Here is a 71137-nt window from a genome sequence, read left to right as displayed (position 1 = left end):
TTTCACCAAAAATCTATCATACATTTAAGGATTTCTTGTAGCAGTAGAAATGAGTTATTTTTTGATTCGCTCCTTAAAAAAAAGGGTGTTCCTACAAATTATTTTTGTAGTAGTGATAAAAGGGTACACTAATAAGTCTTTAGATAGATGAAGTTTGAACAGGGGTGAAAAGACATATACTTAGGGTTCCACAAATTACTACAGAATATCAACAACGGTATTATGTAAAAAAATGAATAAATTAAAAGAGAGAAACAGTAAAGATATCAGCAGAAGCAGTGATTTGACGACTAAAGTACTAATTAACCCAGTAACGGAGACTAAAGAAATACAATTATTTTGTTGCAATTGGGTTCTCCAACGGAGAGTTAAAGAAGATGATTCCTTGTGTCGATTCACAAAGCAAATAGCCTTCTCTCAATCTTGAGGGGAATTTCAAAATAGCATCCGTACGAGATCAATACAAACACAGGTACATCATAAACTGGCCCAGCTCAGCTGGCACATGCATGACTCTTCAACAAACGTGCACACAGGCAAACAATTCTTGTTTAGGCCCAGAGATTTGCTACGGCCCAATTACGGCACAGAGTCAAATTAAAACACACTGTAATACATTTGTTATACCTAAAAGGTAAAAGTAATGCAGTAGCCTGGTACATAAACTACTAAAGCTGCCTGTACCTAAAAATAGATGGAATCATACTGGAGAAAGGCCGAATCCCACTGCATTTGACACCGAGGTTTCATCTCCTAAAAGATCGTCCTACTACGAGAGTCCCCTCAACACCTTCTCCATTCCATTGAACCCCAGAACCTCTCGCTACGTTGGGAAGCTCCTGCCTCTGTATAGTTCCCCAATGTTCTTTAATTTTTAGTTTTCAGAGTGTGTCGAGTATTTGCAGCACTGAGATCGACATCGTCGACCAATTATGGCTCATTTTCAGTAGCTAGGAAGCTACACTCATGTAACTTTGGGACATGCTCATAATTTGAAATCATAATTTAGAGTTCATGTTATTTAGAGTGAAATCATAATTTGTTGTTAAGAGTGAAATCATAATTTGTTGTGTAAATAAAGGTATATTTACAAATTTTTAAATGTATGAATGTATGTATGTATGTATGTATGTGTAAAGTGAGTTTAAATTTCTTTTAAATATTTCATGTATATTTCTTGAATTACTTAGTGAAATATTTCTCGACCTCATCCATCGATCGGTACTTAGTGAAATTATCGATAGAATATTTCAAGTTCATTTCTTGAATTACTTAGAGAATATTACTCGACCTCGTCCATCGATCGGTACTTAGTCAAATGCTCGCAAATATGTGGATTATTTAGATAATTTTTTAAGGGTTTTATTTGTATTCATATTTTAGTTACGATGGACCCGCGACACACAGACACGGAAGACGAACAGTTCTTGTTGAATATGATTGGCGAAGGTCAAGGAGATGTCGCTGAACAAGCTGATGATGGCAGCAATACCGACATATATTTGAATGTGTCCGGTGATGGAATTGAGGCACCATCTATTCAGGATGACGCTGCTGCTGAACAAAGTGCTAATGTACATATCACAACTATAATTATTTGTAGTGACAATCATATTTTCATCTGAATTTATATGAATACTATGAATGTTTTTTATAGCCGTCTGGATCATCGTCGCAGCAGAAAAAGACGAAGCTGAGGCCCAACAAAAAAACTGGAAGGGCGGTTCATTATAACGGAAGTTGGTCCAGATGGCGAACCGATCGCTCCAGAAGCTGCCGCCAAAAAATTCATAAGACAATCCGGATGTATTGTCAAGGACCACATCCCGATCAGCTTTAGGCTCTGGAAAGCTTCCAATCCAAGCGAGGAACGGGATGCGGTACCCGAAAGAGAAAAAGAATGGTGCTGGCGGGAGCTTAAGAAAAACTTCACGGTTCCAGCTGAATCCGAAGAGATATGCAAGCGCTAGACCCTGAGTAAGATGGCCGAACAACTGCGATCATTCAAGAAAATTTTGACGAAGAAATATATCAAGACCGGGACCACACCCGTATTTACCGGCGAGCTCGAAAAGCTCAGGGGTCACTAGGATGCATTTGTGGAATACAAGTCTTCAGAGCTTGGGCTTCAGAAGGTGCAGAAGGCCAAAGACAACGCCTCGAAGAAAGTGTACCATCACACTCTAGGCCAAGGAGGCTACAAGCTTGCAGTACCCAAATGGGAGAAGATGGAGCAGGATCTGCTTGACAGAGGCATCCGACCTGCGACCATGAACTGGCCTGAAAGGTCAAGGACCTGGTTTTATGGTCACGGGGGAAGCTTGGACCCATTGACTGGTGACTGCATCTATGGGCCAAACATCCAGCGAGCAGCCCAGAGACTACAGGAGGCCATACAAGCAGCGGCCGAGGGAACATTCCAGCCGGATAGAGAGAGGGACGAGCTGACTTACGCCCTTGGGAATCCAGAGCATCCGGGCCGCACAAGAGGCAAAGGCGTGGTTCCGTGGAAGTATGGGTTCAGGGATTACATTGATTCAAATAGAAGCCGGCAAAGAAGAAAGAATGATGAGCGGGAGCACCTGCGAAGGCTAGAGGAATGGCTCATGTCACACGATCAAAGACTGGAGGAAGAGGTTCAACGCCAAGTGGCCGTAGCAATGAGCCAGCAACAGCAAGCGCAAACATTGCCTCCAGAGCCTAGTGTCGCAGCCGATCACCTGTCTCAGCGGAAAAGCAGCTGCGCTTCCACAGACGTCGCCGCCGCCGAGCCCACGGGGATCCAGGCCGCAGTTGAAGCGTCGGCCCCGCAGCGATTTCCAGTGGATGAGATCACCCACCGGACACCTTGTGACCTGCAGACTGCCGTTAAGAACTTAATGTTCACTGTTGCGTACGGTACCGCCATGCCAACCGAACCAGGCGACGTGTACCACGGGCAGCAAATTCCGCCTAGATACACAAGAGTTGGCGTGGAGCAGGTGTGCCAGGGTTGGGAGACGCTCGAGCTTGATATTCCTGGAGGCGATGGGGAGAGGACACTAGCAGAAGCCATTCATGGCTACATCCTATGGGATAAGCGCTACATTGTCCTAAAGTCGGATGATCAAACACCAAGACCGGCATCTCAGCATGCCTCTCCAAGACCGGCATCTCCGCAAAACTCCCCAAGGGCAGCACTGTCTCGGCAAGGTTCACTGGCACATTCTCCATCACCATCATCTCATGCGCCGATGAACACTCAAGCGTCACCGTCGCCTCCATGGTCACCCCCTCCGCCGCCGGCAAAGAAGCAGAAACGGCCGCCGGCAAAGAAGGTAGCTGCACCGGCTAGGGAGCCTCCAAAGAAGAAGGAAAAGAAGAAGAAAACCAAGGAGGCTCCTATTAAACCCTGGGACATGAGCCTTGAAGAATGCGATCGGATAACTCAAGAAAGAGTTAAAGAGCACTTCAAGCCGAAGCCGAAGCCGGAGCCCGAGAAAGTCATAAATCCGATAGATTTGAAATTTTTTAAGGGAATGTGCGAAGCAAATAAGAGAAAATTCATTCCGAGAGACCCCCCTTCAGACTACGAACGCACAATTATCAAAACTACTGAGAAAAAGAAGAGACAATCAAAGTCGTCGTCGTCCGACGTTCCACAGCTCGGAGCCCAAAAGAAACAATCAATAGAGCCTCTCGTAGTGGGACAAACGACGCAAGAACAAGACTTTGTTACATTTCTGAAAGAATCAAATCTGACGGCCGCTCAGATTGCAGGGGGAGAAGATATTCCAAAGGCCGATGTGGTCGTCAAATGGACGTTTGAGATCAGCAAAACTCTTGTACCCCCCGAAGTAGTGTCTGTGCTTCCAACGCAAATGTATAAGCTGCACCAGCACTACATGCGTGCGATGGCCGATTGCATCTGTAAGGATCACCGGGGTGTCCGACCCTAGAGGGGGAGGGGGTGAATAGGGTCGCTAATCGCTTTTTAACCTAGGGCTCAAACCACTTGCATAAGATAAACCTAACACGTCCTACGCATGCTAGTTATGACTAAGGTTTATCTATGCTACTCTCTACTTACCCCTAAAAAGACTTGCAACCTAGCTAATCCTAATCAAACTAACTAGGAAAGTAAAGGTATGCAAGGTAGAGTAAGTGCGGAAACGTAATGCGGTAAGTAAAGAGGTAAGTGCAAGAGGAATGCAAACTCCCGAGTAGACACGGTCATGTAACGTGGTTCGGCATAAACGCCTACGTCCACGGGACACCGAGGCTCTTCCGATCACCGTCTTGCACTACGCCACCAATGGCGATGCCGGCAAGCAAAGGCAAGTGCCCACAAGACACCGAGTCTCGTGCACCGCCACCGTCTCTCTCGGTCACCCGGCCGAAATCCACTACGGAGCTTCTCCACCAAGGAGGGGGCCTCCTCTTCCCCCGCACAAAGTGTCGTTGCCACTCCACACCAAGTCGGAGGGTCACACGACGAATCACAAGGATTGCTTGCCGCAGCAAGACTTCTCTCAAGGGAGCTCTCGCAAGAACTAATCCCTATTACAAGCACTAAGCACTCTCACAAGTGTGCTTAAGCCTATATGATGTACAATGAAGCTCTATGGTGGTTGGAGATGATCTTTAGCTCTTGTATACTTCCTTGAACTCCAGCACACTCAAATGACCCGGCCTTGGGGGTATATATAGGCAGCACAAGCAAATATAGCCGTTGGAGAAAAGCTGCCAGAAAACTGCGTAACGCCGGTTAATCCGACGTACCCCAAAAGCCATCATCGGTTTAACCGGTGTATGTAAACTGCTACGTGAAAAACTAGCCGTTAGCAATTAATCGGTGTATCGCCGGTTTAACCGATGCAATCAACCGGTGTATGTAAAATTAGCGTCGGTTTAACCGGTGATTGTAACTTCTTCACGTTCCTCCAAAAACCACCTCTCTGGACAACTGAACCGATGCAATTGACCGATGCATCGTCGGTTCAACCGGTGTATGTATTTTCATCGGTCTTCGTTTGGCAATGCACCGACGTATGCATTTTCTTCAACGTCGGTTAATCCGGTGAGTGTATCTTCAGTTTCCAGCTTCTGGACAATTACACCGGCGTGTGTCTTTTCCTTAACGTCGGTTCAACCGGTGTATTGAATTTCTTCACAGTCTCTTCGATTCTTGTCCTTTGGACCGAAGAGGTTTCAGGGCGCTGCCCTGAGACCCGCGAGGGGCGGCTCCCCCTCGACCCCCGTCCGCTAACCGGGTAGCGGAACCCCCGTAGGGGTGGCCCTTCGGGTCTTGCTACGCCTCTCTTCTCTTTGTCATCACTTGAACCTAAAAGCTTGAGAATAGTCATCTTAACAATCACATTAGTCCAAGTGTTGTGTGTGTCATCAATCGCCAAAACATTATATTGAAATATGGCATGAGAGGCCATTTTCGCTACAGCATCTTCATGCAGGGCGCAAAGATTAAAGATGACGATTTCTTACGGGGGGAGGCCATTATATGGATAAACTGGGAAGAAATTTACCAACTATTCCATCAGGAGGCCCTCGACATCTCTATGGTCGGCTTGTGGGTTCTGTAAGTATTTTACTCTCCTTACGTATTGTTTTGCATGATCTCAACATACTGATCTCTTGATTTATTCGGTATCATGTAGAATGGAGATACATACTTGCAGAAGAAAGGGATACTCTCACCTCAGGCTTCATCGACCCAATTACTTGTAATTGGAGGCTTCTACGGGACAATCCCGATGACATATTCCAAAACTTGTTCAAGTACATAAGCGTTCATCACAACAAGCAAATGATATTGTTTCCTTACAACTTTGCGTGAGTGATTCCTTCCGTCTAACTCTTTCTATTCTATAATCGAATTGTTTAAACCTTAACTACCAAGAACTGCCTCCGTATAATCTTGCAGTGAACACTTTGTCCTAATTGTCATAATTCCCGAGAAGAGCCTACTCGTGGTTATGGACTCATTGAGGAGACCTCCAGAACAATACGAAAATCTTCTTAACATGATGAAAAAGTAATTCTACCACTACTCCGTCCATGACCGATAATTTGAATCACTTTGTTACTTGACTATAATTGTTCTAATCATGCACAGGGTTTGGAAAGAATTCGCTAAAAATCATCCAAGCAAATTTGACAAGGAATTGAAGATCAAGACAGATTTTCCGGTACGCGCTTGGATGATTCGTTGCACGATTCATTAGTTTTATTATATATTCATGTAAATACCTGATAATTTCTTCTCTCTTAAAGTGTATGAGGCAGAAACCGGGCACTGTATTGTGCGCATACTATGTATGCGAGAACATCCATGGTCTGGTAGGTCCTCCAAAGGGCTGGACAGATTGGGAGGAGGAAGTAAGTAAAAAAACTTGTTAATATTTGAACTCGTATTTTAATTAGTCGAAATTAATTATCCCCTTTTTCCATAGGTCGGGGAGATGCGCGATAAACTCATACCGGAGGAAAAGATTATGGCGATTCAAGAACAATTCTCCGGATTTATTGTTGAGCAAGTCCTCGATCCAAAAGGCGAATTCTACTATGATGGAATATCTAATATTGACAATCACAGTAAATATGACAATATACGCGTATATATGTAATTAAGAACGAATATAACTATGTAAATATATATGTGTGTCTATGTATTAAATTTCTATTTATGAGTATGTATGTATTAAATTTCCAAAAGGCGAATTCTACTATGTAATTAAGAACGAATATACCTATGCAAATATGATGGAGTATGTATGTATTATATATATAAGCACTCCAATAATATATATGTGTATATATATATTTATATAATATTGGTCCTAGACATTTTCATATGTAAAGGAATTCACATGTATAGATATGTGTATACATATATATATAAGTGAATTAATTTATATATGAAAACTATCTAGGACAAATATTATATAAGTAACTATATATATATATATGTATATATTAGTGGAGATCATACACACTGAATTCCAATACATAAGTTTAATTGAAATGCAAAAGTATAATTGAAATAGAAAAAGAATTGAGAAAAGAAAAACATGAAAAAAAAGAGACCTTTTGTCCCGGTTGGTAACACCAACCGGGACAAAAGGGTGCGCCAGCCACGTGGGCGCTGGCTGCACCTTTTGTCCCGGTTGGTGTTACCAACCGGGACAAAAGGTCCTCTTTTGTCCCGGTTGCCACACCCGGGACAAAAGGGCACCCCCTTTTGTCCCGGACAGGCGTTCCCGGTTGGGAAACCGGGACAACAGCGGTTTCCCAACCGGGACAAATCAACGTTTTTGTAGTAGTGATATGTACTAATAGTGAAGTCATACCTTGATGGCCTTGACTTAACTGGTTGTGTGTGTGTGTCCTAATGGAAATAGCATCAATTTTATCTAGACCGAAGAGTCGTTCACTTGTTCCGTTGGACAGTCGCCCTCCAGAGACGATATCAAGTTTTACCGCGTGTAGTCATTGCAGACGATATCAAGTTCAATGTGCGACCTGATCTACACCATGACATCACCGATTTAGTGTTCAAATCTGTATATGATATGTTTTTTTCTTTTCATAAGTCGTAACTCGTAACCTGGGTACCCTTGCTTTTCCAGTCTATTGGCGAAAAAGGTGGGAGGAGTCATCAACCGTGTGCTGTGGCAAAGTGAAAGTTTATAGTATTGTTGTTGACGTCCACCTATATATAGCATATATCTATCCATTCACTTTGTGAAGTAGTACTAGGTAGCAATTGGAGTCAGGGTTTTTTTACCAACCGGAACCGGTCCGGACCGGTTCCGGCACTGACCGGTTGCAAACCGGCCCAATTCAAAATTTAAATTTGAATTCAAAAAAATGAAAAATTCCAAAAAAATTCTAAAAATACTTCAGGTTGCGACGAATCTAATGGTGTCAAAGTTTTTCAAATATTTATTCATTTAGTATACTTTGAGGGCATGTGAAGTTAAACCAAAAAAGAAAAAAAAAGCCGGCCCATTAAGGCCCATCGCGCCGGCATATGACTCACGTGGTTGCCTCCCACTCCCACGCTTTATTACTATTGTATTTGTATGCATGATTGTAAGTGTGGTCTTTTACATTAATATGTGCATTGCTCTGTTTTTTGGTCACCGGACTGGTTTACCAACCAAACCGGTCGGCTAACCAGTGCAAACCGATTGAACTGTCGTTTTTGTTTGAAATTTGAATTTGTCCGGTTTTTTTCCGTAACCGGTCAAACCGGTCCGGTTTACTGTAACCGGCGGGCGCCGGTTTCGTCTGACCGGTCGGTAAAAAAAACCCTGATTGGAGTACAGAAAGCTAACAACCTCCATCACTTTTAGTTGCTATAAAGTTCACCCCAGATTTTTTTTTCTTCTTCTGCTAGATCAAAATTAGTAGTTCCTACACATTCAACTTGAAAGCGTTCATGTAAGCCCTTTTCAGGTTGAATATGTGTACTTCCCTTCTTGTTTTCTGTTTTAATTAAACAACCACTGAAATAGGCCATCTAATAGATAAAATGTTGTTACTGATTGTAGGTAGACGTGACTCAATAACAAGGTCAATCTTAATAGAAGTATCATTAGATAAATTTACTGATATTGTATATTTCTTAGAGCAAGGTTAATAATAGTAGTTACATCTTCATCATTAATATATGACTCACATATCCCTCACACAAAATTTCTGAGTTCTTGTGTCTAAGCCGGTTGTAAGGTTACAGACCGCTTCTCTCCTCTCTCCTCTCTCTCCTCTCCCTCAACATTTAGCATGCTTACAGCCTCTTATAATACTTGCTCTTATAAAGAGCGAAGATGTAGAGTTTGAGAGCCTACAGTTCGGTTATCTAGTTTACAGTTTTGTAATTATGCGATGATACTCACTAGACAGTGACTGAGAAAACAAGAAATTAGCTCATATACTTAGGCCCTGTCCCGTGCTCCCAAGCTCCGTTTGTAGAGGCTCCGGTTCCATGCTACAGTAAGTACTGCTATGCCTCCACTATAGCGACGATAAAATGACTCTAGCTCCGTGCTAAATTTGCCTAGGCAGCGGAAGAAACAGCCGAAATTGTGTTTCTTAGCTCTCTCCGGCTCCTACCCTGTAGGAGGCTTGTAGTGCGTTGTAGCGTGGAACCGAAGGGAGCCAAGCCAAATGGGGTCTATATTGGAATCCAGGGCTATTTCTAGAGTTGAAACAAATTTAGAAATTCCTAAAAAATAGAAGCAGCTCTCGTTTAATTTTTAGAGTTCTAATTTAGTAGGCAAGGCTGAAGTTGCTACTGTAGTTCCCTCCCGAAGAGGAAGGAGAGTTGCCGCTATCAAGGCGGCGGGGACCAGGTGTTCCGGCCCGGCTAGACTTGGCTTGAGCCATGAAGGCCAGCTACTCGATGTCTTCCCCGCGAATTAACTGGTGGTATCCCGGCACAGCCACAGCCACACCGGCTACCTGCCTCCGCGTCCCCGCCATCCCTCGGTCCCTCCCGCCCCCATCAATGCTGCGCGCGAGGCCGCCCAGCCACACAGGCCAGCGCGTGCGCGTTTATTACATGCTCAGCCCGTCCGTCCACGCCATCCGTTCCATCTACTACCAGGCCGGCCAGATGCTGCTAGCTCCTGCGCTTTTTTTCATTTTTATATTTAAAAAAAATAAAATTTCAAAAATATATGTCAAATAGGAAAAATTTTAAAAATGGATGTCTAATGGGCGACAGGGTGCCTGTCGCCCATCCAATGGGTGACAGGACTTAAATGTAAAAAAAATTATATTTAGATCCTGGCGCCTAGAGCGCATTAAACATTGAACTTGTAAAATCGATATAAAATTGTATAAAAATCAAAAAAATACAAACTCAACTGTTCTGGATTCTATGAAACAAGATCTACAACTTTTGTTACATAAAGTTTTTCATTTGATCAATGTATCTTACTCTATTTTAAATACCAGTTTAATGCATTTTTATTTAAATCTCAAGATCCATCCTTTGGATGCATGTCATCTTTGGCCAGAGTGTTGCATATGGTGAGCATAGGCTTGTACAAAATTGATAGGCCCAGAAAACATTTCTAGAATAAGTTTTTAAATTAGATCTTGCAATATGTCTAGTTTAAATGAGTTATTTATCCATACTTCTATACTGAGTATAAGTCATAACTTTTACAATACCACTATTTTATTTCCTAAGAGCTATAAAAAAAGGTTTGGTAAATTTTAGATAAGCACAACTAGACCAAATGAATTATTTCAGATTTTTCTAGGTACAAGAACTATTTTTCTTGATTTAGATACATTGATCAAATGAAAACTCTATGTAACAAAAGTTGTAGATATTATTTCATAGAATCCAGAACAGTTGAGTTTGTATTTTTCCAATTTTTCTATGATTTTATATCGATTTTACAAGTTCACTCTTTAATGTGCTCTGAGCATCAGGATCTAAATGTAAATTTTTTATATCGATTTTGTTTTTTTTAATATAAAAATTAAAAAAAGCGCTAGCTCCTGTCCCGTCCGGCCGGTTCGTGGCGGCCCGCCGTACGCAATTACGCATCGCATCTCATCTGGATATCGACTTGCCGCGTGCCATCGTCACACGCGTTGGTAGTTGTATCTGTACTTGAGGTGCCATAGTTTCCAGAGGACCCCTCTGGATGTATTTTTGGTGAAGAACTCCCTCCTATTCCTAGATTTTGCACGAAGCTACCGAAAACCAGCAGGCCCCGTGAAATTGCTTTTTAAGTATTTGAAGAACATCTCTGCTGTTACCAGCGAGTTAGATATTACCGTATTACCAACTTTAACTATACTTAAATTAGTGCATCTAAAACTCCAACAAAAATATGAATGGATTGCATGTAAGCATCTACCATCATGCAAAATTTGAGATGCAACTGAAATATTTGCAATGAGAAACAAAAAAGAGAAATTAGCCTATGAATAGTACTCCCTCCATCCAACTATGCAAGACATATTTTTGCTTGGCTCAAAGACCAAGAAAAGCACTCCCGTCATTAATTTTTCTTAGGAAAACAACAACTAACGTTTATTGCAGATTTGATTACTCTCTGCATGTGCTTTCACTCCCGAGGCATGCATGCGATGAATTACTGCCGCACCGATTCACGAAGCATCACTCCTAAGAAAAAACCAAAGGCTTTGCATATCTAGATTCTTCAGATTTCTGGATAGTTGGATGGAGGGAGTATCAGATTACAGATCTGAGATGAACAGTTGAATCCATAACTATTTAAGTGCAACCAGCGTTTATTGCAGATTTGATTACTCTCTGCATGTGCTTTCACTCCCGAGGCATGCATGCGATGAATTACTGCCGCACCGATTCCCGAAGCGTCACTCCTAAGGAAAAACCAAAATAGGCTTTGCATATCTGGATTCTTCAGATTTCTGGATAGTTGGATGGAGGGAGTATCGGATTACAGATCTGAGATGAACAGTTGAATCCACAACTATTTAAGTGCAAGATTCTATTTTTTGTTTCTTGCATAAATTTTTTCAACCTCAAACGTTGCGTGTGGCAAATGGTTACACACTATCTATTTATATTTGGATATTTTTTTAGTACAAATTTAGATAAAATTAAAGTTGGTAACACCATAACATCCTAATGTGGTTAACACCCGATATGTCATCGTACAAAATAAAGGGTGTGAAATTGTTCCCAACCAAAAAGAAAAATGACATGTAGTAACTCCTTCCTCCGACTTGCCACTTTTAGAGCTTGTTGTTAGGTTGTTTTTTTTTCTAGCCACGCTGCGCTACCTTGATAAGATCGTAGTTTTAATTTTATTGTTGTGAACTTACCACTCTTCTTTTTATTTCTTTTACAAAATAAGATATATGACTCAACTCTATCCCTACTATGTACAACCAAGAGATTAAGCAGGCGGATTGAGAAAGTCACCATAGATATCTTGTTGTCAATGGTTACATCCTCTACCGCTGAACGAATTGCACCAATCCTAGAATAAATCCACCCTCTCCATTTCATCTCATATGACTTGTCCAGATATTGTATGACGAAAATTTTACCCTCTCCTAAAAGAGTTCTCTAATTTTCAATGAAACTAAGATTCAAAATATTATCTTAAATCTAGACTGCAGTTTCAATTTACAAGACTCAAATTTGGAATTTGGTTTTAGAAATATGGAAATTAAAAATTCTTTGTTCTAAATATAAAATCCACAATCCAAGTTTGACATTATGTTGGCAAATAAGTGTTTAGAATCCAAGCTCCGAGCATGAATTAACTCAAAAGGTATTACATAACATCTTTTATATTTAGGCCTTGGGCAGAAAAGAAACAACCTTTGCAGGTTTTGCTCAATAAAATTTCCACATAAACAGTGTCAACAGGGGAAATTTGCCATCCTCTTATTTACAAGATCAACGCGCGTGCATGTGTTTGGAATTCGTGGAGGCAGGAGATCCGCGCCCACAGATTAAAGCTTGGTGGAGGAGGACGCAGCAGCTAGCTTGGTCATCCCACCAGTGCAAGAAACTACTACTTTTGGACATGGCATGCCATGCCGGACTCCGGTCCGGCGCTGGCGGTGAAATTTGCTAGCTGTTTGCTTTCTCTCTCTTGCTGGAATAATTTCTCCGCAGTGGAGACGGGTTTGGTGGGGTAAAAACCTGCACATGTTTCAACCAAGGGCGCGAGTCGCGCGATTCGGGGCGGGGGCGGGGGCGGCGAACAGGGCGGAGGGCGAGGAAGCAAGCACGCGCGCAGGAGAGGATCAGAGGAGGAATAGCGAGGAGGGAGGGCTCCGTAGAATTAGCTGGTGGAGGGGGCAGGATAGCGGTCGGGATAGAGAGCATAGCAAAAAGACTAGTATGTTGGACGCGGGTTTTCACCTCTTTTTTTAAATTTACCTAGTCAAATTAATTTGGCTAGGCTTTTGAAGTTGCTCTAATAAAGATATTTTTAAAAACTAGTACACTCGATGACTCATAGTTTTTTCTTAGAAAGCTATGAGTCAGATTGTTGGAAGGGTTGTCTCTTAGAAAGCTATATTGGAGTTTTTTTAGATTACATAGTACAACTCAAACACTCACAACGTAAGCATACTCACACCTTAAGAGGAGGCCCCACCGGAATAAAATTAAATTTTCAAATGGAATCCGTTCCTTTGCTTTCCCTTTGAAAATCCTGCATAAGTCCATCATAGTACAGGACTAGCCCTCCGGCTTTTACTCATTTCCAGCACCATAATCTGGTGGCAAGGATGGCTGTTAGTTTGTGCAGCCGCCACATGCCAAAAAAAAAATAATACATCAAATAAAGAAGGACATGCAAACGCCAAGGGAGGCCGCGCCGCCTGCCTGCGGGGTGACCGACTGACCGGCCTCCCGGGCGGTTTCTGATAGATTTCTCCACTGATCAACTCCCTCTCCTATCCGGAGACGGATCGGCCGGAGACCTGAGTGGGAGCGAACCGGACCTAGCTAGTCAGCATCAGTTAGCCCGCGGATTGAGCCCAATTCCGGCAGCCGTGACCGACGGCAATGGCCGGTGAAGGGACGCCGGATCGGAGGCGGCATGTTAACAGCAGCAGGTGGCTAGACCGCGTTTAAACCTTCGAGAGCGCCACGAGTTTCCTTTTCTGATCAGCAGGGCCGTCTCCATAATTTGGAGGCCCGTGTGCGAAACCCAAATGGAGGCCCGCGGCGATGACGTGGCATGGCGAGCCGGCGATGGAGCGACGCGGCGAGCCGGCGACGGTACGTCGACGACGACTATGCGGCCGGTGGTGCAGCGACCGGCGACGGCACCTGGACCTCGACACGGATGGGCATCGGCCGTCGAGCACCAAGCGACGTGGTTACAGTGTCAGTATTCACGTCGATCGGTCGAACGAAGCCATTGGTGACGGCGACGATGTCTTCACGTGGAAGAAATTGGCAATGGGCCACTTCTGCTTCATTTTCCTCTAGTTCTAGTGGATATGGATCGTTGCTGCTCTAAACTGGCATCTGCTATGGATCTTGACATAACAATTTGGGGGCCCTCCAATTCTGGAGGCCCTGTGCGGTCACCCACCTCGCACATGGCCATCGACGGGCCTGCTGATCAGCGTGGCCACGCTGTCCTTTATTTCTTGTAGAAGTTGCATGAATATTGTAGGTGTGATATAAAGTCCATTATTTCCTGTTGATATGTACTCTTTTTTTCAATAGCTATTTTTTGGCCATTGGTTTTTAGATGGAGTTTCTAATGAGGCATATGGATGAGCAATAATTGTCCAAGGGGGAGTGTTGTAGAGCAACCAGACTAAGAGTATACAAAAGGAAAGGATGCCAAGAAGTTCTAGTCCTTCAATTGTTGATGGGCTCTTACCAAAACTATAAGCTTTGTTTGGAGAATATATACGAGGAAGTTTTCATTATAAATTATCAATATCCAGAGAATAAAGAACATTTCTTGTATCTTCTACTTTATTTTTAGCAAAGTAAAACAAAACACAAATAAAACAAGACACACAGATCGATCTGAACGGGATCCAATGGTCTATGTTGGTGACTTACGCAAATACAATATCTAAATCACCTTAAAAGGAGTAAATCTCTTATTTTTTTTGCTTATCATGATAGATGAGAGAGAGAGAGGGGAAGAGAATCCAACCGATGACGAGTGTTTTACAACAACTGGCAACTTAACTTCCCTTCCCACTTAGACGTGCATCAATGTTTGGTTGGTTTCGCAAACCGCGATTATCATTTACCTAAAAAAACAAACATGCTCCATTATCCATTAGCTAGGCTCGTATTGATAACAATATCATTAGATATTTTTCTGTAAGGCCAATAGTGCATAATGTAGTACTACAGCTGTACAATTGTAACAAATAATTACATACTACCTTTTGTAACCCATTAACATTTTTCATGTAGTACAGCTTTGATTCTGATGGTTAAATTTAAATGCAATTTCTTTCTTTTTTTTTGAACTGAACGCCATTTGTTTCTGTACAACTTGCTAGAGAGGAATATGAAGGAAAACGAAGGTAGTGGCCAGTTGAAACTAAACAATGCGCATCCGTCTTTGTTTTGTAAAAAAAAAATTTGGGGCGTGCAAAAAAATAATTCTACTTTTTTGGATTTCAACTTTTATTTTTATAACTTTCTGATTATTGTGAGAACTTTTATACCCTGTTCTGCTGGCTGGTGCTGGAGGCTGGTGCTGAAGACTGATGCTGGAATGTTGTGAGACGAAATTACTGTTGGCTGGTGCTGAAGCAGAACAGGTGTAGTTACTAGCCAGCAAAATGTAGAGGGTATATATGCAAATACCCGATTCCTCGTGGGGTGACGCACATAGAGAGCGAGCGCGAGAGACGTGACTGATGGCCGCCGTGATGACGGCTTGCTGGCTGGGGTTGGGGGTTAGTTGATCCAACCCCCAACCATCCCTCCCTCGCTCCCATCTGCCAGTCAAATTCCCAACTCAATTCTCTATTCCCTCCCCCTCCCCTCCCCTCCCCTCCCCTGCTGCACATCACGCCTTCCGCCTTCTCTCTCTACCCGCTTCCGCTCTTGGTCCCCCCGGGCCCCGCCGCGGCCACCGCCGCGGGCGGTTAAAAAGCGCGCGCGGGCGCGGCAGCAACGGCGTCGCTACGGCCCGGGAGCGCTCCTCCACCTTGCCCTGTCGCCTCCGCTTCCCCTCCTCTCTCTCTCTCTCTCTCTCTCTCTCTCTCTCTCTCTTCGCCGCGGGGCTGGGAGCACGCGCTGTAGCGTCGCGCCGCGCATTTAAGGCGCCGCTTGGATCTTGATCTGCCCGGCGGTCTCATCCACCACCAACACCTCCTCCTCCTCCTTGTCGGCGGCGCCAGCCGGCACCGGTCGCGCGGCGTTCCGCCGAACGGGCGGCGGGCAGGCGCGCCCCACTCTGCTGTAACTACGGAAGTACGTACTCTCTCTCTCTCTCTCTCTCTCTCTCTCTCTCTCTCTTCCTGCTCTGTTCTTCGCTGGCTGCTCTGCTCCCCCTCCTCTCCGGGTGTCCAATTTTGCATGGCTCCGCGCGCCGCCGGTCGCCCCCACCCAAATCCCGCTCCAAACTGGTATTTCCCGCGACGCCGTCAGTTACGGGATCGCCTGTACTTGTCAGCCGCGCCGGGTACTCGGTTCTGCATTCCGTCGATCAGGTTGTGGGCGCGCCAAGTGGGGATTGGGGAAATGGAGGTCCTGCCTGCTGCTGGCAACGGAATTCGTCAAGCGAAGGCAGCGGGTTTCCTTTTCAGCTTGGTTAGGGAGCTTGTTGTTTTGTTTGTTGGCGTGCCGGGGTTGGTCCCCTTTGTTTGGACTGTATACGCATTCGCCTTTCGGCTTTCCACTTTGTACTCACATCTACTGTGGACTTTTCTGTGATCGCATAGCATACACGGTCAATATACCTTTGCCTAGGAAATCAAAACCTGTGGCCTTGCACTTCTTATCCTGCTGGCTGGTTATACTCTATTTCCATACAATCAGCTATGGCCTAAGAATTTCATATGGTTATTAAATAGGTCACTTCTCTACTAGCAACTTGCTGTCATTTCAGGACACAATTTCAGAAACCCTTAGTTGCCTATTCGAATTTCGACTAGTTTGATGATGAATGGGACAAGTATTGTCGTAATGATTTCTTGATATTCGTGCAGTTTCCTTCTGTCATAGTTGACCTACTAACACTTTGTTTCTTTTGCACGTACCAGGAAGTCTGAATTTCAGAGGGTGAAGTAATGGCGGAGCCCTACCAGATGAACGGCATACTGAACGGAATGCCTAATTTGAGGCATCCGTCCTCTCCATCAGAGGTCGATGAATTCTGTAAAGCGCTTGGTGGCGATTCACCAATACACAGTGTGCTAGTCGCCAACAATGGGATGGCCGCGGTTAAGTTCATGCGCAGCATCCGCACATGGGCCTTGGAGACCTTTGGAACAGAGAAGGCCATTCTCTTGGTTGCCATGGCCACTCCGGAGGACTTGAAGATTAATGCTGAGCACATAAGAATCGCTGACCAATTCATAGAAGTTCCTGGAGGAACGAATAATAACAACTATGCGAATGTACAGCTCATAGTGGAGGTTAGCACAATTCATCATCCTGCCAGGTTTCACATATTTTTTTTAGTTTACATGTATTTTTACCATGTAAAATTTGGTAATTAACATTGTGAATTCACCATCCACAGATAGCAGAGAGAACTCGTGTGTCTGCAGTTTGGCCTGGCTGGGGTCACGCATCCGAAAACCCAGAACTTCCAGATGCTCTTAATGAAAAGGGAATAATTTTTCTTGGGCCACCTTCAGCTGCAATGGCTGCACTTGGTGATAAGATTGGTTCTTCTCTTATTGCGCAAGCAGCAGGAGTTCCAACTCTTCCATGGAGCGGATCACATGTATGCCTTCTCCTATTTCTGTGTGGCTTTGCTCCTATTATTTTCTCTGCTAGTTTAGTGTTGGCTTAGCATTAAATGAAACTCTCTTCAGGTGAAAGTTCCCCCAGAAAGCTGCCATTCGATTCCTGAGGAAATATATAAGGATGCTTGCGTTTCCACTACAGAGGAAGCAGTGGCCAGTTGTCAGGTAGTCGGGTATCCTGCCATGATCAAGGCATCTTGGGGTGGCGGTGGTAAAGGAATAAGGAAGGTTGGTTTTCATTTTCAGTTGAACTCCAGGAACAAGAAGGGAAATGTTCAGTATTCAGAAAACATGATGTGAAAGTTTCAGGAAAAAATAGAGTAAATTAACACTAATTTTGATATCATCTGCATGGATTTGTAGGTGCATAATGATGATGAGGTAAGGGCACTATTCAAGCAAGTTCAAGGAGAAGTCCCTGGCTCACCTATTTTTATTATGAAAGTGGCATCTCAGGTGAGAACTGATTCAAAGATTTCCTTTCACTTATTTTTTTGTTTGCTTTGATTCCACCTTTGTTCTTTGTATCCTGGATGCTTTGGTTATATTTGCTTCTGAAAGCTTTTGTTTTGTTCTTTCTTTGTAGAGCCGACATCTGGAGGTTCAGTTGCTCTGTGACAAACATGGCAATGTTGCAGCACTGCACAGTCGTGATTGTAGTGTTCAAAGAAGGCACCAAAAGGTTAGCTCTTAGAATTATTTTTTAAGCTCTGATTTCCATTCCGAGTTCTTGGAATTCATCCCATCCTTGGATTGTGTATTGTGCTCTCTGGAAGTTTTATATCTTTCTTGAATAATGTTTAGTTGACCTAGTGCAACTGTGCAAGACAAAAAAAAATTCCATATTCTGATTTGTATGAAGACATATTTTTTCACCATTTACCTGTGCAACAGATTATAGAGGAGGGGCCTATCACAGTTGCTGCTCCAGAGACAGTTAAAGAGCTTGAGCAGGCAGCAAGACGGCTTGCTAAGTGTGTGCAATATGTTGGTGCTGCTACAGTAGAATATCTGTATAGCATGGAAACGGGTGAATACTATTTCCTGGAGCTTAATCCACGATTGCAGGTCTATTCTAAACTTCCAATGTAGGGATTTGCATTGGCATTCTTCTGTGCTTCTAGCGTTTTCTGTTTTTGACTAGCATCCTTTCAGGTAGAACATCCTGTGACTGAATGGATAGCTGAAATAAACTTACCAGCAGCCCAAGTTGCAGTTGGAATGGGCATACCCCTGTATAACATTCCAGGTATTTCAATTTTCCAACTCAATGATTAATGAGATTATTTTGTCCTATTGTTCTGATGAAAGGATGCTGCAGAGATTAGACGCTTCTACGGAATGGATCATGGGGGTGGCTATCATGATTGGAGGAAAATATCAGCTGTCGCGACTAAATTTGATTTGGATAAAGCGCAGTCAGTGAAGCCCAAGGGCCATTGTGTTGCTGTCAGAGTTACTAGTGAGGATCCTGATGATGGGTTTAAGCCTACTAGTGGAAGAGTGGAGGTTGGTTTTACTTGACTGGAAGTTGTTTTTGCATTCCACTTGCTATGCTTACTCATATGTTATCTGACATTATCTTGCCTTTTCGTCAGGAGCTAAACTTTAAAAGCAAACCAAACGTTTGGGCCTATTTCTCTGTTAAGGCAAGTATATGCCCATCCAAATTTGTTATTTTCTTTTGTGTTACACATCACCACAGCTGCAAAATATTAGTCTTTAGTATCATGTCTCTTGGTTTCAATCGTTTTTTTTTTTGGCCAAAATATGTATCTTGGTATGATACAAACTAACCCAAATATCATTTCCTTTTCTTCAGTCTGGAGGAGCAATTCATGAATTTTCTGACTCACAGTTCGGTAAGTAACATAATATGATTTCTTTATGTTCTGGTATCTCTTGATGTTTTTGTTCAAATTCAGTGCTGTTTGATTGCAGGTCATGTTTTTGCATTTGGGGAATCTAGATCTTTGGCCATAGCCAATATGGTACTTGGGCTGAAAGAGATTCAGATCCGTGGAGAGATTCGCACGAATGTTGATTACACAGTGGATCTTTTGAATGTATGATGATTGATGACTTCCATAGCAAACTGTCTTTTCCAGATGATACGATCTCTTTCTTTAATTTATTTTTCAATCTTCCATTTGTACAGGCAGCAGAATACCGAGAAAATAAGATCCATACTGGTTGGCTTGACAGCAGAATAGCTATGCGTGTTAGAGCAGAGAGGCCCCCATGGTACCTCTCCGTTGTTGGAGGAGCTCTATATGTACGCCTGTTTGACTGCAGAACCATTATTTCTTACCTGTGTGTGAACTTCAAATACAGGTATCATTGCTAATACCAAATATTGTGTCTTTTATTTTACAGGAAGCATCAAGCAGGAGCTCAAGCGTTGTTACCGACTATGTAGGTTATCTCAGCAAAGGTCAGATACCACCAAAGGTATACTATCTGCTGAAATGCCCTTATTGCAGATTATGCTTGTTGCTGTTTGACTTAAACCAGCTTGGTAGCTGTGTGACTCCTTTCTGATTTGCAGCACATCTCACTCGTCAATTTGAACATTACTTTAAACATAGAGGGGAGCAAATACATGGTATTTATCTATAGTTTTTTCTCTTTACATTTTTGTGACCTACCATTTTGTGTTTTCTAAGAAAAATTAAATGTTAAACTTTGTTGTAGATCGAGACAGTGAGAGGTGGACCCCGCAGCTACAAACTTAGAATGAATGGATCAGAGATTGAAGCAGAGATCCATTCACTGCGAGATGGTGGACTTTTAATGCAGGTAATATTTCCACCCTACGCCCTTGGTTTTCTTTTAAAAAAGGTTCTGATCCATCTTTGTTGTAAATTCTTCAGTTGGATGGAAACAGTCATGTAATATATGCAGAGACAGAGGCTGCTGGTACACGCCTTCTCATCAATGGTAGGACATGCTTATTACAGGTAAAGATGGCGTTCTTGTTCTCTTCTGTATATTTGTTATACTCAAACACAATACCTTCTACATAACTTTACTCGGAACTAAAGTTTTTGGATCTCGCAAATTGTTGCAAATCTTGCCTCCATATGAAGGTCATAAAAAATTATAGTCTACATAGAGGGTAGAGAATACGATTTAGGAAGCTATGATACAGCATAGCCCTGAGTTATATAAGCTTGCTTGAACTTATATTTCTTTACTTCTGTCCAAGTTTTCTGCTTGGTATTTTCCATAAGTGTGGCATTCCATGTGTCAAAGCACCTGATGTTAGCAACTATTAGTATCCTCAGTTTCCAAGGACAAAGATAACCCAATTCCCTAAGATTTAACTCAAAATTCCTCACTGTGTCGAATTTGACTCGAAGGAATAAACAGTTTGGATTGTGTCAATTCTTAACTGTATTCTCACATCATACGGAAGTTCATGGTATGATTTTTCGTTCTCTTGATTATACTTCACAGAAAGAACACGATCCTTCAAAGTTGTTGGCTGATACACCTTGCAAACTTCTTCGGTTCTTGGTTGCGGATGGCTCTCATGTGGATGCTGATACACCATATGCTGAGGTGGAAGTCATGAAGATGTGCATGCCACTGTTACTGCCTGCCTCTGGTGTCATTCACTTCGTTATGCCTGAGGGCCAGGCAATGCAGGTTTTGTTCCTCTATATTTCACTCCCCCTCTGCTTGCTTCCCTCTCCCTCCCTCTCTCCTTAAATGTCTATTTTCCTTTTTTTTTTCAGGCTAATGACCTAATAGCAACATTGGACCTTGATGACCCATCTTCTGTGAGGAGAGCTGAACCATTTCATGGCTCCTTCCCCAAACTGGGACCTCCTACTGCTATTTCTGGCAAAGTTCATCAAAAATTTGCTGCTAGTGTGAATTATGCACACAATATCCTTGCAGGGTATGAACATAATATCAATGAGGTAGGACTTTACTTTTTAGAATTTTATGTAATTTCAATTTGCTTTCAAGTTTTCTCTCCCCTTTCATCATCTTCATCTACAAAGGAATACCAATTTCATAGTTTATGGCACACACACTATCCCGTCTTCTTGAAAAACAACTTTTTTTCCATCTTCTTAAATAGTTTAGTCATCATGTAATATTTAATCAATATCTTGGTTACTATATTTGCCTTTTCAGGTTGTACAAGATTTGCTAAACTGCCTAGACAGCCCTGAGCTCCCTTTTCTACAATGGCAAGAACTAATGTCTGTTTTGGCAACAAGACTTCCAAAAGATCTTAAAAATGAGGTGATTAGCTTCTTACTAGTTTTTGTTTCATCAATTGCATTTTGTTTATTTTTTATCTCTTTTATTTTGGGTAGCATTATATGTCTTAAATAATTTTCCATGTATTCAGTTGGATGGTAAGTACAAGGAGTATGAATTGAATCCCGACTTCCGCAAGAGCAAGGATTTCCCTGCAAAGTTGTTGAGGCGGGTTATTGAGGTCAGTTTGAGACTGCTATTTGGTACTAATTATTTTTTGAGTTTTTCTATTGTTTCCTTACAGAAATTGCTACTGTAGGCGAATCTTGCATACTGTTCGGAGAAAGATAGGGTTACTAATGAGAGGCTTGTGGAGCCACTTATGAGCCTGGTCAAGTCATATGAGGGTGGAAGAGAAAGCCATGCTCGTGTTGTTGTCAAATCTCTGTTTGAGGAGTATCTGTCTGTTGAAGAACTCTTCAATGATAACCTTCAGGTCAGCCTTAAGTACGGGTTGCTCAATTCTCATTTGCTCACCAAATATGCTAACAATCATCTTCTTTTCTATTATCGCATTTTCAGTCTGATGTTATAGAGCGTCTACGTCTTCAACATGCAAAAGACCTTGAGAAGGTTGTGCACATTGTGTTCTCGCACCAGGTAATTTCTGTAAACTATGATTTTTTTATTAAAAAATATTTTGTTAAATCTTGATTTTCAGGGGCGTTTTTGGCTGATAATTTGTTTTTGTTTGAAGGGTGTGAGAAACAAAAACAAATTGATACTACGGCTTATGGAAGCATTAGTATATCCAAACCCATCTGCTTACAGGGATCAGTTGATTCGCTTCTCAGCCTTGAACCATACATCATATTCTGAGGTTCAGTTGTTTGGAAGAATGAAGTTCTATTTATTTTGCTCATGTGATAGTCTAGAAAAATTGTATAATATATTATTATTAATGCAGCTGGCACTCAAAGCAAGCCAACTTCTTGAGCACACTAAATTGAGTGAGCTTCGCACAAGCATAGCAAGAAGCCTTTCAGAGCTGGAAATGTTCACTGAGGAAGGAGAGCGGGTGTCAACACCTAGGAGAAAGATGGCGATAAATGAGAGGATGGAAGATTTAGTATGTGCTCCACTGGCGGTTGAAGATGCTCTTGTAGCTTTGTTTGATCATAGCGATCCTACTCTTCAGCGGAGGGTGGTTGAGACATATATTCGTAGATTGTATCAGGTATTGACTTCACTTGAGTTGATACAGCTTAATATTGACATTTTCTTTGTGGCCTGACACAAAAATCATATTACAGCCCTATCTTGTAAGTGGAAGTATCCGGATGCAATGGCACCGAGCTGGCCTAATTGCTTTATGGGAGTTCTCTGAAGAGCAAAGAAATGGGCAAGATGTGCTCCTACGGCAAGTAGAGAATCCCATTGAGAAGAGATGGGGTGTCATGGTTGTAATCAAGTCTCTCCAGTTTCTAGCAACTGCAATTGATGCTGCATTGAAGGAGACTTCACAATATAGGGCAGGTGTTGGAAGTGTCTCGAATGGTACCCATGCAAATTCTAATCAAAGCAATATGATGCATATTGCTTTGGTTGGTATCAATTATCAGATGAGTACTCTCCAAGACAGGTTTGTTTGCTCTCCATATCCTTATGTGCCAATTTGTTTTAATGAAACTCTTCAATACTGATACTATTATCGGTTAATGAATGTCATTGATTCCTTATGCTACCTCGTTTTTTTGTCCTCTTTCTAGTGGCGACGAGGATCAAGCACAAGAAAGGATCAACAAGCTATCCAAAATTTTGAAGGATAACACTGTTACATCACATCTTAATGGTGCTGGCGTTAAGGTTGTCAGCTGCATAATCCAAAGAGATGAAGGGCGTCCGCCAATGCGACACTCTTTCCAATGGTCTGTTGACAAGCTTTATTACGAGGAGGATCCAATGCTCCGCCATGTGGAACCACCATTGTCTATATTCCTTGAGCTGGTATGTAGCTACATTTATTATTCACATATTATTTTAATCTTCTCTTCAACTATAACTGTATTTCTTAATAAATTTCTGCAAATACAGGACAAAGTAAATTTGGAAGGTTACACTGAAGTAAAATACACCCCATCACGTGATCGACAGTGGCATATTTATACACTTATAAAGAACAAGAAAGATCAAAGATTAAACGACCAGAGGATGTTCCTTCGTACCATAGTCAGACAACCAAGCGCAACAAATGGATTCCTGTCAGGAAGTATTGACAACGAAGTAGGCCGCACTCAAGCTTCATCATCGTTCACATCAAACAGCATTCTCAGATCATTGATGGGAGCACTAGAAGAAATAGAGCTACATGCTCATAGTGAGACTGTGAGATCGGGCCATTCACACATGTATCTGTGCTTACTGAGAGAACAACAATTGCACGAACTTATTCCATTTTCAAGGTCAGTCAATGCACCCTGTGTTTCAATCTTACTGATAAGAATAGACTGTTAAATTGCTTAGAGATGTTAAACTTTTGCTATTTCATTGTGTAGGATGGCTGATGAAGTTGATCAGGATGAAGCAACTGCATGCACACTTTTGAAGCATATGGCATTGAATTTATATGAGCACGTTGGGGTCAGGATGCATCGTCTTTCTGTGTGCCAGTGGGAAGTGAAGCTCTGGTTGGTTTGTGATGGGCAAGCTAGTGGTGCTTGGAGAGTTGTTGTTACGAATGTTACTGGTCACACCTGCACTGTTGATGTAAGTTCTTTGACAATCGCACTACTGTACTAGTAATCATAACAATGATTCAGTAATGACTGTAAAGATTGCTACTTCATGCAAAGACCAGTCTGATATGCATAAAACCTGGCAGTCATTACAACCTCATAGATCACCGTACATGTTTCTTTAACTTATGTGGTTAGCGAATAGCAAATGCTCCATCTGCTAAGTATTTCTGATCAGTAACATTTAAGTAGAAAAAATATCATTAGCACTTTTAATGCGCTAATGTTCAATTTCTTTTGGGTCTCAGATTTATCGAGAAGTGGAGGACCCCAGTACACATCAGCTTATCTACCACTCTGCCACAGCCTTGGCTGGCCCTCTGCATGGCATTGCATTGAATGAACCGTACAAGCCTTTGGATGCTATTGACCTCAAACGTTATGCTGCTAGGAAAAACGAAACTACATACTGCTACGATTTCCCCTTGGTAACTTGCTGGCAGCCCCTTGTTTTTCCTAACATTTGTTATGGCATGCTTAAACAGATCAATTCATACCATGACTGTTTCTGCAGGCATTTGAAACAGCGCTGAAGAGGTCATGGAAATCAAGTAATTATGGTGTTACTGAATCTAATGACCATAATCAACATTATGCTGAAGTGAAAGAGCTTATATTTGCTGATTCGGATGGAGCGTGGGGTACTCCATTGATTTCAGTTGAACGCCCCCCAGGCATCAATGATATTGGCATTGTTGCTTGGAACATGAAGCTGTCCACACCTGAATTCCCTAGTGGTCGGGAGATTATAGTTGTTGCAAATGATGTGACATTTAAAGCTGGGTCCTTCGGTCCAAGGGAAGATGCGTTTTTTGATGCAGTTAGCAACCTTGCTTGTGAGAGGAAACTTCCTCTTATCTACCTGGCAGCAACTGCTGGTGCCAGGCTTGGTGTAGCAGAGGAAGTCAAGGCTTGCTTCCATGTCGGCTGGTCTGATGATGAGAGCCCTGAACGTGGTTTTCACTACATTTACCTCACTGAACAAGATTATTCACGCCTAAGCTCTTCAGTTATAGCTCACGAGCTGAAACTAGAAAATGGAGAAATCAGATGGGTGGTTGATACCATTGTTGGGAAAGAGGATGGACTTGGTTGTGAGAATCTCCATGGAAGTGGTGCAATTGCCAGTGCGTATTCTAAGGCATACAAAGAGACCTTCACTCTGACATTTGTGACTGGAAGAGCTGTTGGCATTGGAGCCTATCTGGCTCGTTTAGGTATGAGGTGCATACAACGTCTTGATCAACCAATTATCCTGACTGGGTTTTCTGCACTGAACAAGCTTCTGGGACGGGAGGTATACAGTTCTCATATGCAGTTGGGTGGCCCAAAAATCATGGCTACAAATGGTGTTGTCCACCAGACCGTGTCAGATGATCTTGAAGGTGTTTCTGCTATCCTGAAGTGGCTCAGTTATGTTCCTCCATATGTTGGTGGTCCCCTTCCTATTATGAAACCCCTGGACCCACCAGAAAGACCTGTAACATACTTCCCCGAAAATTCTTGTGATGCTCGTGCAGCCATATGTGGCATTAAGGATGGTGAAGGCAACTGGTTGGGTGGCATGTTTGACAGGGAAAGCTTCGTGGAAACATTGGAAGGCTGGGCAAAAACTGTTATCACTGGAAGAGCAAAACTTGGTGGAATACCAGTTGGTGTCATAGCTGTGGAAACCCAGACAGTGATGCAAGTCATCCCTGCTGATCCAGGGCAGCTTGATTCTGCTGAGCGCGTAGTTCCTCAAGCAGGACAGGTGTGGTTCCCTGATTCTGCCACCAAAACAGCTCAGGCATTACTGGATTTCAACCGTGAGGAGCTTCCATTGTTCATCCTTGCAAATTGGAGAGGTTTCTCTGGTGGGCAACGGGATCTGTTTGAAGGGATCCTTCAGGCTGGTTCAACAATTGTTGAGAATCTGAGGACATACAAGCAGCCTGCTTTTGTATATATTCCAATGGGTGGAGAGCTGCGGGGAGGGGCCTGGGTTGTGGTGGACAGCAAGATCAATCCAGACCACATTGAGATGTATGCCGAGAGGACTGCGAAAGGGAATGTCCTTGAGCCAGAAGGATTAGTGGAGATCAAATTCAGACCAAAGGAACTGGAAGATTGCATGCTAAGGCTTGACCCAGAATTGATTGGCCTGAATGCTAGGCTGAAAGAGATGAAGAAACAAAATGCCAGCAACTCGGAAATGGAGACTATCCGGAGGAGTATAACTGTTCGGATGAAGCACTTGATGCCTATATATACTCAGGTTGCCACACGGTTTGCTGAGTTGCATGATACCTCCGCTAGAATGGCTGCCAAAGGCGTGATTGGTAAGGTTGTTGATTGGGAGGAGTCTCGGGCCTTCTTCTTTGGGAGATTGCGAAGGAGAGTTGCTGAGGATGCCCTTGCCAAAGAAGTTAAAGAAGCTGCTGGTGAGCAGCTATCCCACAAATCAGCATTAGAGTCTATCAAGAAATGGTATCTAGCATCCAAGGGAAGTGAAGGAGATAGTGACAAGTGGAACGAGGATGAATCTTTCTTCGCTTGGAAGGATGATCCCAAGAACTACGAGAACTATCTTGAGGAGTTGAAGGCTGAAAGAGTATCCAAATGGTTCTCGCATCTTGCTGAAAGTTCAGATGTGAAAGCCCTACCGAACGGTCTTTCACTGCTCCTTAACAAGGTAATCTTTCTTCTAACGTTTCAACAGTTATGTTTTCTATTTCTAAGATTAATGTCCTGAATTCCGAATTATGGTGCAGATGAATCCTTCGAAGAGGGAGCAGGTCATTGATGGGCTCAGGCAGCTTCTTGGTTGATCGGTGGCTGCCTTCGCATCTCAACCAAATAATGTCCTCATTTTTTGCATATCAGCACTCGGCGCTCGGCGGTGGCATCTCATGCCTAAATTGTGTCTGCTCTGCTGGATGTTTGATTTGAGTTCTTGCTAGAGCGGAGTGAAGCATGAAATCGACCTTAGGTGGGCACGAGTTTTTTCTGTACGTAGTCATGTATTTAGCTGTTTTAACCTTGTAATTAGTTGCGTGGCCTTTCTCAAAGGCGACATACGGATACAACGGAAAGCATGATCAAGTAATTATTTATTTTTAACCCAAATAATATATGGTTTCTCATCTGTATGCTTGGTGTTTGTAATATAATTGAGATGGCCTGCTTCTATTGTGTTAACTCTCTCCATCGGAGTTTCATTTTCATGAATAGATTGCTATACAGTATTTTTAATGATGATATATGGTAAGAGAGGTAGTCCTAATCATATACTCCCTCCGTTCCTAAATAAGTGTCGCCGTTGATGTGCGTGTCACAAATTTGATTCGATTTGTAGCAAATATGTGCAACATTTGAGTCTCAAAATAATTTTGTTAAAACACTAGATTCAAATATCTTTCCAGTGATACTAATTATGTATTATAACTATTAATATTTTTTAATATAAAATTAATCAAAGTTGTTTTTCGAGAAGCGCAAACGATACTTATTTAGGGACGGAGGAAGTAGTTTCATAGTGTCTACGGTATCACTTGAGCAAGATGCTTGACTTAGAAACTGCAATCTCAAATCTATAGTTATTCGGTGTGTTCGTTTGACTTGTCAGCCAACTAGCCAGCAGTACTGTTCTCTCATATTAAATCAGCACCATCTACCAGTTATCAGCCAGTCAATAGTACTGTTCTATCGTATCATAACAAATCAGCACTAGCCATCAGACACAGCCAAGCGAACACAGAGATTGTCTACCATCTACAATATATAGGTAGTGTTTACGGTACTACATGCGTTTCTGCATCGAAACGGTTTCCTTTTTTTCTTCTTCTCTGTCCTTATTAACTTTCTTACTGTATTAGTATTTTGCTAGTTTCTATATGTTAAAGCTCCCAAGCTAGGCTGGCGCCTAGGCTATCCACGTCTGCAGAAAAAAAAGATCCATCCGATATGTATCGTACGGTAACCATTGGATGGGTATAGTGTGGTAGTGCTTGGCTAGAGTTTCGACGCCACGTGTGGATTGGATGGAAGTCTCCCGAAGTTTTTTTACTGTGTGTGAGTCTGCCTTATCTTCTTATCATTCATCGTTTCTTTTTCCTGTTCTGCCATTTACACTTTTTGTTCCTCGCTGTGCGCTCCTCTTACTCCCTTTGTCCCAATCGAAGGCACCGTCGGTCCAGCCACTGTTCCTTGTGCTGCTCCGGTTGTGGTCGCCGGGCCGGCGTCGGCAACGCCACCACCGCCGCCCTCACGCTGTCTGTGCCCCTTCATTCATTGATCTGCTTACCCTAGGTTTGGTGAAGCGAATATACCAGATAAAAAAAGGTACTGCCCCTTCCCTATCTGTTGCCTGTGTTCGTCGATCCCCCCCCCTCCCCAATCAGTACAGCCACTGTTCCTTGTGCTGCTCCGGTTGTGGTCACCGGGCCGGCGTCGGCAACGCCACCACCGCCGCCCTCACGCTGTCTGCGCTCCTTCATTCATCGATCTGCTTACCCTAGGTTTGGTGAAGCGAATATACCAGATAAAAAAAAAGGTACTGCCCCTTCCCTATCTGTTGCCTGTGTTCGTCGATCCCCCCCTCCCCAATCAGTACTATGGATTGCTCTCTTTATTCTGATCGAAGGCTCTGCCAGTGTAGCCACCGTTCCTGGTGCTGGTCCGGTTGTACTCGCCGGGCCGGCGTCGGCAACGCCGCCGCCGCCGCCCCTCGCCTTGCGCCAGCTGCGACTCTCTGTTCATCGATCTGGTTAATCTAGCTTGGGTGAGGCGATTAAACGACAGAAAAGGTGCTGCCCCTTTCCCTTTCCATTGCCTATGTTCGTCCATTTTTTTCGCCCGCATGCAAGAGTACTATGACTGGTGGATTTACTTATAGTCTGATGTGCATATACATTGGTTTACCTATTTTTAGGCACACGCTTTACACTGCAAAAAAAAACTAATCTTCAGAACCTTTCACACTGAGTCGAGGTATGTTTATCTTTTATTTTTATACTATCTAGACCTGTTCACTTTGCATAATTTTTGGTATATATTCAATACCATTTACTGTGCTGTACTTTCAGCCTAATGCTCTTGCTTTGGGTTATGCCAAGGCTGCGCTAAATCTGTACTATATATGCCATTTTTTTTACTGCTGCGCTAAATCTGTAGTTGACCTCATTTTATTAACTGTTGGTAGACAATCAGTTTTGACCATATGAGACAGGCTAAAAGATATTATCTATAGTAAAGCTTTGTGACATACTGATTAATTGCACAACCTGTGGTTTCACTAATAGATACAGTTACATATTATATTATCTACCTAATATATATTCTGCATTTTGGTTGTATGCAGATCAGTTGAATTGGGTAGCGTGGTCTATTAGTTCATTACTACATCAACTGATTCCCTGCTGACCAAGTTTGCAGTGTCAGGTAACTACAGATTGTTGCTTTAATAATTTCTCCTTATCTCAAATGCTACTATAATTTCAGTAAACTATGCATTTTACTTTTACTATGTAAAAAGGTGTAGATATTAGGGCCTTCCATATGGTTATAGGCCCATTTATATTTATATGTAACTGTATAGAGAGGGGAATGTAGTAAGAGAAGTGAAGTTGATATTGCAACATAACAAGATAAAACTAAAAAGATATATCTAAACATATATAAGAACAGTCCTTTTCTTTCCCTGATCATTGCACACCATGCCCTCTGTTTTGAGATGCCTTTTGTAATTAATATGCCCTGTCATTTGTCCCTTACAAATGTTTTTTACTAAAAACATTATGCCACAAGCTGGACTTTACTAATACATTCTTCTATGAATTTTATTTTTATTACATTTTTTTATATTCTTCTTCTTTACCTTTTTATATTCTTCTTCTTTACAATTTTTGTATAATAGTGTGGGGTACCAGGCCTGCGAAATTTGCCGACCTCCAAGAGACTATGTTTATAGCTGGCCCTTCTTCCATGGCACTTCTTCATGCTGCGGTTTCAATATGCCGTTTACCATATGCATCTCTAATCACAGAAATTGCAGACGATTCCACAATATTATGCGGAGTTGAGCTTGAACTACCACAATTGGAATTGCTAGCACCAAGACATCAATTGTTTTTGTGGGAACCTGCAATTTCTGGGCCTATTATAGCTTTTGAAAAAGCATGTTTAAAAGCAGTTTCCTTTCTACAAATATTCTATGGGTTGAAAGTGACAAATTATTATTACAATAACCAAATAATTTATAGAGAAATTTGCTTAGAACAAGTAATAGGTTATAAAATAAATCCTCTTCCAGATAGCAACATCTGACCGCTATTAAGCTAGCTGAGGAAAAAAAAAGGAAAACCTAGAAAATAACTAATGTAGCTATTTTTGATTTCCTAATTTTAACTTTCTGTTGCTAAATATTACCTGTTATTGAAGGTGGCTCAAGACCTCAAATAGTTGATGCTGCCATCATTAACTCATCACTATGGTCTTTTATTAAAATTCTTCCATTGAAAAGAAATATGAGACTGCAAGTACCTGGTTTAGATCAAGGAACAGAAAAAGAATTATCAGAATTTAGTGAATGGATTCTTGCTATTGGTGAGGGTAGAACAGGAATACCAACATCAGATAATTGTTCAGACGAAAGGCTTATACAAGTACCTGAGGATCTGCTGCTGAAACCTGAATCAGAAAATATACCAACTTTAGTTAATGCTGTTTATGGTGATTTGCAAAGTCAATATAAAAATGTAGACTATTTGCAAAGTCGAGCTATCTTATGCCCAACTAATGACTCAGTTGATGAAATCAATTCCTATATAGTTTCGTTACTTCCTGGAAAAGAGAAGCAATATCTAAGTTGTGATAGAGTTGTTAAATCTCCTGACAGTCATGAATCCTATGACATCCTGTATCCAGTTGAGCTATTAAATTCATTGAATGGAAATAACTTCCCTACCCATGAGCTGAATCTAAAGGTAGGAGTTCCTATCATGTTATTACGCAATTTGAACCAATCAATTGGACTCTGCAATGGCACAAGACTGCTAATAACAGCACTAGGCAGTATGGTTTTAGAAGCAAGTATAATGACAGGAACATTTGCTGGCCGTCGAGTATTAATTCCTCGCATAAATCTGACACTAAAAACTCAAAAATTGCCATTTGTATTAGAAAGAAGGCAGTTCCCTATAAGGGTATGTTATGCTATGACAATAAACAAAAGTCAAGGACAGACACTATCCACAATCGGAGTCTATTTAAAAAAACCAGTTTTTACTCATGGACAGTTATATGTTGCTATCTCTAGAGTCACGTCGAATAAGGGCTTAAAGATTCTTATAGAAAATGAAGATGGAACTTGCACTGATACAACTAAAAATATTGTATATCCAGAAGTATTTTCAGCTATGAATTCCTCTACGAATTTGTAATAGGAATTAATAATCAGAGTATACAAACGATCTTAGTTTAATATATTAATAGGTAAGATTTTATTATAATATAAACATTTTTTGCTTATGTTTATTACTTTCATTATTTGACCTTTAGAATTCGAATAATATATACTTTCAAAACTGTACTAATATATTTTCTATTGCCTGCTTTATATTTTCTTACACAGGCTGACACAAAGATGGTTTTCAGTCCATTATCGACTCTACAGCCAAAGGATTACCGCAAAACAATATGTGTTCGTGTCTGCAGGAAATGGGAATTCCGTGGCCAAAATGATACTGGTCCATTGCAACATATTGACCTTGTGATTGCTGATGCTCAGGTAAATTGACGTTGTCATTTTAAACAGCACCTACATCATGCATTACTACCACTTCATGTATTAAACACACGCAACAAGAAAATAAAAGAATGCTACATGTCTAACAAAAAAAATGCAGGGAAACACAATGTATCAATCTACTATCTCAAGTTCACCTATAATATATGATATAAATAAATATGCTAGATATCTACCTACCTATGTAATTAGTGGTACTTCAGCGAACTTCAATGCACTGATATCTCCAACCTGCTATTGTACCTTATTATTTACCAGACCTTGCCTTTTAATATATGTTAATTGTCGTATCAGTACTTATTTTCAAAGTAAATATTAAAACCAACAAGCAACAGCGCGCAAAGGCGCGCGCAAAGGACTAGTTAATGCTATCGCCGGCCTCATCCCTCTCTCTCTGCTTCCTCCTTCCCGAACTGAGCCCTCGAGCTCGAGCAGTTGCCGTTGCTGGCCAAAATCCGCCGGCCACGCCTCGTCCCCTTTCGATTCCTCACGCCCAGAGCCTCCACACCACCCCTTCCACCTTCCCCGGCGTTCACACGAACCCCTCCCTGGCCGAATCGACCTGAATCGGCCAGCCACTCGCCAGCCGCCATTAAAGCTCTGCTCGGAGCTCCAGCCTCCCGTCGATCCGCTTCTCCGGCCCTCGTCTGCCCAAATCGACCCCAAAAATAGGATCGTGGTGAGCCCCTCGTCCTTCTGGCCATCTTCCCCCGCTTGTCCACCGGCGCCGGAACGCGGGCGCGCCACCGTCGGGCGCACGTCGTGGGCCCGCGCTGCTGGGTCGCTCGCCTGTCAGGAACGAGCAAGAGTGGAGAGTTTCGTGAAGGAGAAGCGCAGAGAAGGAACCAGGGATACAATCTGGAGCGAGAAGGTAGCAGTAATTTCAATCCATCGTCGAAGTTCACGGTAGAGGAGCATAGGCACCGCCGGAGAGACACAGTTACCAACTAGGGTTTACTGGTTTTACGTCTTCGATAATTATTATTTCAGTTGTACATAATTTTATGGCCTAGACTAAAAATAGTTAACCTTATTATTTTAACAATATTTAATGTTATAAAACTTTCATTGATACTGGCTTTACTGATTGGAGTCAACACCTAAATTGCATGACGTGGCTCAAATAGGAATAAATAGAATAAAAGCGAAGGGTACAGCTTAACGTTCAAAAAAAGATAAAAGTCTTGGATCTCCATCGCACAGTTCCCAACGAAGTCACTGAGTCGTCCCTCTTGGCGCCGACTTTCACTAAGCAGCACAAAGACTGATGAAACGCCCATTCAGGTAGAGAGATGATGTATCCTAATTATTCCTAACAATGCCCCCTTTTCGAGATCCTTGTCCTCTAGGAAGAAAGGAAGGAAACAACTTGCAGAGAAAGTCAGTCAGGGTCTTCCCATGTCGCCAGTGATGGAGGAAGATTTATCCATTGTATCAGCCACTGCACAATAGGCTCATTGTTTCTTGGTATCATCTATATTCCAGAATTTCCATTGGAGCCACTTTGATATTGCCATGTTGGTCAACTAATGGTAGATGCGGTGTCGGAATAATTTGAGCCCCAATGTGCTTCTTCAGTTGACTGGCATGAAAGACTAGGTGCAACAGGTAATCTTTAGACAGTAACAATTTGTAAGCTGCTTTTCCAATCCTGTCCAGCAACCTGAATTCTCTTTGAGTGTATCAACAATAGTACTTTGAGTGTAGCTTCAAGGAGTTGTGAATGCTCAAGGGGGTCTGTCAATAAGGTTGCAGTTTGAGGTAGACCATATCTCCCACAAGAAATTCTCTTTTCAGATCTCTGTCTATTGGCTTGATGTTTAATTCTAGATTGAACTTTTGAAAGATTGTCCTTGATGAGTTGAGTTTGCAAGTTCTAAGAATTTGCCTTGCACTATCATTTGGCCGAATTTGCCTTGCACTATCATTTGGCCAATCAGGAAATACTACTTCTACTACCATGGTTGGAGGAAATCCATAGAGTACTTGAAATGGTGTCATGTTCAGAGAGGTATGGTAAGAGGTGTTGAACCACCATTCAGCTAGGGACAGCCAAATGAAACCATCTTTTTGTAACACTGAAACATATGTATGTCAAATAATTTGCTAAGCATTGCCACTATTTAGATTTGTGAAAGGTCTCTAGTAGCTGCTGTCTCAAGGTACCAGTAGTGCCAATTACTAATTTTTCTTCATGTATCAATAAGCCATTACTGAATGTTTAATGTGGGACAGCTTGACTGTTGATGCTTAACTTAGTAATCAAGTGTAGACAGGTAGCATCATTGGTGTAACTCTCAGTTACTTGCTTAATCCATACTGGTATGACATGAGAAATTGCTAGCACTTGGGTTGAATGAGTAGCTTTTGACAAAGTATCAACTAGTTTGTTTTCTTTGCCTTTTTTTACTCGATTTTATAATTGTATCCCAAAAACTTGACTAAAGCTTATGCTGAATTCCTTCTACTAACCTCTGATCATGGATGTACTTGAGACTTTGCTAATCCGTATTGATATTCAGTGATGTACTTTGCAAAGTGATGTTTTCATTTTTTTAAAGCTTCCAGAATAGCCATGGCTTCTTTTTCATATGTTGATGCTGTAGTAGATTTTGGACCCAAAGTTGTACTGAAAAATGAAAGTGGTCTGCCATTTTGCATTAGCACTGCTCTAATCCCATTGCCACTAGCATCTGCATCCAATACAAAAGGTTGTGTGAAGTCAGGAAGTGCCAGCACATGTGGATTTGTCGTTAGCTGTTTAAACTGTTGAAAAGCTGCCTCTTGACAATCAGTCCATTGGAAGGAATTTTTCTTGAGGGCACTTAACAGTGGTCTACAAATAATTCCATAGCCCTTGATGAATCTTCTATAGTATCCTGTCAAGCCCAGAAATGCTCTCAGTTCAGAGATAGTTTTTGGTTGAGGCCATTGCTGGATAATTTCTATTTTCGCTGGAGTTTTTGGTTGAGGCCATTGCTGGATAATTTCTATTTTCGCTGGGTCTGTAGCAAGTCCATGATGACTGATCACGTCCCAAATACTCGATCTCTGGTTTGCAAAATGTGCATTTGCTCAATTTTGCATAAAGCTTGTTATGTCTCAATATCTCCAGAATAGGTCTCAAATGAATTATATTCTCAATCAAAGTAGTGTTGTATATGAGAATTTCATCAAAAAAGTCGTAGGCAAATTTCCTCAATAGATCAGCTAATATTGTATTCATGAGTGTTTAGAATGTGGCAGGAGCATTTGCCAATCCAAAAGGCATAACTAGGTACTCAAAATGACCCACATGAGTAGTAAATGCAGTTTTATGAATGTCTTGCTTAGCCAATTTGATTTGATGGTACCTAGATCTCAAATAGATTTTTGAAAAAAAAATTGGCTCCAAATAACTCATCCAATAGGTCCTCTATGATAGGTATAGGGTATTTATTCTTAACAGTATTTGCATGAGCAACCTGTAATCAACACATAATCTCCAACTGCCATCTTTCTTTTTGACAAAGATAACTGGGGAAGAGTATGGACTTACATTAGGTCTGATCATATGGGATTGCAGTAATTAAACAAAGAAAACTACCCGATTGTGTTGTAGTAGAATTTCAACTGTACTCGGCTAGGACTTTCAATGTAACCCTGTCCACCCGGATATATAAGGGCGGGCAGGGACCCCCTCAAAACACATTAACATCTAAGGCAATACAAACAACCACACAGGATATTGGGTATTACGCAACTTGCGGCCCGAACCTGTCTAAATCTTTGTGTTCCTTGCACCATCGAGTTCCAGAGCAGTCGATTCCTACCTACAATCCTACAGAGCAGTCGATTCCTACCTACAATCCTACTGCTAAAGTTATCCTTGAGCAAGTTTGGCGGTAAGCACTGACAGTGCTCGTCATGCATCTGGTCGTTGCCTAACGATGCCAGCCATCCGCTTGAGGCGGCGACATCGTATTAGTCGATGCAGAGGAGGGCACATAATTGATCGCATATTGAGTTGAGCTGATAGGGGAAGGATTGTCCGACCATGGCTTCAACGGCGTCGGCTACCTTCATGGACAACGCCGGCGAGGGCGGTGCGTGCATGCGCGAGCCGCAGCAACAAAGCAGGCGGGGCCAGGGCGCGGCACAGGCGCTGAGCGGGCATGAGCGAGCGGCGATGGCACATGTGAGCATCGCGGCGGCGGGCGAGAGACGAACACATGAGGCGAAAGTGAGGAAGCGACGACTATTGTATCTTGGATGCGAGGACCAAGAGGTGAACCCGGCGGAGATGATTTGTTCCGCAAGCACCGACGACGCAACTGATGGGCTGATGTGCAAGACGCCACATTCGGACAGATGGCACTCTTACAATCGGGAATAGCAACGTTAATATGCAAGCTGTGACGGAAACGCAACGTTAATATGCAAGCTGTGACGGACAGATGACACTCTTACAATCGGGAATAGCATCAAACAGTAGCAGAGTCTCCGACAGACTTCCAAATCTTTGAACGATGTGGTTCTACATATGACATGTGTGCACCTTGCATGCTAAGAAACCGTCACGGTAATTTAAAAGGGAAAATTCCTTGCACGGCCCTAGAACAAATAGCACTCCTTTGTATGGTCCTAGAAAAATGAAAATTCCTTGTATAACCTCCGTTTTATTTTCTATCCTTTCTATGGCCTTCCCGTCACCTCTCGTTGGAAATTCCGTCAACATCACACAGACCCCGCCGCCGTCCGCTCCACATCCCCCGCTCCCGCGATGCAGGCCCCGGCGCCTCCCTAGCTTATTCCCTAGCTTCTTCGTGCCCTCGCCGAACTCCCCACCTCCCTAGCTTCTTCCCCTGGCTAACTCGGCCGCCTTCCTAGCTTCTTCCCCAGGCTCTTCCCCACGAGCTCTTGCCGCTCCACGGCGCGGGATTTCAAATCTCGCGGCCGCCCGAGCTTCAACACCACCGCGACCTCCTCCTCGTCGCCGGCTTGATTCGCCGAGCACGAGCCGTCCAACCTCGATTCCCCGCACGTGGAGCTTCCTTGCCCTCTCACCGAACTCCCCACCCATAACCCCAGCCCGCTGCGCGCCCTAGAGCCCTCTCGCCGGCACGCCCGAGCTGCCAGTGCCGCCGTAGCACCGCCTAGCCGGTGAGACCCACCTTCCCGGCCTCCTCCCTACCGACCAACCACATGGGTGCGTTCTCCATGAGCCGTAGATGCTCAAGCTCCCTCTAGTCACCCGCATGCGCCGCTCCGCTCGCCGGAACGCCGTAGGCGCCATCGTGATCGCCATGGCCACGGTGGCCAAGCCCGCCGGCCGCCTGCGGCAAGCCAGGAGCAGCATAGGGCCCCAAATAGGTGCGCCCGGCAGTGCTGATGCTACCTGTCATGGCGCGCGCGGCGAGGGAGAGCGGTGCGTCCACGCGCACGCGGCGAAGGAGGCAGCCGCGGCCGCGGTGACGAGCAGGGCCGCCAGCGGCTGACGCGGGGCATCCATGGCGCGCGCGGCGGGGCAGGCGGGTGGGCGGGCGGGCGGAGGGCGTCAGTGCCTTCACCGGGGGGCAGTGGCGGTGCCTCCAGCAGGTCAACGGGGGCGCAGTGTGGCGAACGGCGCGGGGACCTGCATCGCGGGGCGGGGATGTGGAGCGGACGGCGGCGGGGCTCCGTGTGATGTTGACGGAATTCCCAATGGGAGCTGACGGCAAGGCCATAGAAGGGATAGAAAATAAAACGGGGGTCATACAAGGAATTTTCATTTTTCCAGGGCCAGACAAGGGAGTGCTTTTTTGTTCTAGGGCCGTGCAAGGAATTTTTCCAATTTAAAAACCGTGTGTGCTTTCCATACGAAGAGACAACTGTAGTAATTATGGTTGAAATTAGCAAATTTGGTATGTATAAGATTTGGTATGCATGCGATTTCCAATTATAATTTGAGTGTTTCCCGTGTGGGATTTGAGGTGGGTATGATGGGCGGGTAGATTTTTTTTTAAAGTGAAAAAAAGCTCCAAAACCTAAAAAATATTTTAGAAAATGTTATTTTTTCTTCCTAAGACTTTCGCCTTTTATTGACCTATATTAAGTGGGTCCAACACGAGGGGTAAGAAATGTATACTTCGAATGAAAAATATTTTTACGGGATGAAGTTTTGCGTCGCTATTATGCGGAAGTCGCAATCTCTTCTGATGCTACGAAAGTAACGAAACCAATTTTGCCAGCCAAAAATGCCGCCGCCGCCGCCGCGGCGTGCGCTGCCTCTGCCGCATTTCACCCTCCCTCCCCTCGCCGGCGAGGACCACTTATTCGTGGCAGCGCTCCGCTCCCACATCTCTGCCTCGCCGACCACAGCCGCCGCCTCGCTCTCCCGCTTCCTCCCGGGCCTCACCCCGCTCCGCCTCACCCACCTCATCCTTCTTCTCGGCCCGTTGCTTGCCAAGGGGATCCCGCACGGCCTCCTCGCGGCGCTCCTCCCTTTGTCTCCTCCGCCGCTCCCGCTCGCCGTCCTGCTCCACTCCCTCCCGCCGCGCCGCTGCGCCGAGCTCCTCGCCTCAGTTCTCCGCTCCGTCTCGCCGCATGCCTTCCCAGACCTCCTACACCACGTCCTCCTAACCGCCCGCCTCGCCAGCGCAACACAGAGCGCTCCCACAGTGCCGGCCTTCGACGTCCTCTTCTCCTCGTGCGCGCGGGAGAAGAAGCTCTCCCGAGCCACGCTCGCCTACCGCGCCATGCGCGCGCACGGCCTGCTACCGACCGTAGTCTCCTGCAACGTCTTCATCTCCACCGCGCTGCGGCTGCGGCGCCCCGAGGTCGCCATCTCTTTCTTCCGGGAGATGCGCCGGTGCCGGATGTCGCCTAACGTGTACACGGCCAACATGGTGATGCGCGCACACTGTGCCCTGGGGCGTGTCGCGGAGGCAGCCCAGGTGCTCGATGAAATGTCAGACTGGGGGATTTCTAGAACGCCAGCCAGTTTCAACACGCTAATTGCCACGTACTGCAGGGATGATGGTGGAATGGAGCCCGCATTGAGGCTGAAGAAGAGGATGGAGCAGGAGGGGCTCATGCCGAATGAGGTGACATACAACGCGATCGTGCACGGATTGTGCAAGAAGGGAAACATGCGCCGGGCAAACCAGTTGGTGGGTGAGATGAGGGCAAATGGGGTGAAGCCAAACACGGTCACATTCAACACGCTGATTCGTGGATATGTGAGGCTTGGCGATAATGAGTCGGCATCAAGGGTTCATGAGGAGATGGTGAAGGCTGGTGTGGGGGTCGATATGGTGACATATAATGCACTCATTCTTGGGCTATGCAATGAAGGAAAGGTGAAGAAGGCCGGGCATTTGGTTCAGGAGCTTTGCAGGACAAACCTTGAGCCGAATGCGTCAACTTTCATGTCACTGATTGTTGAGCAGTGGAGGAGTCAGAACTCCGAACGAGCACTGGATCTATTGAATGCAATGATTAAAAGTGGCTTCCATCCAAATTATGATGCATATAAGATGGTTGTATCCACTTTCTGCAAGAACAAGGATTTTGAAGGAGCACTTGATGTCTTGAAGGATATGCTTGCAAGGTGCATGGCTCCAGAAACGAACTTGTTGCATGAATTCTTTGAAGGCCTCTCTGAAGCTAAAAAACTGCATCTGGTAGAGGACCTCCGTTCAGTGGCCAATGGTGCAAGGTTTATTCCTGATGTTTACTATACTGGTGATTATAGGAATGAAGATAAAGAGAAGAACGAATGTTAACATGCATTCTGGACTACTAAATCTCATGAATATCGAAAATGTGTTGGTCAAGTGGACTAAGATGGTTTAAAGAAGTCAAGAATTCCAATCTTTCTATTTGTGCTGAGGTGAAACTTGTTTAGGTGTGTGTTTCGGAGTTTTTTCCCCGCATATTTCCACTTATTGGTTCAGCCATCCTTGCAGCACCTAGTTTGTGTAGATCATCAAAATGCAAATTCTGTTGAAGGACAACCTACCAAAATTTTGGAAGCAGTGTAATCATGGGAACCTGTTGTACTGCATGCCACACAGATGGTGTCTATGAAAACAAAAACTTTCATAATCAGAGGTTAGTATCTTTGCACTTTTCTGTAATGACTTCTATTTTCATCTATTATGGTTTGCCTTTCTGAAACTACTTTGAATTTTACTGTCGGTAGTTGGTTACATGTTTGTGTATGTACAACATCTATGGTTCACTCTTTCATTTGATATGCATTGAAACAGGTTGCAGTTATATTGTCGGTAACTTTGGTATGTACATCTGGAAAGTTCTACTTTCGCACACTTTCATCTGCACATGAAACAAATTCTTCTGTATTTGCAACTTTAAAATGCCAATTGAGTTGCCGTAAAGATCTAGTCAATGAAAAGTTTAGTAGCTTTCAGCGTTGAATATAAAATTTTTTGAACTTCACATGTATTAATTCACATTTCATGTTTCAGGGTGCATACATTGGAAGTGGACACCTGTACTAACATATCAAGGAAACCTGCAATATTTTGTCAAATAAGAAAACTGGAAAACACATCTTATAGTTTTTTCACATGTATAGTTTGGTATATCCAAGGTATTGTAGTTGTAGATAACGAATTTACTGATTTGTACAAAATTTCAATCTTGCATTAGCGCTCCACAAAATTGTAACTGCCGTCTTGCTAGATAAATGTTCTTTTTGGTTTCTCTGCAAGTTTATATCAATATATTATTTCCTGACTACTTGAGGTGTAGTTAAAGTAAGCTTTAATCTTCAATACTCGTGGAAAGGAGCTTGCCTAAATAGATACGATGCGACAGGTCTTCGATACGCAAGTGGCAACACCTAAGGTTTGTAGCCATCCACTTTGAGATGTGCAGGCCAGATTTTATTTAGATTTGTATCAACCCTAATTTCACTGATGTGGTTTTTTTTTTTTTGAAATAGAATTACTCTTGCTTTTATAGAAAGCAAATGTAAGGTACATACGCACAAGACCTGCTGGGGATACCAGTTTGAAACTAAGGACAGCCACCATGAGGACGCAGCCTCCAAAAGAGAAACAGAGCAAAGTCTGGACAGAACAAGTTACTAAAGAAAGAAGAAGCATCAACTGCCCGCAACAGAAACGCCTTGTCGATGATGAAAATACTCCAAACCACAGCACGCACCCCCTCGGTTTTGCTGACAACACTCAGGTAAAGCTTCTCCCGACAAAAGGAAGCAGAGGAGCGACTCCAGCATAGAACACAGGAGTAATCTTCAGAAGCAGCTAACAGCGAAGAAAATTAGATGAAGCAGTATCCGGAGTCTTCTCTTCCACTCCTGAAACGACTGGACCCACTACACCTGTTCGCCCCACCCCCTCTATCTTGGTCTGTTCACCAGTGCGTATCAGAACCTTCCATTTCTGCACAAAAACACAGAATTTAAATATCAACTCGATTGGGAATCTAAAAAATTTGCCTTCAATCGCTCTTTTGTTGCGCGTGATCCACAAAACCCAAAGCACCATCGCAAGCAAAAACAGTTTAGCGTTATAGTCCCTACGTTCGAAAGGAAACCAATTATCAAGGAAATCCTGCCAACCAGTGGGAGCCTGATTCCAACCCAAAGCTTCCTTAAAACACAACCGCGTAAATCTAGCTAAAACACAGTTGAAAAAGATACGATCCACCGTTTCTGGCTGGCTACATATACTACATAGAGTGGGCGGGCTCCCCCGCCACTTCCTCTTTAGTTCCACCCCAGTTTGCAACATATCATGTGTGATCAACCAAAGGAAAACCTTGAGTTTCATAGGCAGCCTACTCCTCTAGATACGTTGGAGACGTTTATTAACCACCCCCCCGATGGGAGAACCATCTGTACATCGACTTGCTAGTAAACTTATCATTTTTTCCAGTTCCCAATAGACCAGGTCTCGATCCAAATTCAACTGTATATCATCTACTAGATCCATAAGACCCCCCCCCCCCCCCCACACACACACAGAGCAAGGTCCTGTGGTCCAAGGGGCCTCCTAAAGTTTAAGTTCCAACTCCCGTTTTCAAAAAAATCACAGATCGGGCTAGTTTTGTTGTTATTAAGATCATAAAGTCTAGTGAAAGTAATTCCTAAAGGAGTATGACCTCTCCAGGCATCCTCCCAAAATCTGGTAAGTTTCCCATTATTCAACGCAAAGGTAGCCCCCCGACTAAAGTTGTGCTTGATCTTATTGATCCCTCTCCAAAACTGAGAACCCTTTTTCCCCCTGCAGCTTAGAAGAGGTTTGTTCTTAAGGTATTTTGCTTTCAAAAGTTGACAACACAAATCTTCTTCGGGGCTAGTATAGATTCTCCAAACCCACTTCATTAGGAGGGCTTCATTGAACAGCTTGGTATTTAGGATACCCAGACCCCCAAAATCTTTTGGCAAACAAACATTGTCCCATTTCGAAACAGTAGAGCAAGAATTTCAAATTGCTAATGGAGTCTAGATCACCCCCCCACCATAATAATTGTATTGTCTACGTATTGTAAGTGAGTAATCCCCCCAGAAACCGAATGTGGCACTACTCCTTTCACATAACCTTGGTCTTTAGCCTTAGTCAAAATATGGGCTAGAGCATCAACCGCCAGATTGAAGAAAAGAGGGGAAAGGGGTCCCCTTGTCTTAGCCCTCGGTGTGTTTTGGTGTGGTATTGGGACTTCAACACCCAAATTTTCATTTTGCACAAGTAAACTGACAGTAACTCTAATATAAACTAACTTGTATTTGTGAATGCTGCACAAGCTTGTTGAATTCTGGTAATGTGGCTACTGCCAACAACAGCGTGGTGATCACAATTTATTTTTAAAAAACAAACCAAGTAGGAGAGCTGTCAATTGTATTAATAAAGAGAAAAGTTTAGACAGGACAAGCAATACAATAGGAAGAGTTTACAATTTAAGACAACAGCTGCAAACGACTGAACCAACTCTACCAACAACAGAAACAAACAACAATGAAGACCACCTAACAACAATGTAGCAATCTCCGCCACTAGGTCCCAGAATGCATGACCTTTTAAACTCATGAAAAGTTTGTGGAGGTCTGGTGGCGACAACTCCTTTAGATAATACAAGACTATGTAGATTGCCTAAAAATTGATCACAATTTAAGCAATTTCATACCATTGTTCACTATATAATCGGATGTTACTGGAATTGTGTATTGCTGAACGACCCCCATGAGCTTGGTTGCACTACGATTAAGTGCCCAAACTTTTTGTCAAGTAATGAGTGGTATCAAGCCTGGCTCAATATACAATAGACTCTTCACCAGTAATTCCTTGCATCTAGTTTTTATCATCAAATGGCCTGAATGTGCTAATAGTGGTAAAACAGGATGGCTGTGTTTTGAATCATTTAACAATTGTGTGGAATTTTGTTTTCTTTCTTCTGTTTTTTGAGGACACGTGTCTACTCTAGAGCATTACATATATGTGTATAACACGCACCTAGGGATCCATAGGATGTTAAATCCTCATGCACTACCTTGCCTCTGGTTTATTCAACCATACGATTTCACAGCTTCTCTGTTAAACCACGTGGCATCAAGGGTGTGTTAATTGTTTTTAACTATTTCATTTGCTGATGCAAACTCCCTGTAACACCTAAAAATTTACCCTTAAAACTGTTCCAGTTAGTTCTATAATTTTTGTGGTAAAAAAGAATTAATTTTGCAATATTTATAACTCACCATAGGTTTTAATTTAATTTGTTGCATTCATGCTGGTGCATATTATATTTTTGTATGATTGTGTTTGAGTTTCTAAAGCTTCCATAATTTTTAGGGATTTTTTATCTATTTTCTACGAATTTATCTCAATTTTCTAGACATCAAAAACACTTTTTCCCTTTATCTTTTACCTTTTTTCTCTTCTTTTTTTCATTTTCCCTTCCCAACATGGACTGCCAGCCCGTGCTTCTTCTTTTTCCTCCTTTTTCCCCGCTGGCCCACTCCCTTTCTCCTCTCTCTTCTCCTCTTCCGGTGGCCCAACACCAACCCGTTTTTCTTTTTCTGCCCTCCCTCCTTTTCCCTCACTGACGGGTGGGGTCCGCCCGTCATCTCCTACCTCCAGCCATGAGCGGCTAGGACTCGAGCTCTCCTCCGCGCTTGGGCCCGCAGGCTCGCACACCGAGGTCGAGTCGCCCGTGCCCCACCTCCCTTTTCTTCGTATAACCCGGCCCGCGGAACCCTCCTCTCTCACGCCGCTTTTCGCTTTTGCCCTAAGCTCTGCGCCCCCCACGTGCTGAGCTGCCGTCAATCTCTCCCCTTGCCGCGCACCTGCTGAGTTTTGGTAAGTCGGGTAGCTTCCTCACTAGATGACGGTCCGATTCCGCTCCCTCTTGGCATTCCTTTGCACCCAGACGAGCTTCTCCGTGTCCGTCGGAGTGCCGCCGCCGCCGCTTCCTCTCGCAGTCGACCATCATCGGCGTCTTCCTGATCTCCCGAAACCCCCAGTTGTGTTCCCCGCATTGTGCACGTGCTGTAGTGCCTTTTGGCACTATTTTTTGTGCACCGTAGTGCCGAAACACCTGTACACCGGCGATCCAAGCTTGTTCAAAATTATTTCTGTTTTGGTCCGATTTCTTTCAGAAAACCCCCTGAACTCTTCTAAAATGGAACCCACTGTCCAGACCTTAGTTTTCCACATTAGCCCTCCTATTTTTATATAAATTATGTTTTAGTCATCGGTTTCTTTCTGTTTAGCCCTTTTGTAGTAGTTTTTCTCAGAAATAAACCCCTGCATGACCGTTTTCAGCGTATCTTTACTATTTTTAAGTCTGTTTTAAGCGTTCTTGGTACCGATTTGATCGTTGAAATGCGTAGAACATGTTTTTAAGCCTTTTACCTCTGTTTTTCAATGATTGGTGTACTATTTTAATTTATTTCTATTGTTTGCTTGTATGTACTCGTGTCTCTTGGCGTGTTCGTGATGTTTAGATGAGGAGCCGTTCAAGAATCTTCAACATCAAGATTTTGAAGACTTTGAGTAGCGACAAGTGAATGAGGAAGGCAAGTATATTCCTTGATCATACTTTATCCCAATAAAATTTACTTTATGCTTGCATGCATTAAATTGATTGGGTACCTATTTATCCCTATTGTTATCCATGTCCTTGAATAGCCGAGTTTACTTTATAAAAGTTTTTGGGTGGTTTGCTTAGCACTGAACAATGGTTATGGGTGATTAGTGAACACTTTACACTTGATGCATGGTTTACACTCTTTGATGAAACTTTATGATACGTTGATAATGAGAATTAAAATCAACCATGGAGAATCACTCGGGGAAACAGCAGAACCACAAGGACTATATGGCTCTGATCTTGGCTGATTAATTAGATTTCTCTAGCTTGTTAGTAGCTTTCGAAAGGCACAGGGGGGCTGGATTCAAGAGGGGTACTCGATCTACCGAAGGGGTTTGATACGCTTACGAGGTACACTCACTTTGGGCTAGGGTGCACTCGCCCAGGTGCTGAAACCTCAGCGGGCTGCTACTTGTTGGATAGTCTTTATAAAGGCCTCGTAGCGTCTCTATGCAATCACACTTAAGGAAGTGTGATATTGTGCCTGTCTAGCACAGCTTGGTTGGTCCAAAGTTTTTTTTGAACTTTTACGCGACTTGTGAATAAAGTGTGCAACCTCTGCAGAGTGAAAAATGGTATATCAGCCATGCTCACGGTTAAGAGCGGCTCGGACTCTCACATGTCTACTTAATTGAAATCATGGTTTAATTCAGTTATCCATTTGTTTCAAGGTTTGTTTATTACTTCAGTTATCAAATTCTTTCATAAATGTGGAATTGGTTTCACCTTTGTAGTAATGTTATTTACTCCACTGTTAATTAAAATACTCACCGCTTATTCCGTCAACCTTATTCCTTGTTTAATCCTTTCATATCATTTACTTTCCAATATACTTGTTGAGTACGTCATGTGCTCACACTTCCTATATCAACACTGCTCAGAACAAGATCTGTTTGAGGACTTCCCAGAGGACATATAGGACTTCTAGCCATATGTTCCCCCAGTCAGCTACCTGTGGAGTTGGATGATCCGCTGCTAGAATAAATGCGAACTGAAACACCTATTTATTTATGTTATGACTTTCGGCTTGGTTTGTAATAAATAAGAGTAAAATGCATGAATAGCCATTATATTTGTTAGTGTGTTTCAGTTTGGTCATCGTATTTTGAAAAGTGCAAATCGCAGCCACTAAAGTTGTTTGACTCTATCAATACGGTCATTACCTCTATAGCCATAAGTATTTGGATGACGTATCATTCTTTTTTTTGCAAATTGCTCCCTCTCATTCGAGTTATTTGAGACATCATATAGTTACCCTAATTCTCTACTATACGGGTAAAATCGGAGCAGTCATAATTCCCGTTGGCGTTGGCATCGGTGGCGGCGATTGGACAGAACCCAGCGACAAGACAACAACGACTATAGGCAACGTGTGGATTGAGGGTAACTCAAGCTTCGCTAGCAATGGCTCCTGTCCGCCTGCCGGAGAATGCACCAGCTCCTTCTTATAGTACGTTCACAAGATCTGCTACTTAGTAGCCTCCTTTACTAATACAATGTGGATCTCTGAATTAGATATGTTACTTGATGTTCTAGGTGATCATAGTGACTCATTTAGTGTGCAACTATTTCAAGGTGGATTTTTCATTAGCAATGGTACCAATCATGATTGTGTGGATACAAAAACCGTGTGGTATGATTTCTGCGAGATGGAAAAATGGTCTCCTTCAGTGGTTGAAAATATTGTTGAGGATCTTTTGGTACGAGATGGTTGGCAGAGTTAAAGTGTACTGGTTACGTCCTGGCAAGGCTATCAATGAAGATGGACTAGTACCAATCAAGAAGGATGCTGATACTAACTGCATGGTTTCCATGGTATAGTTTGGCCATAGGTTTCTTGATATGTATCTTGACCATGATGATAACCTTAATGGCTATAACAGGGACGACATCATAGCCTACCATGCTGACCAAACACCACCAGTGGTTAACCCTAGTGAGCTCTCTTACGTGCCACCACAAAAGGGTGAGAAGCTTCAGCTTCTAGATACTAACATGCAGAGTTCAAGCAGAGAAACCAATCATGGTGATAATGAAAGTGACGTAGATTCGGAGGATTCAGATTTCGTTCCTCAGCTTACGGACAGTGACTATGATCTAGATGATGGAGATGACGAAATATAATGACTATGTTGATGATCTTGATAATTTGAAGGGGAAGCAAGTGGCAGAACCTTTAGAGGACTTTGAAGAAGATGAGATTCAGTTACCAGATTCAGATGAAGAAGAAGTGAGGTTCAACTTCAAAAAATTCAGAGAAGAAGACTTGTGCAACTCAAAATTTTATGTAGGCCAAGTGTTCTCATCTATTGACATGTTGAGGAAAGCGATAAATGAGTATAGTTGCAAGAGCAGAGTTGACATAAAAAAAACAACCAGTGAGAGTACAAGGCTTGGTGCAAAGTGTGAAGAAGATGGTTGTCCTTGGTACCTGTGGGTTTCTAAGGATAGTAGAACAAAATCCCTCATGGTTAACAGATATAATGGAGAGCACACCTGTAGGAAGAAGTGGATGGTCAGGGCATTCACTTAAAAATTTCTAGCTGACAAGTACATCGAGTCTTTTACAGCAGATGAAAACATGAACTTGAAGAATTTTTCAAGAATTGTACAAAAAGAGTGGAACATGACACCTTCTAGGAGCAAATTATGTAGAGCAAGAAGATTGGCAATGAAGGCTATTTATGGAGATGAGGTTGCTCAATACAATCTGCTATGGGATTACACACTTGAAATTAGAAGATCCAATCCTTGTAGTAGCTTTTATCTTTCACTTGAAAAAGACGGAAGGTTTAGCCATTGTTACTTCAGCTTTGATGCTTGCAAGAGAGGCTTTCTTGCAGCCTGTAGGCCTGTGATATGTCTTGATGGTTGCCACATTAAGACAAAATATGGTGGCCAGTTACTTACTGCCGTAGGTATGGATCCAAATGATTGTATATTCCCAATAACTTTCGCTGTGGTTGAGGTTGAGGATACCTCAACATGGAACTGGTTCCTCACAACATTTAAGCAAGATCTTGGAATCATCAACACCGAACCATGGACCATAATGAGTGACAAACAAAAGGTAAGTTTAGCTTACCTAAATTTTTTAGATTCTCTATATGTTCTTAATTAACTCGGTTTCTCTAAATTTTACTCATTATAGGAATTGATTAGAGCAGTGAGTGATCACTTTCCTCATTCAGAACACAGGTTCTGTGTGAGGCATATGGGGCAAAATTTCAATGTACTTTTTAGAGGGGATGTTTTGAAGGATCCATTATGGAAGATTGCAAGAAGCAATACTCTCGTGCGCTGGGAAGCTGCCATGCAAGAGATGAAAGAAATAAATGAAGACGCATACAAATGGCTTGAAGAATTGCCACCTAACACTTGGGCGAGAGCATTTCAGAGTGACCTACCCAAATGTGACATCCTACTTAACAATAACTGTGAGGTTTTTAACAAGTAAGTTTAACTAACTTATTTTTGCACTTATTAATTCTTTTTATTCATTTATCTAGACAATTGAGTTTACTACTGAATAAATAGGTATATTCTGGAAGCTAGAGAACTTCCAATCCTAACTATGATAGATAGGATCAAGACCCAACTGATGACTAGGATATACAACAAACAAAATGAGGCAAAGAAATAGTTTGGTCACATATGTTCCAAGATTATGAAGAAGGTAGCGAAGAATACAGAGCTAGCAAATGCATGCTTCGTTTCACCCGTAGGGGAGGGAATATTTGAGGTTGCAGGTGAGGGCACACAATATATTGTAGACCTCAAAGTAAAGAGTTGCACATGTAGAAGGCGGGATTTGAGTGGTATTCCATGTAGTCATGCCATATCATGCATGAGGGAAGACCGGATTGCACCAGAGGATATGGTTCACTCATGTTATTCAATTGAAAGCTTCTGCAAGGCTTATGGTAACATTATTGTGCCATGCCATGATAAGAAAGAGTGGCATAAGATGAATGGGCGCCCAATTGAGCCACCTTTGTATGTGAAGAAGGCTGGGAGGCCTCCAAAAAACAAGAGGAAGCAACCTTATGAAGCTGAACTGAAGAAATGTGGAAAGAAGATGTCAAGGCATGGAGTTGTCATTCATTATAGACACTATGGAAAATCTGGACACAACAAAGCTGGCTGTAGTGATGCTAAAGTAGGCCTACCACCAATGGAGGAGGTTAGGAAAAAGGTAAAACCTCTTCCTCATGCATCTGATGAAGATGAGCCAGTCATAACACAGGCGAGTTATCATACTAGAAAATTATTTTATATCTATCATAATTATATTTAGTCATTTCATTCTACTATATGGAACTGTTGTGTTATAGGACCATAACGTGCAATGGAGAGATGAGGATTTGCCATCATCTCAACAATGTGAAGCCAACATGCTTGCTGATATGTTACATGAGGTAAATGTGCATGCTTTTGCTTTACAAGTCATTTTTGCAACATATAAGTGACCACATACTTTTGATATAAATTCTGAGAACACAACTACAGAGAGGGCCTGCACACCCCACTCCTTTATCCGACTCCGGGTTCATCCAATCTGCTGTGATGAACCAATGCTCAATTTCTGCTACCACTGCAACAAGACAAGGTAGTCAAGCAAAGAAGCTAGGGGAGATGAAACATGCTAAAAACAATGAAATAGCTGCCAAGAGAGAAGCTGCACTTGAAGCAAAGTTAAAGGCTGCAGAGAATAAGGCAACAGAGGCACGAGCAAGGAAAGAAAAGGCTGCAGAGAAGAAAGTAGCTCTTGCACAAGCTAGGAAGGTTGAGGCTGCACAGAAGAGAGCAGCAGTTTTGGAGGCAAAAAGGATTGCAACTGAAGAGAGAAGCATTAGCGACTGCAAAAAAAAGAAAAGGCAGCTGCCAAAAGGGCAGCCGATGCTCATGCAAGGAAGGAAACACAAGCTGCCAAGAAAGCAAAGAAAAACTAATCTATTTGTCTTTCTGATTTTTTTGAAATAATATTGTTATTCGGAACTGAAATTTGATTGATGTAAAAATGCTACCCTTTGATGCTTTTAGTCACATGGGAGCTCTAATTGTTGAGTAGAGGTTAAACGTGCATGATAATTTTCATTGTTCGGCTTACATGCATGCCTCAAATAACTCAAATGAGGGGGAGGAATTTGCAACTCAAAAAAGAATGCTACATCATCCAAATACGTATGGCTATAGAGGTAATGACCGTATTGATAGAGGCAAACAACTTTAGTGGCCACGATTTTCACTTTTCAAAATACGATGGCCAAACTGAAACACACTAGCAACTACAATGGCTATTCATGCATTTTACTCAATAAATAACTATGGTACTTTATGGTATTGCTACTGTTATTAACTATTATCATCATATGTGTGTAATTTTGATCCTGACGCACATATGATTCGTTGCTCCGTCTATTCCTTTAAAATCGGGCGTGACACTCCTGAGTTAACATGTTTTGCGCATATGAGGGTTTTGTTGAGTTGTGATCCAAATTCATTTATACACGTATAAAGGCCGACTTCGGACGGAGCGAAGCGGAGGCCCGTCGGCGATGTTCTGTAACCGCACTCGATAGTGAAGATTTGCTGGCTGGCACTCGTGGTTTATCCCTTCTGTCTTGAGAGGGTTTTCCGCGTTAAGTCTCGTGTCCTCTGTGATTGATCTATTCTTCTTCATCGTTTATTTGTCATCCGTTTTATAACAGGTTTCACTTACTATACTCCTACTAACACACAACTCCAACCTGCAGGGTCTGACGTTGGATTAATGAAGAAATGTTCAATTGTTCTATGTACCGCTGCTGGGACCGTCAGGTAAAGAACTAAGGCAGATCATAGAAGACGAAGACTCATTCTAGATCAACACTATGCAGGTTCATAAACTCGTGGATGGCGTGGGAAAAAGATTGATTACTGCAAACATGATGGCATGCACTTCAAGAGCTGCTCTCGCTGCCAATATATATATATAAAAACTTCACATGCAGGGGAAAGACTGTCCACACTGTATTATATTAAGAAGGAGACTTTCTCATATGGGTTAAGAAAACCATTAAACTCCTACTTCACCTGTACATAGTGGTCCGTCACTCGATGCCAATAATCTTGCAGCATTTTGGAATGTCACGAAAGGTATTTATTTTGATTTGTCATTCTCATTCTGGAATCATGAAGATCCAAACACTACAGGAATCCGATGGTTTCCCTACCGTTCTTTTCTTTCCCTAGGAAAAAGTATAGCATCCTAGGGAACATTTGTTTCCCTAGAGTGATATCTCAAAACTGTAGGGAAATCCAGCTTTCCCTAGGAATCTTGGATCATTCTAGGGACAAATCAGGAGATGGTCCCTGATCGATGCCATGTAAGCACCCTGTCACACCCTAAATTTTTTGAATTTCAGGATGTGATTGAAATTAAAAATAAAACAACATTTTTCTCATAATTCTAAAAATTTTCTAACATTTATTTTCTTCACAGGGAAATTATTATAAAAGAAAATAGATTGGTTGATTTTTCTAAATTAAAAAAGGATGTTTGGTTTGGTTTGCATTCATGCTGCAATGCATTGTTTTATTGCTTGTCGTTCATTTTGAGTTTGAATTCCTGAATTCAAATTTGATTTGAATTCCTGAATTCAAATTTGATTTGAATTCCTGAATTCAAATTTGATTTGAATGTGTATGTTCTTTTCAAGAAAATGCAAAGCCATTTCTTTTTCCTCTCCTTGTTTTCAGCCCAGAAGGCCCAACACTTCTTCACCCTCTCTCTTTCTCTTTTCTTTCCCGCAGGCCCATGAACTCCCACCGACAGCCCGTTACCCCTTTGTCCCGGCCCAATTACGCGGCCCACCTTCTCCCTCCGGCCCAGCCCGTCCCGGCCTCCCCCTCCCGCAGCCCACCGACAGGAGGGGCCCGCCTGTCGGGGTCGCCCCCGACCTCGTGACGGAGCCGGACTCCCGGTGGAGTCCGAACCCGGCCACGCGTGCGCCGCCGCGGCCTCTCTTGGCCCGCACGCCAAGACGTCCTCCTCGGTCCCTATAAATAGCGCCCCGTAGACCTCCTTGAGCCCCAAACCGCAGCTGTCGCTCTCGCTTCGCGAAACCCTAGACATAGCCGCCACCTTGCTCGAGCTCTCGGAGCTCACCGCTGCGCCGCCGCTCCACCGCCTCTGCGTGGACTTCGGGCTGCTCAGGAGTTTCTCCTTGTGGTAAGGAAGCTCGCCGTCTGTTTTTCCCCTCCCTCTCAATCTCCTTCACCGGGTTTAGCACACCGGAGCTCCGCCTCGCCGCTCCGCCGTCGCGCGCGCCCTCTGCCGCCTCCGCACGTCGCACAGACCCCGCCATCGAGTTCGCGAGGCCGTACTCGTTCTCCCCGTCCGCGCCGCATGTCGAATCCACGCCGGACGACCGTTTTCGGTCTACGCTGGCGATGCGCCGCCGCTCGCCCCGATCGATCCTAGCCGTTCGATCTAGAACGGGTGGTCAAGATTAGATCTAAACCTAGTCAAAACCAGGGTACCGGTCAAACCTAGGATGTTTTACAAAAGAGACCCTCGGTTTATTCAAAACCAACCCGTCGTCCTGCTCTGTTCAAAAATAATTCTGTTTAAGTCCTTTTATTTGCAGAAAGCACCCTGCATTTTTACAAAATAGAACCTGCCATCCTTAGAGCATAGTTTTTCTAGCTAGCCCTCTAGTTTATGGTTTATTTATGTTTTAGCCCCTGGAAGCTCTATTTCTTCACAAATAAGCCCTGAAACCCTGTTTTAGCCACAACTTCTTCGTTTTAGCTCCATTTTCATCAATTCTTGCGCCCACGTGATCCTTGCAACGTGTGCAATAGCTCTATCGTCATGTTACCCTTTGTGAGCACACTTTGCTATGTCTTGCAAGTCTTTTCTTCTAGCCTTCATGTCCATAGTTAATCGCGACTAGATCCCTGAAGCACCGTTTAGTCTATAGAATCGCCATTTTAGCTTTGTTTTCCGTGTTTCTTGCGCTCTCGTAACCATAGAAGCGAGCCCTATCCTTTAGTACATTCTTTTAAAGCCTTTCTTTTGTTATGGTGTAATGTTCTTAGTTGTATTTTTTTGTTTGCTTTGTATGGTTGCTCGTTGATTGCTCCGAGTAGAAGGATCGCTGTTTGAAGATTGAAGATCAAGAGTTCCAAGTGAGCAAAAGCTGAAAAGCAGTAAGAGTAGTATTTCGTTGGAGAAAGGAAAATGACCCTAACCATACTTCTATCTATGCTTTATTTACAAGAATGCTTGATTTAATTGGAACATGGAGAACCACCCAAGAAAACCGTACGACCACAATACTACATGGCTCTGGTCTTGGCTAAGTAATTAGATGATCTATATGTCGTGCCTGGGGCGTTTGATTGGTGGATTTTGGGTTATCGATATTTGAGGAGCGGGTGAAGGAAGCTTCGTCTTCTGAGGTACCGCAGAAAGCAAGGGACCAGTGCGTACATATAGTGATTCTTTGTAAAGGTCTCGTAGCGTCCCTATGCAATCACACCTCGGAAGTGTGGTATTATGCATGATCATCACATATGCGTGGTTGGGTTCAAAGTTCTTCGGAACTTTTACTCGAATTGTGGTGAAAGTGTACAACCTTTGCAGAGTGTAAAACTAATATATCAGCCGTGCTCACGGTCAAGAGCGGCTTGGACCCTCACATGATTAATAAACTTAAAGATGGATTTAAATCATTTTCTGGTTATTTCTTGTGGCCTTGCTGAGTACCAACCATAAGTGTACTCACCCTTGCTTACTGCTGCTCAGAAGGAGAAAGTTGTGGTGAAGTCTTTTGAAGATGTTGCTGAGTTCTATGCGTACGCAACCCCAGTCGATTGCCTGTGAAGTTTGGAGTCTCCGTTTCCAGGATAAGCTGTAAACTCTGATAGTCTTTTAGTTGTTGTTTTTCTCCTTTTCGTGATACTGTACTGATTAATTCACTTATAATGTCTCTATATGTATGAAACTTGATCCTGGCATACATATAAATATGCATTCGGTTTTGTCCTTAAAACTGGGTGTGACAGAAGTGGTATCAGAGCAGTATCGACTGTAGGACGTAAGCCTTGGTAGCAATGGTTGTTTTCTAAGATTTCTTTTGATATAAAATCCATTCATACTTATTCCTTGACCCCCTCCATTTAATATTCTCACTCCTTAGCTTTTTCTTCTCTCAATCCGCTTTGATAACTCACCTTTCTCGTCTGACCCCTTCTCATTTGCACCTTATTATTTCGCAAATGTTAGACCCTCAATTCTGGTCGGTCTAATTTCCCCTTCTGGATCACTCCTTGATTTTAATCCTCCTTGATGTATGATTATACAAATTCCATCCTTGAATTTCATTTAACTTATCTTTCTTGAGCCTATTTTCTTTTAATTTGTTTATAATGTGCTCAGTTTTCACATTGTGCCTCTTCTTTCCAAAATAATAATAATAATAATAATAACAATACCGCTCTGGAATCATCCCTTGATTTTTGATTCCAAAGTATCTTTCCTGATTCAAGAAAATTAGATGATCCATACCACATACCCTAAGCCTGTCCAAATTGTCTGAAGAATGGAGCTGCCAGTTCATCCATGCCATCAATACCGAAGCTAAAAGAGATAACCTGCTTAGGAATACCCTTGCAGCCCTTTTAACAACATTTAGCATCGTCTTTGACTGTGTTGATATGGTGAAATTCCGTGTTTGCGTGATGATTCTTGGCTTTATGATCTTGTCTGATTCGCTTCTTTGTAATGATTGTTGGTGTATTGTGGGTCTTCTACCTGCAATAACATCAGTTCTTTTATACCTCCCACATCCTTATTCTTTTTCCTTTCTTTCTCCCAAATTCAATAGAAAACACCAAGAAAGAAGTTCAAGATAACACTGACAGCAACAGTAGGAACCAACGAGTATCTGCAATGGTCGACAAGAGAAAGAAGATGGAGATAAGAGCATTCTAATTTCCTTGTTACCTCCATGCCTTTTTCCCCGTCCACCTTGATGTATTTAACAATACCGACCGCCAAGAGTTAGTGAAGAGAATACCATAGATCTTACCTTGTCATTCCATCTTCTTATCAATTGTTCTCTATTTTGACCTTCTCTCTACTACCCAATCAGATGATGAGTCCCCACAGAAATTATGAAGATAGAGTCAACAAAGAAGACCTCAACATTCCAGTGCAAACTCAGAAACTACAAGCAGTGACTCCAATCATGGTCGATACCCGACAGCATATCACAGAGCAAGCCTCATTCTCTAGAGACCACAACCATAATAACAGTGATAACCATCAGATTCCAATGAGTCTGCCACCGTTTGATAAAGAGAAACTATTAGCTATGCAAGCTCAAATTATACAAGAAAGGATGCAGCCCAATATAGTAACACCCCATAGCGTGAAGTTGACCAAAGGCCCAGTGAAGAGGCAAGTCGTTGAAGCATGGAACCATCAGAAAAATAAGAGGAATCGTAGAACGACAAAGCTGGGAATGGAAAGACAATATAAGGATATTAAGAGATCAGGAGTGTGTCGATGTTGTGAGCATTATGGTAATCTATGTCTCCAGGAAGATAGCTTAATGACAGCAGAAGCAAGAGAACATTACTATTTAGATATCAATAAGAATTTCCCTATGCAAGATCCAAATATAGAAGGAAATGCTCAAGCTGAAGATAGCAGTCAGAGTATAAACCTCGAGGATTGGACTATCACTTTCAAAGAGTTTCAGCCTGAAAGAAGCAAGCAGCCTAAGAAACAAATTAGTAAAACAAGCCAAGAGAAGATGGAGTTACCACAACCATTGGCAGATAACGGTACTCAACTTAGTTTCAATCAACCACAGCCAAAAGTTGTTCAACCTCCATGTGACCCCTCTGCCAAAAAGGATCCTGATGTACAAGCCATTCCACCAAGAGTTGTGGAGGAGCAGAAAAGTAGTCGGGATGGACGTATTAAAAGAGTAATGTGCTATAAATATGGTGAAAAAGGCCACTATGCCAATAGATGTCCCACAAAATGAGAAAGTCGAAATGAGTATGCTAAAAGAGTGTGTTTTGGATGTTGTAAAGAAGGGCATTATGCCGATAGCTGTCCAACAAAGCATAATAAGACCAGGTCCCATAATGCTTGATTATATTGCCTCAAGTGTGGAGAAGGCGGACATCTTGCCAGTTGGTGTCCCAATAGCCCCGCACTCGGTCAGACATCATCAGATGGCCCCCTTGCCAGGACGGATGATCAGGATATTTCAGCCAGATAAGGATGCCATCAATCCCCAATGCTCAATTCTCATGCCACCTCGAGTCACTAAGATACTTGTAACACCCCGGGTGTTTAAAACACTAAACATAAAATATTATACATAGCATCATGCAAAATCATCAAGATTAAATTAAATAATGCATTTCTTTTATGTATACAAGTGCATGTGTATGTGTGTCTATGTGTATGTGTGCAAGATGTGTAGAATAGAGTGCTCATGTACCTTTCACACTCACCATGAAATGATAAACAAAATACATCACTATACACTCTAAGTGATGTTTATAATTTTGCAAGAAGAATTAAATTCGAATAAAAGGTGGGCACATGAAATAAGGAATAAACTCAAATTAAAGAAAACATGCTTTGAAAATAACTTTCAAATCCTTGATCAAATGAACTTTTGCCCAAAACAAGAGTTGTAGAGTTTTAAATGCGGAACAACTTTTATGTTCATGATTTTTCAAGTTACTATACAAAGATTTAAGAAAAAAAAATTGAATTTGGATTCAAATAGAGCAATAATGCGCATTGTCAAGAATTTAAATTTAACTCTTTATCTACGCTTCAAATGAGTTTTTGCCTGAAATGAGAGTTGTGAAGTTCGAGATTTTCTACAAATTTCGTGTTGAAAGTTTTTCACGTGTCCATTGGAAATTTTGAAAATTTTTGAGTCAAACCCGGCCCAAACCCTTTTCTCTCTCCCTTCTCTTTCTACTCTCTCTCTCTTCTCTCTCTGCTTTCTCCCTCCCCTGCTCTGCTTCCCTGCTTCTAGAGAGCAGAGCCGAGCAGGCCATCATGCCACGGCCGCCCGCGCGCCTGCAACCCTGCACACTACCACGGCCAGGCAGCGCAGCCATGCTGCATCGCCACTACTGCCTCCCATCCTCGCTGCATCCCTGACCCGGAAGTGATGCCCGTCGAGCACGCGCCGCGCCTTGCCGTCGCTGACGCTCCGCTCCGCCCGCGCACGCCACGCCCCGACGGCCGGTCGAGGACAACCAGGCCCGGCTGCGCCTCTGCTCCCCTCCCGGGCCTTTAGTGCAGCGCCACCGGCACCTCCATCCACTCCTCTCACTCCCTGCTCGCCTACAAAGGGGCCGCCACACTCCCCTGCTCGCGCGCCCGAGAGCCACAGCCGCCGCCATGGCCGCCGCCCGAGCTCCACCGCCGAGCTGCCTTCTCCAGCCCTCCTACGACCAAGCCAACCCCAGAAACGGCATCCCCACCTCCCCCTGCAGCTCCACGGCGAGATCCCGGCCGCCCAAACCTATCGGAACGCCGCCGCCATCGCCATTCACCGCCGCCGGAGCCACTGCTCCGGGGAGACCCCTCCTCCGCCCTCCCTCGACCCGAGCTGCCGCTGGGAACGGGTCCCCCTCAGCTCACTGGTCCTCCCCGACGAACCCACCGCCGCCCCAAGCCACTAGAGCGGCGCCGCCGCTATCCGCCGCCGCTGTGGCCACCATTTGCGTCGCCGGCCGCCTGCCGTATGTGGAGCCGCGCCTCCGCCCTCTCCCTTCCAAATAGACCTCCCCAGCACGACCCCCACCTCCTACTGAAGCCGCCACACCCGGCCGCCCCCGCCAAACCCCGCCGGCGAGCTGCCGCCGGTGACACAGAACCACCACGGCCGCCCCTTTCCATGACGCCGCCACCACAAGCCGCCCCGAACCCAATCCGAGGCACCAACAGGTAGCACTCGGTCCCCTCTCCTTTTCCCCCACGTCTCCCTCGCCGCCGGCGGGCAAGCACGCCGGAAATCCGGCCACCGCCCCTCCTCTGCTCTACAAGTCCGGCCAGGGACCTATTTGCAAGTCCCCAAAACTTTCCCAGGGATATATATGCGAGAGTCGGTTTTGTTTTTGTTTTTCTTTTTGTTTCCAAAAACAGCAAACTTGTAAAATCGATATAAATTCGTAGAAAAATCGGAAAAATGCAAACTCAACTGTTTTGGAATCCTTGTTACAATATCTACAAGTTTTTTTACATGAACATCTTCAGAATCTGTCTACATTTTAATCTAGGAAAAAGATTAGATTAAATGGGCTATGTTTGTTCTAGGAGTTATACTCAGTATCTATAGCTGATTTTTGGCTAGATGTTACTTATTGTAATGTGTAGACCTGTGTAAAAATCTAAGCACCAATTGACACCGCTAACTAGATGAAATCCTAGTCTTTGCTAGATCTAGCTTAACAACTTGCTATTTATTTATGAATATTATACTACATATATGTGCATGAAATTTTTTCCATGTTTTTATAATGCTAGTTAAACACCCAAGTACAAGTTTGGTTAATTTTTGATCGGTCTAGCTATATGTGTGATTTAATCCATGTTTAATAGTGCTATTTCATGATAAATAGTTATGATAACTAGAAAAATATGAAAAATTCACAGCATACTTTACACCATATTAGAAATATTCAGAAAAAGTTTTAACACCAGAACTTGTATATCTTGTTATGTATAAATAGGTTTTGTTTCTAGTAGTGTCTATTTGTTTTGTTTTTCACGATTAATTTGCTGACTAAAATTTGTTGAAACTTTTACAGTAGGATTCTTAGCATATCTATAATGCTATGTAAAATCATGAGCACCATTACTGTCATATTCTGTCTTGTAGAAATGAATCTTGGTTATAGAAGAACCTGTGTATTTTACTTTTCATGTTAAATATGATTAATGAAAATGGCTGAAACTTTTATAGTAAGATTTTTATTTAGTTTTGTTCTCTGCATAAAAATTTCAACACCATAAACTCTTCCTAGTAATGATAGTAAATAAACTAAGTTTCTATGTGAAAAATGACAAAAGACAAAAATAAGAAATCCAACTTGCTCTATAAGTTTAAGCCAAGTTAATTACTGCTCTATAAACGATTGCCCAAGTAAGTGTAAGTGAAATATTTTATAGCTTTATAGTGAAGTAATTAGTAAATTGTTACGGTCACACAACTCATGCATGTGCATTTCATATAGATACGCCTACTCTCGCCGACGGTACGTACGAGCTGGTGCCGGAGTCCGAGAGTGAGTAGCATGAAGCCCAAGCTAATCTAACTGAAGCCGCCAAAGACCCGAACCAAGGTTCGGAAGAGCCCAAGGCTAACTTTGCTTAGCAAGGCAAGCCCCGGAGCATGTCCCATCTATTGTAGATTTATGCAACTGTTTATATTTCTATATGCTTGTGCATTTACGTTTACAGGAGTTGATTGAAACCTTAGTTGCATGATCCTAGGTACCTATGCTTGAACACTAGTGGGTTTAGGTTGCTAGTTGGCTAGGCTAATGGTTCGGTAGAAGTCGAGTGATTTCCTGTCACTCGCGAGAATTATAGGAATTGAATGTCCACTACATACTGCAACTATAAGGTTCACGGGCGGGGTTGTGGTACTTGTGATACCCCGTCTGTTTAGTAAAAATGGATAAGGCCGCAGTGTGTGGTGGTGGTGGTGGTTAAGCTTTTGAACGTACTAACCACATGCCGAGAATATGGTAATCGGTAAGCTTAAGTACTGGATTGAACCGAGGCCGGAACATACTCCCCACCGTCTTGAACTCGTTCACATCTAGCTAATGGCGAGTACGGAGTCGTCGTACTGCTGTACTTGAGGGCGGTGGGCCTGTTCCGTGAATCGGGAATTGAAGAGAACTGTTGCGTGGGTGACTCTGTTCCCATGCGTGTGTTTAGGTCTGCCTAGCTAGGTTAACAAATTCGATTCGAATCGTCCGCTTCTCACGGTTTGGGACTGCTTAACCCTTTTGCCACATAGAGTAAGAAGTGAAAGATGATGATGATGATGATGAATATGGTTGGTTGGATGATGAAAGATAATTGTTTCCCACCATGTATGCTTTTGGATAGATGCTCACTTAGAATGGTTAATTGAACTAGAATTTTGAAGCTAAAATTTGAAATTAAGGATTCACTCTTAGTTGCTTTTCGGCGAAACAAACCCCTCCAGCCAAAAGCCTCGCATGTCTAGGTAATGGGCTAAGTATACCCATAGTCGGGTAAGCCTTGCTGAGTATTAGTATAATAAGCCTTGCTTGTGGCTCAATTTTGTTTTCAGGTGATACGTTTGAAGATCAGGTAGCTAGCTTGACTTGGCCGGGTACTTTACCTCCTAGTTGGTCGGTGGAGTGGGGTACGACTCTGGCCAACGATGACAATGCCGAGTGATGTCATGTACGGGCTTCATCATGACATCTTGTATCGTCGTTTAGAACTCACTTTATTTCTGCTGCAGTTGAACTCTGAACTACTTTCATTTTGAATTTCAAGTACCTTTTTAAGATTTCAAACTCGGTTTGTAATATTTAAGCTAAGACTCTGTGATGTAAGAATTTGTGAAATGTTGTACTCTCGGGACTCACCTTCGTGTGAGTTGCATGTAAGCTTTGGGTTCGATCGACGCTCACGTGGATTCTTCGGGACTTTACCCGACAGCACTGCCAGATTACTCCGTTTGAAGTGCGTGTTAGCCGGGATTACCTTTAGGGTGATGGTTAGCGCACTTGAGCAGGATTAATTTGGGCGGTAATGCCACAATACTAAAGCAAGACAAGCATGCTTCTACAAAACAGTGGATGCCTAAGGATATTTGGGAAGATCAGAATTTTATGGGTGGCTTAATTTCGTCACTTTACTCGGAGGTTAAGGGATGTTTATGAGGACTTGGGAGATGATACAAGACACCCAAGCTAGAAAGAAGCAATCAAGCTCTATTCAAATCACTTTATCAAGGTGCGAAGGAATCTCTTCGACAGATGGGTCAACGAAGTCGAGAAACGAATGGGTAGTTACAAATGGAGTTAGACTGAGTATCCATAAAGTGATTTGTAAGTTACCAGGAATCCAGGATTATGTTTGAGGAGACATTGTAAGAATGAATGACCAGGAAGACAGTTAATGAGTGTCGGATGCTACCCACCTAAACCTTTGTCTCTTGCTAGCTTTGTGAATCTCGGGACGAGATTCCTTTTAAGGGGGTAGTTCTGTCACACCCTGAAATTTTTGAATTTCAGGATGTGATTGAAATTAAAAATAAAACAACATTTTTCTCATAATTCTAAAATTTTTCCAACATTTATTTTCTTCACAGGGAAATTATTATAAAAGAAAATAGATTGGTTGATTTTTCTAAATTAAATAAGGATGTTTGGTTTGGTTTGTATTCATGCTGCAATGCATTGTTTTATTACTTGTCGTTCATTTTGAGTTTGAATTCCTGAATTCTAATTTGATTTGAATGTGTTTGTTCTTTTCAAGAAAATGCAAATCCATTTTTTTTCCTCTCCTTGTTTTCAGCCCAGAAGGCCCAACACATCTTCACACTCTCTCTTTCTCTTTTCTTTCCCGCAGGTCCATGAACTCCCACCGACAGCCCGTTACCCCTTTGTCCCGGCCCAATTACGCGGCCCACCTTCTCCCTCCGGCCCGGCCCATCCCGGCCTCCCCCTCCCACAGCCCACCGACAGGCGGGGCCCGCCTGTCGGGGTCGCCACCGACCTCGTGACGGAGCCGGACTCCCGGTGGAGTCCGAACCCGGCCACGCGCGCGCCGCCGCGGCCTCTCATGGCCCGCACGACAAGACGTCCTCCTCGGCCCCTATAAATAGCGCCCCCTAGACCTCCTTGAGCCCCAAACCGCAGCTGAAGCCCTCGCTTCGCGAAACCCTAGCCCTAGCCGCCGCCTTGCTCGAGCTCTCGGAGCTCACCGCCGCGCCGCCGTTCCACCGCCTCCGTGTGGACTTTGGGCTGCTCAGGAGTTTCACCTTGTGGTAAGGAAGCTCGCCGTCCGTTTTTCCCCTCCCTCTCGATCTCCTTCACCGGGTTTAGCACACCGGAGCTCCGCCTTGCCGCTCCGCCGTCGCGCGCGCCCTCCGCCGCCTCCACATGTCACACAGACCTCGCCATCGAGTTCGCGAGGCCGTACTCGTTCTCCCCGTCCGCGCCGCGCGTCGAATCCACGCCGAACGACCATTTTCGGTCTATGCCGGCGATGCGCCGCCGCCTTAGCTAGCCGCCGCCGCTCGCCCCGATCGATCCTAGCCGTTCGATCTAGATCGGGTGGTCAAGATTAAATCTAAACCTAGTAAAAAAACCAGGGTACCGGTCAACCCTAACGTTTTACAAAAGAGACCCTCGGTTTATTCAAAACCAACCTGCCGTCCTGCTCTGTTCAAAAATAATTTTGTTTAAGTCCTTTTATTTGCAGAAAACACCCTGCATTTTTACAAAATAGAACCCGCCGTCCTTAGAGCATAGTTTTTCTAGCTAGCCCTCTAGTTTAGGGTTTATTTATGTTTTAGCCCCTGGTTTCTTTAGATCTAGCCCCTGGAAGCTCTGTTTCTTCACAAATAAGCCCCTGAAACCGTTTTAGCCATAACTTCTTCGTTTTAGCTCCGTTTTCATCGATTCTTGCGCCCACGTGATCCTTGCAACGTGTGCAATAGCTCTATCGTCATGTTACCCTTTGTGAGCACACTTTGCTGTGTCTTGCAAGTCTTTTCTTCTAGCCTTCATGTCCATAGTTAATTGCGACTAGATCCCTGAAGCACCGTTTAGTCTATAGAATTGCCATTTTAGCTTTGTTTTCCGTGTTTCTTGCGCTCTCGTAACCATAGCAGCGAACCCTATCCTTTAGTACGTTCTTTTAAAGCCTTTCTTTTGTTATGGTGTAATGTTCTTAGTTGTATTTTTTTGTTTGTTTTGTATGGTTGCTTGTTGATTGCTCCGAGTAGAAGGGTCGCTGTTTGAAGATTGAAGATCAAGAGTTCCAAGTGAGCAAAAGCTGAAGAGCAGTAAGAGTAGCTTTTCGTTGGAGAAAGCCAAGTGACCCTAACCATACTTCTATCTATGCTTTATTTACAAGAATGCTTGATTTAATTAGAACATGGAGAACCACCCAAGAAAACCGTACAACCATAATACTACATGGCTCTGGTCTTGGCTAAGTAATTAGATGATCTATATGTTGTGCCTGGGGCGTTTGATTGATGGATTTTGGGTTATCGATATTTGAGGAGCGGGTGAAGGAAACTTCGTCTTCTGAGGTACCGCAGAAAGTAAGGGACCAGTGCGTACATATAGTGATTCTTTGTAAAGACCTCATAGCGTCCCTATGCAATCACACCTCAGAAGTGCGGTATTGTGACTGATCAGCACATATGCGTGGTTGGGTTCAAAGTTCTTCGGAACTTTTATGCGAATTGTGGTGAAAGTGTACATCTTCTGCAGAGTGTAAAACTGATATATCAGTCGTGCTCACGGTCAAGAGCGTCTTGGACCCTCACATGATTAATAAACTTAAAGATGGATTTAAATCATTTTCTGGTTATTTTTTGTGGCCTTGCTGAGTACCAACCATAAGTGTACTCACCCTTGCTTATTGCTGCTCAGAAGGAGAAAGTTGTGGTGAAATCTTTTGAAGATGTTGCTGAGTTCTAGTCGTACGCAACCCCCAGTCGATTGCCTGTGAAGTTTGGAGTCTCCGTTTCCGGGATAAGCTGTAAACTCTGATAGTGTTTTAGTTGTTGTTTTTCTCATTTTCGTGATACTGTACTGATTAATTCACTTATAATGTCTATATATATATGAAACTTGATCCTGACATATATATATATATATATATATGCATTCGGTTTTGTCGAGTGTGACACACACTGCTGTTGCATATCCCTACGAAAATTATACCAAACGGTACGGAAAGACATACTGCGCTCAAAAAAGTTTGAATCCAACAGCCGCCAAAAGTAGCCTACCTCTCACCGGGCATATTTTGTGCCTCGTCTCTTATTTTAAGCAAACCTTATCCTCTCATTCTTCACCACGCGCACACTCTTCTCTCCAGTCTTCACTCTCTCAGATTCCGGCAAGGCTTTGGCCCTCTCTTCTCTCCTGAGATCCCGGCGGGCCTCCGAGGCAAGCGGCGCTGTTGAATTCGTGGCGCGAGCTCGCGCAGCAGTGTACGAGGCAGAGCGGAGCTAGTGGTGCCATGCGGATCTAGCGGCTCACCCCAGCGGCATCGGCGACCTCACGCGTCGGAGCAACATTCGCTCCGCCCTGGCAAGCGAGTGGTGTGGTGGTCGAAGGCAAGAGATCCGCCGCTACTGCTCGCATGCAGGTATGCAGTCACCATGTGTTCGTTAATATGTCTTGTAGGTGTTCAGGGTTCAATAAGATTTGGTCAATTAAGTTTGGATTCCGGGCATCTGAACAGGTATGCGGCTGTGGGAATTACTTCCGGTTTGCAATTGAGGAGCGCAAGTGCTTCGGAATTTCGGATGCAGCGGAACAAGCAATGCAAGTTTACAGATGTTTTTTACTTCATGCGCCAATAGAGAGATTGAAGTCTGTGCTGTCCAAGTTAGCTCAATAATCTTGTGGTGCTGTAGGGATGTTATGTTGGAGATGTAGACTGTAACATATGAACAACATCATGTAGGTTTGTGCGACAATATTTTTAGTAGTTGATGACCATTCATGCTTGTATTCTAATAATGCAAGTCCAAAATTGTATGAATCAATGAATGTCAATTGGATGGAGCCAGTGCTTATTATTAATTTCACGCATGTTTTTCGAAAAGAGAATTTCGCATGCATGAAGAACTAAATTAAGTCTATTTGTAAAACTTTTTTAGAAATGGGTGTAACTTTTCGCGACGAATCCAGTGACGGTAATTAATCGATGATTGGCTATAGTAATGCTACAGTAACCATCCTCTAATCGCGCGATCAAAGGCTTTATTAGATTCTTCAAGGTCTCTAGTGCGGGGGTTCTTGAGTTGGTTTTGTAAATTGACTTTGTTTGACACTGTAATTAGCAGTCAAAATATCACTATTTATTATCATACTAAAATCTTAGCGCCAACCAAACAAGGCCTATCGTGGAAGACCACCCGAAGCAGACGGTGCCTGCAAAACAATGATTATGTCTTGACACTCATTCTGGAATCTGGTGACCTATGCCTGCATGACTAAACTAGTGTTAATTTCGATCGACCGAACACAAATATCTCATTTAAGTATATAGTCACAATTTTGCATAATGCATCCATTATATAAACTCGCTCCACCCCACTTCATTATCTTTTTAGAAAAAAATTACCGGATACATCCGTAAACTTACACAGCCACTTATTACAACGTTTAAGAAAAAACAGCACAACTGATCTCTAAAACAGACAAAGAACTACTGCAAACGATAGTTTTGCTTCCACCCTCCCTTGACTAGCTCCATAGCAATGATTTCTATATTTTTTGCTCATCTCGGAAAGTGTGTTCTTAGTGTGCTCGTCACGCTACAACTGCGCCCAGTACCGTAACCAGTACGTTCCCCTGAAGATATCCTGCAAAATCGAATTAACTTTGCATTTGTTAAAAATAATTATATAATTTATATAAAACTCGCTCCACTCCACCTTATTATCTAATACAATCTATTTTAACATACTCAAATACACTTTATGTCAAAATTCAATTCATAAAACTCATTTCACTTCAAATCATTAGCAAGATGAGATGGGAGTGCACGCTGTGCTGCGCCGCCGTCCTGTTCCGCGGGATGGCCAGCGAGGCGGAGGCTACTAGGCTCGACTGGTAGTCTGCCCTATCCACCTCATCTCCCTTGTTTTTTTCTCACAGGCACATCCTCTAGAAACAACTCCATCGCTGGATATTGGGCCATGCATTTCTGGGATCCACTTTTCAGCGAGGCAGAGGCAGCACATGGCTGGCGCGCTGATTGAAATAGCAGGAAGTGGTGGCCGGCATCCCGTTTTGCCCAACCACCGCTAGCTTCAGTTCCTTCAGCCAAGGAAACTGACAGTAGGGTCACTAACTCCTTGTTTAGATGCAAAATTCAAAATTCCAAAACTATCATATTGAATGAGAATTTTACATATATGAAGTAGTAAATATAGATAAAATAAAAAATAAATTGCATAGTTTGCTTGTAAATTAGGAGACGAATCTAATGAGCCTAATTAGACTATAATTAGACACTAAATTACTACAGTAATTAGGCTCATTAGATTCATCTCGAAGTTTACAGACGAGTTTTACAATTAATTTTATAATTAGTCTATGTTTAGTACTTCAAATGTTAAAATATTTTTTTAAAAAAAATTTACAGCATGTATCTAATGAGACCTAAATAAATGGTCCACCCGTTCGTTTCAGCCCCTGTTCAGGTCTACATCACACTACTGCTCCATGATCTGACCTCTCCTTGTTTTTTTAGCGTCAGCAGCAAAGAATTGAAAATGACGTGGCACGCTGGAGCACGCGCCGTAGCCGCAAAACTCTCTCGTGCGTGGAAGAGGCACCTACCTGATGTACCTTCTTTTAAAAACTCTATTCCATGCTTAGGCTGTCTCCAACAGCGTAGGCATAAGGTGACACGTACCCAAAATAGGTCATCACAGTGTTTTATCCTTCAAAGAACAGCCTCCAACAGAGTAGGCAAATACAAGACCCATTTTGCGTCGCCTCCGACGCGGGAGGCAGTTATGCGTCGCCTCCGACGCGAGACGCAAATGCCTCCGAGCTCGCCAGCGCACCGCTGGCGGCGCGCTCGCACCACCCGCACCACCCTCCCGCCTCCCGCGTCAAGCTCGCCTGCACGCGCCCCATTCGAGCTCCTCCCCAGCCCGGCGGCCCCTCTGGGCTCGGTCGATGACGTCCCCTCTGCGGGGCGGCGGGCGTTGCGGGGCGCGGAGGCGGAGCACCGCGGCGGGTGTGGAGGCGGAGCGCGGGGGCACGTGCGGCGGCGAAGCGCCGCGGCGGGGCCAGCGCGTTGCGTCGCGCGCGGCAGGCAGGGGGAACGGGGGAGGGGGGCGAGCCCTTGGCATGCCGCGCGCGGAAGGCAGGGTAAGCGAGGGGGGCGAGCCCTCGGCATGCCGCGCCGGAAGGCAGGGGAAGCAAGGGAGGGGGGGCGAGCCCTCAGCATGCCGCGCCGGAAGGAAGGGGAAGCACAGCCGCTCGCCATGCCGCGCGCGCCGCCGCAGCCCCGCAGAGGAGAGGGAGGAGGGATGAGCTCGGCGTGGCCATGGGAGAGGGACAGATGGGGAGGCGAGCGGGTCCGCGGCGAGGAGCAGCCGGTGCGGCGGGGAGCGGGCGGCCCGTGGCGGAGGCGGCGGGGCACGACCGGTGCGCGATTTGGGACCACGGCAGCCCGCGATAGGGAGCGGCCGGTACGGCGAGGCAGGCCAGCGGCGGGGAGCGGCCGGCGCGGCGGGGAGGCGCGGTGGGGAGCAGCAGGCGCGGCGAGGTGGGGAGCGCTGCTGGAATGGAATGGGTGTCGTGTTTTTTGCATTCATTGTTGGAGAAGGAAAGATTTGGGTGGGTGACCCTCTTACTGTACATGACCCAAAACCTGAAATGGGTCTCTTGTTTGGGTTCTTGCTGTTGGAGATAGCCTACCCTTCCTTGTTGCGTTCGTGTCTTATGTCACTAGTATGACGCTGTGCATACGCGTGCATTTTACGTTCCATCTGTCCCTTGACTTTCTAGAATCTAGATTAGCACGTATTATTGGCCGGGAAGCAAGACATGCTTAGTCCCAAAGTTTTGCACTTGACTTCCACTCGTCTCCTTCACTGTTCTTCTCGAAAATGCTAAATTTATCTACAGATTGCTATAGAAAACATGGTTTGGTCTATATGACATCGCACTAGTTGATTTTGTCTGTTGGACGCTGCAAATATGTGATTTTGTCTCCTAAAACATTTTGAAAATGTCATTTTATCTCTAAAACACCGTGCAGTGTTTTGCAGACAAAAACACATATATTATGTTCAAAATTTCTATCGTGTCAAATCAACAAATGCAGTGTCTTAAGAGACCAAATTTCACTCTTTTAGTCTTGTAAACACTACACCCCTTTTCGATAATGTTGGTTGGAGCACGCTTGACTTCTTTGGGCCCATCCTTAGCACCACTAATTTCATATGCAGCCTGTGTCTTAGAACATTTTATTTCATGTAACTGTAGGAATTTCACATGAACACGTTATATGATTTCATTAAAACACACCCACCGTTAGTGCTCCCTCCAGCTCCTCTCGTTGGCCAGCTGGATGTCAAAGCACCGCCTGCGGTGCCCGGTGGGGGGCCTCCGTCGTCATGCTGCGCAGCTGCCTCAAACCGAAAAGTTTTCATCGGAGTTAGGAGGTTCTATAATAAGTACACTCTCCTAAGGTAGGTACCAGTGAGAGGCTCATCCATAGATTCCATTCATCCCAAAAATACCAGTATAAAGATGAACAGATACCGATGCTTCATCTTCATACCGGTACTTTTGGGGTGAATCTTTGGCGTATTTTCTAGTAGTGGTTCTATAATAAGTACACTTTTAAAGTTTACAATTTATTCTAAAATAATCACATCTTTATATATGAGATAACATAATTTTAGAGTTTTCACTTTTTCACTTTATATATGAGAGCAAAGAGAAACAGAACTGCTGCGCAGGTATTGGTAAACCGGGCTTGGACCAGGGACATCATTGGTGCTCTGACTGTCCTGTCCTGATCATTGCTAGCTATCTTCTGCTATGGGACCGAGTGGAGAATGCCCACCTGCAGATGGATGTGGCCAATCGTAGTTTGTGGCGTTGGACTGAGCATGGACAATTCACATCCAAATCAACATACTCTTACTTCTATACACCGTTGGGAGAGAGACCTGAGAGTAACCGAGCGTTCCCCAAGCGACACATGTCCTCGAAGAGGAAGCCCGACGCGGGCATGGATTTGGCATCTGCTCCTTTCCCTGCAACGTCGCGCCCTGCTCCTCCGAGCCGCCACATGCACGGAGCTCGGAGCTCGTGGTGCCCGGATCCGGCTGTCACCATGGGAGGGCGCGGGAGGAGGGAGGACGGGGTGGGGGGGGGGTTGGAGGGCCGGCTGCTGCAGATCCGCGCACGAAGCCGCGAGGAGCTGGCGTGGAAGGAGAGGGAAGGTGGAGAGAAAGGGGTGGAGAGGAGAGGGAGGATCCGGCTGCCGCCGGAGCTTGCCACCTCGATCCGTGCCTCGCCGGCCGTGCCTGCTCGCCGGCGTGCATGGGGCGGGTGAGCCGGGGAGGTGAGGAGGCGGCGGAAGCGGAGGGCGTGAACGGATCCGGCCACTGCCAGAGCTCGCCGCCTCGATCCGTGTCTCGCCGGCCGCGCCTGCTCGCTGGTGTGTGTGAGGTTGGCGAGCTGAGGAGGTGAGGAGGAGGAGGAGGCGGGGAGGTGAGGAGGCGAGGCAGAGGTGGATGCACGTGGCGGGCGAGCCGGAGAGGTGAGGAGGCGGCGGAGGCGGAGGGCGTGAACAGATCCGGCCGCCGTCAGAGCTCGCTGCCTCGATCCGTGCCTCGCCGGCTGCGCCTGCTCACCGGTGCGTGTGAGGCGGGCGAGCTGGGGGGTGAGGAGGAGGCGGGGCGGGGAGGTGAGGAGGCGGAGGCGGAGGGAACGAGGCAGAGGTGGCCAACACGCTCGGTGAAGAGAGAAAGAGAGAGAGAAAATGAGATGGGGGGGGAGGGCGGCAGGTGGGGGATAAAGGAGAAAAAAAATCTAATAACCAGGTTCCACTGCAAGTAGTTTGTATAGAGTACAAGATATAAAGGATGATATGTGCGGAAACCTGCATATGGTGGAGAGAATTTGGATAACCAGACAGGAAAATTTCTTTTAGATGATAAAAATAGAGTACCACGAGTGCGGACGGCCTAAACCCGTCGCCACGGGACGCCGCACGAGCCAACCTGCCGCAGCGCCCTCCAACGTACTTTTATTCCTGCTCTAAGTATACGTAACCGTCAACACATCAATCATTTTGCTGCATATTTCCAACTAGACGCGGCGTAGCGCGCAGTTTACGTAGTACTTAATGATGCACCAAGGCTCTGCCACTTTCGGTGGTGCAAATTTAGTCCAAAAAACATGGGCATCGTTAAAGGTTAAGCTGTTTCTCCGGCTTGCCTTTAAGGGGCGCCTCTAGACTGCAGAGAGACGATGACGCCACGGCCTTGTAGCTGCCGTAGCTCGCCACCTTTATAATCAGGCGCACGAAACAGTTAACCACATGTTCGTCCCTTGCCCATTCACCTTGCAGGGTTTTGGGAGATGATTCTGAGGCGGCTTGGCGTGACGCCCACGCCATCGAAGAACAACTACATTTAGGATCACTGGAGACATGCACGGCTTCAGTTCCCGGCAAGCGTTCGGAAAGGTGCAGATACACTCTTTGCGCTGGTAACTTGTCAAGTCTGGAAAAAGCGGAATGCCCGCCTGTTCCGAGGTGACTCACAAGACCACCAACAGCTGCTTCTGGAGATCAAAGCCGAAGCAGAGGTGTGAAGGTGGCAGTGTCCGCGGGCTGTAACAAACTTTCTACGTTTCTTCTTTGTTAATGCAATGGTGCACATTCCTCCTGCGCATTCGACAAAAAAAACTTTCTCTCTTCCTAAAATGCAATGATTATACCTTTATTGAGATATATATCTAGTTTCTCAATAATAGTGAT

At 43.8% G+C, this 71137-nt stretch overlaps 2 protein-coding genes and 3 long non-coding RNA genes across 12 annotated transcripts; all 5 read left to right on the top strand.

The window, feature by feature from the left end:
• Positions 1–15451: 15451 nt before the first annotated feature.
• Positions 15452–27694, top strand: LOC120688387 (acetyl-CoA carboxylase 1-like). 3 transcript variants are annotated; one of them, XM_039970696.1, is made up of 32 exons: positions 15452–15937; positions 16729–17103; positions 17211–17417; positions 17509–17667; positions 17803–17895; positions 18026–18121; positions 18334–18507; positions 18595–18688; positions 18761–18948; positions 19038–19088; positions 19262–19301; positions 19381–19505; positions 19598–19714; positions 19816–19890; positions 19988–20044; positions 20134–20238; positions 20313–20399; positions 20899–21090; positions 21180–21368; positions 21589–21699; positions 21809–21898; positions 21977–22153; positions 22240–22317; positions 22415–22537; positions 22625–22894; positions 22971–23299; positions 23427–23664; positions 23752–24119; positions 24213–24423; positions 24701–24880; positions 24967–27126; positions 27206–27694. In XM_039970696.1, the coding sequence occupies exons 2-32, from the start codon at positions 16756–16758 to the stop codon at positions 27260–27262; spliced, it is 6789 nt and encodes a 2262-aa protein (XP_039826630.1). In that variant the 5' UTR covers positions 15452–15937; positions 16729–16755; the 3' UTR covers positions 27263–27694. The 3 variants fall into 3 exon arrangements, with proteins under 3 accessions (XP_039826630.1, XP_039826629.1, XP_039826631.1); XM_039970697.1 differs by lacking the exon at positions 15452–15937 and adding an exon at positions 16134–16276 and having other exon boundaries at positions 27206–27658; XM_039970695.1 differs by having other exon boundaries at positions 15521–15937; positions 22415–22894; positions 27206–27658.
• A 1516-nt stretch (positions 27695–29210) lies between these two features.
• LOC120692752 lies at positions 29211–32441 on the top strand. The gene is made up of 3 exons (XR_005682716.1): positions 29211–29423; positions 29794–29873; positions 32065–32441. It is a non-coding gene; the product is annotated as an uncharacterized LOC120692752 (long non-coding RNA).
• A 105-nt stretch (positions 32442–32546) lies between these two features.
• Positions 32547–34368, top strand: LOC120692753. Its single transcript, XR_005682717.1, has 2 exons — positions 32547–33846; positions 33946–34368. It is a non-coding gene; the product is annotated as an uncharacterized LOC120692753 (long non-coding RNA).
• A 4054-nt stretch (positions 34369–38422) lies between these two features.
• On the top strand, positions 38423–41692 carry LOC120691366 (pentatricopeptide repeat-containing protein At4g26680, mitochondrial). 6 transcript variants are annotated; one of them, XM_039974415.1, is made up of 4 exons: positions 38423–40311; positions 40470–40496; positions 40689–41070; positions 41168–41692. In XM_039974415.1, exon 1 carries the CDS (start codon positions 38454–38456, stop codon positions 39981–39983), a length of 1530 nt encoding a protein of 509 aa, XP_039830349.1. In that variant the 5' UTR covers positions 38423–38453; the 3' UTR covers positions 39984–40311; positions 40470–40496; positions 40689–41070; positions 41168–41692. The 6 variants fall into 6 exon arrangements, with proteins under 6 accessions (XP_039830349.1, XP_039830348.1, XP_039830345.1 ...); XM_039974414.1 differs by having other exon boundaries at positions 38423–40090; positions 40167–41070; XM_039974411.1 differs by lacking the exon at positions 40470–40496.
• Positions 41693–64388: 22696 nt separating this feature from the next.
• On the top strand, positions 64389–65196 carry LOC120687198. Its single transcript, XR_005680653.1, has 2 exons — positions 64389–64756; positions 64853–65196. It is a non-coding gene; the product is annotated as an uncharacterized LOC120687198 (long non-coding RNA).
• The last annotated feature ends 5941 nt before the right edge of the window (positions 65197–71137 follow it).

This window comes from Panicum virgatum, chromosome 9N (assembly GCF_016808335.1).
Source record: "Panicum virgatum strain AP13 chromosome 9N, P.virgatum_v5, whole genome shotgun sequence".
Lineage (NCBI taxonomy): Eukaryota > Viridiplantae > Streptophyta > Magnoliopsida > Poales > Poaceae > Panicum > Panicum virgatum.
Note: the sequence above shows the minus strand (reverse complement) of the source record. Positions and strands in the feature narration are given on the sequence as shown.

Excerpts from the sequence above, each read along its gene's own strand:
- LOC120688387 (XM_039970695.1), top strand. The coding sequence starts at position 16,756 with ATGGCGGAGCCCTACCAGATGAACGGCATACTGAACGGAATGCCTAAT. Across the intron at positions 17,668-17,802 it reads GTGGTAAAGGAATAAGGAAG|GTGCATAATGATGATGAGGT; the intron begins GTTGGTTTTCAT and ends ATGGATTTGTAG. Across the intron at positions 19,715-19,815 it reads TTGTTGGAGGAGCTCTATAT|GAAGCATCAAGCAGGAGCTC; the intron begins GTACGCCTGTTT and ends TTTATTTTACAG.
- LOC120691366 (XM_039974414.1), top strand. The coding sequence starts at position 38,454 with ATGCCGCCGCCGCCGCCGCGGCGTGCGCTGCCTCTGCCGCATTTCACC.